Source organism: Schistocerca piceifrons, chromosome 9 (genome assembly GCF_021461385.2).
Source record: "Schistocerca piceifrons isolate TAMUIC-IGC-003096 chromosome 9, iqSchPice1.1, whole genome shotgun sequence".
In the NCBI taxonomy this organism is placed as follows: domain Eukaryota; kingdom Metazoa; phylum Arthropoda; class Insecta; order Orthoptera; family Acrididae; genus Schistocerca; species Schistocerca piceifrons.
Window position 1 is genome coordinate 156,397,571 of NC_060146.1, and position 72,089 is coordinate 156,469,659.

Consider the following 72,089-nt stretch of genomic DNA (forward strand, 5'->3'; position numbering starts at 1 on the left):
TGAGAAGTAGTAGAAATGAGAACAGCGAGAAACTTAACATCAGGATTGATGGTCACGAAGTCAATGAAGTTAAGGAATTCTGCTACCTAGGCAGTAAAATAACCAATGACGGACGGAGCAAGGAGGACATCAAAAGCAGACTCGCTATGGCAAAAAAGGCATTTCTGGCCAAGAGAAGTCTACTAATATCAAATACCGGCCTTACTTTGAGGAAGAAATTTCTGAGGATGTACGTCTGGAGTACAGCATCGTATGGTAGTGAAACATGGACTGTGAGAAAACCGGAACAGAGGAGAATCGAAGCATTCGAGATGTGGTGCTATAGACGAATGTTGAAAATTAGGTGGATGATAAGGTAAGGAATGAGGAGGTTCTACGCAGAATCGGAGAGGAAAGGAATATGTGGAAAATACTGATAAGGAGAAGGGACAGGATGATAAGACATCTCCTAAGACATGAGGGAATGACTTCCGTGGTACTAGAGGGAGCTGTAGAGTGCAAAAACTGTAGAGGAAGACAGAGATTGGAATACGTCAAGCAAATAATTGAGGACGTAGGTTGCAAGTGCTACTCTGAGACGAAGAGGTTAGCACAGGAAAGGAATTCGTGGCGGGCCGCATCAAACCAGTCAGTAGACTGATGACCAAAAAAAAAAAAAAAAATGTGTACTAGAGCATGCTTCGCAGATACAGTATCTGTAAGAACGGTGTGGTCAACACATCGAGTCGCTATTGTAATGCATCAGTATTGTTGTGTAGTACAGAATGCTGATTTCTTTTATATTCTGGAATAATCTAAACAAATGTGCTTCAGTGTTAAATGAATATTTCATTACGTTTCCTTTCGAATTGTTGCCTAATAATTGCACTGCGTCTCGCCTATTTCCTCAAGCAAAAGTGGATGAGTTAACCATCTGAACAAAACCGTCGTGGAACGTTTCCGGACATTGGTCGCTTTTCAAAATGTAATGCAGCCACTCCGCTCTAAATATCCTAGAAGTTTGATAACGGGAACTTCTGAACACCCTTTATGTTACATTAGGACTGAGGAAGACAGAGATCTGAGACCATATGCTTTAGCAATAATTAGATATTCTCTCGTGATTTTCTTTATTTCAGTTAATATTCTTATACAGTGCGATTACAAGAATTGTGATAAAATATAAACAGAATGAGCAAATGCTTTTGAAATGAACTAAACAGTGAGGTGGCGCCAGAACAGAACTACGTCCCAGGCAAAACCGACTCCTCACTGAAATTTGGTTGCGGTGATGGTGGCGATCCAGTCGAGAACGGAGGTGACCCTGACGAAGCCAGCAGGCACCCCTGTTACGCACCCGTCGGTCGGAAGGAAGCCGGCCACTCCGATCTGCTTGAAACCTCCTTCAGTCTCCAGAACCAGGGGAGTACCGAGGTCCGACTGAAACGTAGACAGTTACTTCCTTGGAAACATCTACTACACTTCTGCTGCAAATACACTACTGGCCATTAAAACTGCTACACCAAGAAGAAATGCAGATGATAAACGGGTATTCATTGAACAAATATATTATACTAGAACTGATATGTGATTACATTTTCACGCAATTTGGGTGCATAGATCATGAGAAATCAGTACCAAGAACAACCATCTCTGGCCGTAATAACGGCCTTGATAAGCCTGGGCATTGAGTCAAACAGAGCTTGGATGACGTGTACAGGTACAGCTGCCCATGCAGCTTCAACACGATACCACAGTTCATCAAGAGTAGTTACTGTCGTATTGTGACGAACCAGTTGCTCAGCCACCATTGACCAGACGTTTTCAATTGGTGTGAGATCTGGAGAATGTGCTGACCAGGGCAGCAGTCGACATTTTCTGTATCCAGAAAGGCCCGTACAGGACTGCAACATGCGGTCGTGCATTATCCTGCTGAAATGTAGGATTTCATAGGGATCGAATGAAGGGTAGAGCCACGGGTCATAAGACATCTTAAATGTACCGTCCACTGTTTAGAGTGCCGTCGATGCAAACAAGAGGTGACCGAGACTTGTAACCAATGGCACCCCATACCATCACGCCGGGTGATACGCCAGTATGGCGATGACGAATACACGCTTCCAATGTGCGTTCACCACGATGTCGCCAAACACAGATGTGACCATCATGAGGCTGTAAACAGAAATGACTTTTTGCCATTCGTGCACCCAGGTTCGTCTTTGAGTATACCATCGCAGACGCTCCTGTCTGTGATGCAGCGTAATGGGTAACCGCAGCCATGGTCTCTGAGCTGATAGTCCATGCTGCTGCAAACGTCGTCGAACTCTTCGTGCAGATGGTGGTTGTCTTGCAAACGTCCCCATCTGTTGACTCAGGATTCGAGACGTGGCTGCACGATCCTTTAAGCCATGCGGATAAGATGCCTGTCATCTCGACTGCTAGTGATACGAGGCCGTTGGGATCCAGCACGGCGTTCCGTATTACCCTCCTGAACCCACCGATTCCATATTCTGCCAAAGTGCGCGTCATTTATGTTGGCGGCCGAGTTTAGGTTCGTTCTGCGCATCTGACGTCACAAAACACAGTCAGCCAATGAACAGAGAACGACGTTGCCACATCTCGACTGCAGTGCAGAGCATGGACGAGTGTCTTCAGTTTTAGAAACGTTCAGTCATAAATAAAGTAATAGAACAAAAGCAATGTCTTGATAGCAGACATTCTTTTATAGAAAGTTTGGAAAATCATTCTTTATACCAATTGCTTCATATTCTATTAATTAATTAAACCAAACAAGCAATAGGACTCCTAATTCAGGCGATAGCAAGGAAAGGTGTTTGTATCACTCTCACGAACCGCTTTTTCGCAATAAAGAACAGCGGTAATTGTTTATTTCCTATTGTACTTCGACGAAGCGTGAGTAATTCATAGTCATGCCAACAGTGTTTGTCAGTATTTTGCGTTATGTGTTATACTCCTCATTGCGTTATATAGTCACACGAGGTGCGTTAGCGTAATGTTTACGGTGTTGGGCTGCTATGCGAAAGGTTATGAGTTCAAACCTTGTACAGTGCTTGATATTTTTCATTATTTAAAAAGAATATCGAAGTGCCTTACTTCACGAATTATATTCGTTTGAAAGCAATTTTTTGAAATTTCTAGTGCTTTGACAAACTGCCTATTGGCTTCTGTCTCGGGTTCTTCGGCCGACGTTCATCTAATGATTTTTCTGACGTTTCGCCAGCACGAGTGGCTGGCATTGTCAGAGCTTCACCCTCCATTGCCGTTGGTGAACTGGAGGCGAGCTCGCGGCCGCAGACTATATGTACCTGGCGCGCCAACGTCCGAGGGCTTCTCCGCGGTCATTTCCGGTGCGGTTCTCCTCTTGCTACCTGCGACGGTCGTTCGCTGCAGTACGAGAAGCCAGGATCCGTTTACCTTAAGGCTTTCCTCTTTCTTGTTGAAACTGGTTCGCGTGTTTTTTGATTTCTACAGCTTCTCTGAACAAGCGCGAGTGATAGTGCTTCTCTACAGACAGAACTTCCGTGTCGGCGAATTTTATTACGTGGTCGGTCTCATTCAGTGCGTGCTCTGCCACGGCCGATTTCTCCACCTGCCCCAACCTGCAATGTCGCTTATGCTCTTTGATCCTGGTGTTAATGGATCGTCCAGTCATTCCGACATGTGCAAGGTATACGGTATATTCCCGACATTGCAAGTGTATGAATTACCCAAGATCCATCAGAACAACGTTCCACTGAGACCGATCGTTAGCGCTCCTGGATCACCAACGTATAAACTGGCGAAACACTTGGCCTCTCTGCTCCAGCCACACGTGGGAAAGACCGACACATACATTAAGGACAGGACATTTCATTGAGAAGCTGAAGAAACTGAGCGCCAAACGACATCCTGGTCAGTTTTGATGTTGTTTCGTTATTTACGAAAGTGCCACTCAGCGACGCTCTGGAGCACATCGGTTCCATGTTCCCGCAAGACATCAAAAAGCTCTTCCATGCATGTCTCACCACGAGCTATTTCACGTGGAATGGCGATTTCTACGAACAGCTGGAAGGCGTCGCCATGGGTAGTCCTCTCAGTCCAGTGGTGGCCAACTTCTTCATGGAACAATTCCAAGCACACGCACTGGACTCGGCGACTTGCAAACCTAAGGTGTAGTACAGGTACGTCGATGATACTTTCGTGGTGTGGAGCCATGGTGAAGAACAGCTCGGTGAATTCCTGAGACACTTGAACAGCCTCCATGCCAACATAACATTTACCATGGAAGTAGAAAAGGACAAGAAAATGCCATTTCTAGATGTGCTGGTCACAAGGGACGGCGAAAACCTGGGACACAGCGTGTATCGAAAACCGACACACACGGACCGATACCTGCACAAACTGTCAAACCACCACACGAGCCAGAAAAGAGGCGTGATTAGTACGCTCGTAACGAGAGCAGGACGAACATGTGAGCCTCAACACCTCAAACGAGAAATGCAACACCTGGAAACTGTTCTGAGGAGCAATGGGTACTCCACACATTACATTAGAAGTGTAACAGAGCCAAACACTCGGCGAAGTAAGGAACCAGAAAAAGAAATGTCGGGTACGGCCTTTCTGCCATACATTCCCAGAGTGACGGACAGAATCGGCCGTATATTGCGCAAACACGGCGTAAAGACGATTTTCAAACCGACAAGGAAGATCAAATAGTGTCTTAGATCGGCGAAGGAGAAAAGAGACCCACTTGCAATGTCAGGAATATACCGTATACCTTGCACATGCGGAAAAGTTTATGTCGGAATGACTGGACGATCCATTAACACCAGGATCAAAGAGCATAAGCGACATTGCAGGTTGGGGCAGGTCGAGAAATCGGCCGTGACAGAGCGCGCACTGAATGGGACCGACCACGTAAAAAATTTCGCCGACACGGAAGTTCTGGTTGTAGAGAAGCACTATCACGCGCGCTTGTTCTGAGAAGCTGTAGAAATACAAAAACACGCGAACAGTTTCAATAAGAAAGAGGAAAGCCGTAAGGTCAACGGATCCTGGCTTCCCGTACTGCAGCGAACGACCGTCGCAGGTAGCAAGAGGAGAACCGCACCGAAAATGACCGCGGAGAAGCCCTCGGACGTTGGCGCGCCAGGTACATATAGTCTGCGGCCGCGAGCTCGCCTTCAGTTCACCACCGGCAATGGAGGGTGAAGCTTTGACAATGCCAGCCACTCGTGCTGGCGAAACGTCAGAAAAATCATTAGATGAACGTCGGCCGAAGAACCCGAGACAGAAGCCTATGGGCAGTTTGTCAACAAGTGGTCACGAAAGCCTTAACAGTTTTGTTCTAGTGCTTTGTCTGTTCATTAACCCTTTCGCTGCTGCAGACACGTGCTCGCTGCATTCCGCGCTGTGCGCGATTTTGTCACTGCACTGCTCGCCTGTGCAGACACATCGTGTTCCCACTGCTTTGACACACTTATCATTCGATTTCAAAAAACTATTTGGCCCAAAAATTTGATTTTTACACGTCTTCTTGACTGATACCTTCCCCCCATAAATGACTTAATTTTGTTTCGATGTTCAACGCAGTTATTATGCAGCATTAAATATAGTAAACCATTGCACGAAATTTTGAAGAGTTTGCAGAGGTAAAAGTCCATAGCGTATACTTTCCGTATGGTCGATTTTAGTTGCCACAATGTTGAGAATGAAATGTGGACAAGATACCTAAATTTCATATAAAATTTACTGTATAACAAAATCTCATTTAATTTAAGTACGACATCGGTGTCGTATGTAATATTGAGAAATATTCCGTCTTTCGCGACTGTAATAAAAGTATTATTTACACCGGACGCGTTTGGCTTTATTTTAAAGCACTTCAATCAAGGAAAGGTATGGCACATACACAATGGTACTCATGTTCTCTTTCTTGTTTTTGTTCCACAGTCGCAGTTTTACTAATGGTACTGAAATATATTCCTCTTCTGCAACTGTAATAAGGGACTTATTTAGACCAGACGCATTTCTCTCTTTTGAAGCATCTTCAGTGGACAGTATTTTGTCTCCTCCATTGCCAAGTCACCTTTCGTAGTTTTGTGGTGCAGTAACACAATATTCAACGTTTGTATTGGCAGATCAGTGTTTTAGCAAATAAATGATGTTTGTGTGTGCCACACACAAAAATTATATTTGACATAGCTCAGAGCACTTCACTGATAGACGGTATATTCAAGTCCTAATGTTTTTGTAAGTCCACAGTTTTGTTTAATGTATTTTGTGTACTTCCTTTTGATTGATTGAAGTGCTTTAAAATAAAGCCAAACGTGCTCAGTGTAAATAAAACTTTTGTTACAGTCGCGAAAGACGGAATATTTCTCAATATTACATACGACACCTATGTGGTACTTAAATGAGATATTGTTATACAGTAAGTTTTATATGAAATTTAGGTATCCTGTCTACATTTCATTCTCAACATTGTGGCAACTAAAATCGACCATACGGAAAGTATACGCTATGGACTTTTACCTCTGCAAACTCTTCAAAATTTCGTGCAATGGTTTACTATATTTAATGCTGCATAATAATTGCGTTGAACATCGAAACAAAATTAAGTCATTTATGGTGGGGAAGGTATCAGTCAAGAAGACGTGTAAAAATCAAATTTTTGGGCCAAATAGTTTTTGTGAAATCGAATGGTAAGTGTGTCAAAGCAGTGGGAACACGATGTGTCTGCACAGGCGAGCAGTGCAGTAACAAAATCGCGCACAGCGCGGAATGCAGGGAGCACGTGTTTGTAACAGCGAAAGGGTTAATGAGGCCGTGGTGGCTTTACTTAATGAATTGCGCGCTCCCCCCTAAAAGTAAGCTTGCGAACTATGCTATACTATGGCGCTGCTTCTATTGGCGCGTGCGTCGTGTGCAACTGGCAACGCAGCAATCTCCCGCGTCTGGGCGGGCATGCGCGAGCCGCCAAGATAAAAGAATTGAACTGTAACAGTCATTGGATCTCGACCAACGCGAGCAGCAATGTCGCGATACGATAAACCGCAATCGCGATAGGCTACAATCCAACCTTTATCAAAGTCGGAAACGTGATGCTACGCATTTCTCCTCCTTACACGAGGCATCACAACAACGCTTCACCAGGCAACGCCGGTCAACTGCTGTTTGTGTACGAGAAATCGGTTGGAAACTTTCCTCATGTCAGCACGTTGTAGGTGTCGCCACCGGCTCCAACCTCGTGTGAATGCTCTGAAAAGCTAATCATTTGCATATCACATCATCTTCTTCCTGTCGGTTAAATTTCGCATCTGTAGCACGTCGTCTTCGTGGTGTAGCAGTTTTAATGGCCAGTAGTGTATTAAAAAATCTTACGAACGATACTATGCTCCGAGCTATGTAAACGACACCCCATCAGCATTGGAGCACTCTTCAAGAACTTTGTGTTTACCAATGACGCAAGTACGCTGATGAAAGGCACAAACACGCCGATACCAAAGACAGCCAGGGGAGTAATGTACACTGAAGAGCCAAAGAAACTGATATAGACATGCATATTCAAATACAGAGGCATATAAACTGGCAGAATACTACGCTGCAGGCGACAGCGCCCGTATAAGACAACAAGTGATTCGCGCAGTTTCAAATTGGTTACTGCTGCTACAATGGCAGGTTATCAAAATTTAACTGCGTTTGAAGTGCTGTTATATTCGGCGCACGGGCGATGCGACACAGCATTCCCGAGGTAGCGATGAAGTGGGGAATTTCCCCTTACGACCATTCCACGAGTGTACCTCGAATATAAGGAAAATAGTAAAACATAACATCTCTGACATCGCTGCATCCACGAAAGCATCCTGCAAGAACTGGATCAACGACGATTGAAGTGAATCGCTCAGTGTGACAGAAGTGCAGCCCTTCCGCAAATTGTTGCAGATTTCAATGCTGGGCCTTTGATGACTGCACTACACAAAGCTCTTTACTTACGATACCTGCGGTTTCATAATACGGATTTTCTTAGGAAGGAAAAGTTGTCAGTCAGGTAGCAGTTGTAAGCCTGCTAAACTGATGAGCCAAAGAAACTGGTGCACCAGCCTAATAGCGCGTAGGGTCCTGCGAGCACGAATATGTGCCACAACATGATGTGGCATGGGCTCGACTAATGTCTGAAGTACTGCTGGAGGGAACTGACACCATGAATCCTGCAGGGCTGTCCATAAATCCGTAAGAGGAGAAGGGGGTGTAGGTCTCTTCTGAACAGCACATTGCAAGGCATCCCAGATATGCTCAATGATGTTCATGTCTGAGGAGTTTGGTGGCCAGCGGAAATGTTCCAACTGTTTCTGGAGCCACTCTGTAGCAATTCTGGACGTGTGGTGTGTCTCATTGTCCTGCTGGAATTTCAGAAGTCCGTCGGAATGCACAATGGACATGAATAGATGCAAGTGATCGGACAGGATGCTTACATACGTGTCACCTGTCAGACTCGTACCTAGGCGTATCAGGGGTCCCATATCACTCCAACTGCACACGCCACACACCACTCCATAGCCTCCACCAGCTTGAACAGTCCCCTGGTGACATGCACGGTCCATGGAGTCTAGACGTGGTCTTCATACCAGTATCCATCCGCTCGGTACTATTTGGAACGAGACTCGTCCGACCATCCAACATGTCTCCAGTCATCAACAGTCCAATGTCGGTGTTGACAGGCTCAGGCTAGGCATAAAGCTTTGTAGCAGCAGTAACCCACCTAAGAACTGCGTCAGACACTTCTTGTCTTATACAGGCGTTGCCGACCGGAGCGCCGTATTCTGCATGTTTACATGTCTCTGTATTTGAATACGCATGCGTATACTAGTTTCCTTGTGCGCTTCATTGTAGTTTCGCAACTGTTAGCTCTAAATAATTCCGTCGCAGCCTAAATTGCTTGCCAGTGTGGTTATCAACGGAACTACCAATCTCCCTACAGAAGAAATCCAGTTCACCTCCCTCCAGCTTATGGATCACTGACCTCTGCTGACGGTAAATTATTAATGAAAAAAAGGAATAACTCGGGAGATTAAACGTCACTCATAGCTATATTACACATGTCGACAGGCTATCAATGCATGCAAGGAGACTGCGTGACTTAGCTACAAATATCGAAGAAACAAATTGCTACATTAATTTATAATAGGTATAGATTGTAACAAGAATTTACGTTTTCCCAACTAATAAAGAATTTCGAAAGTCACACAGCAGTTCGTTTTCTAGAAGTAAGTGGTTGTGTGATGAAAAACACTCTATACTCACCCAGCATACGCCAGTGTACGTGTTCCCAGCGCACATAATATTGTCAGTAATGGCACCTGCTTCGTAGAACTCCGAGCATACTGAGTTGGGAACAACCGTCACCTGACTCCATAGAAGAACCTCTGTATCTCCCGCTGTAACCAAAAGAATTAAATCACGTTAATTTCGTGGCTCTTTACTAATGTGAACTTTTAGTTACAGTACTCTTCAGTAGTAATACAAAATAAATACGTAACATCAGTTCTAAGTATTCGCAATATAAGGATCCTTGAGTAATGAAGTACTTAGTGAACTTCATTTGTAGAAATTTTTCAGTACGACTGAGACTGAATCAGTTTCCATGTCACTAATAAAGCATTTGTTTGTCTATATAATTATATACTGGCTATTGCCAAATGAATGAACATTGCATATACCTACTTCTACATGGATACTCTGCAAATCACATTTAAGTGCCTGGCAGAGGGTTCATCGAACCACCTTCACAATTCTCCTTTATTCCAATCTCGCAAAGCGCACGGAGAGAGTGAACGCCTATATATTTCCGTACGAGCTCTAATTTTCCTTATTTTATCTTGGTGATCGTTCCCCCCCTCCCCCCCCCCCACCCCCCACGTATGTCGGTGTCAACAAAATATTTTCGCATTCGGAGAAGAAAGTTGTTCTTTGGAATTTCGTGAGAAGATTCCGTGGCAACGAAAAACGCCTTTCTTTTAATGATGTCCAGCCCAAATCCTGTATCATTTCTGTGACACTCTCTCCCATATTTCGCGATAATAATACTTTTTCAATGTACTCCGTCAGTCCTATCTGGAGGATCCCACACCGCGCAGCAGTATTTTGAAAAAGGACGTACAAGCGTAGTGTAGGCAGTCTCCCTAGTAGGCCTGTTACATTTTCTAAGTGTCCTGCCATTAAAACGCAGTCTTTGGCTAGCCTTCCCCACAACATCTTCTATATGTTCCTTCCAATTTAAGTTGTTCGTAATTGTAATACATAGGTATTTAGTTGAATTTACACCTTTTAGATTTGACTGTTTAATCGTGTAACAGAAGTTTAACGAGTTCCTTTTAGCACTCTTGTGGATGACCTCACACTTTTCGTTATTTAGGGTCAACTGCCACTTTTCGCACCATTCAGATATCTTTTCTAAATCTTTTTGCAACGTCATCTGCAAACAACCGAAGACGGCTGCTCAGATTGTCTCCCAAATCGCATAGAAATATATAAGCGTAAAATATAGTGATAGAATGATTTCTTTCCGTGATTAACAATGATATAAACTGCGAAAATTACTTTAACTTTTTGTTAAGAAGTTAAGCAGTATTTATGAGAAAGGGATCATGTATATCCACATCTCGTTCATAATTTTAGTTTTCCCTGTGTTACTGCTAGACAATGTTTCTGTCAGGTGCATTTGTAGTCTGTCAAATGGTTCAAATGGCTCTGAGCACTATGGGACTTAACATCTATGGTCATCAGTCCCCTAGAACTTACAACTACTTAAACCTAACTAACCTAAGGACATCACACAACACCCAGCCATCACGAGGCAGAGAAAATCCCTGACCCCGCCGGGAATCGAACCCGGGAACCCGGGCGTGGGAAGCCAGAACGCTACCGCACGACCACGAGATGCGGGCTGTAGTCTGTCATATGACAATATTTGGAGAGGGATTTTGTGCTGGACTTCTTCTTTCTGTTCTGTTACGGGAACCAGGAACCTCAGCCCTCCTCAGCAAGTCCCTGTCGATTCACCTGCATTAGACGAGAATATGGCGACTGGACCTCAAGTTAAAAGAATTTCCGTTCCTTTCTTTCTATGGGATCTGGGGAAAATTCGTTTTACTTTCTTTATGTCTGGCTTGCGGGAACATAACTCAAGGGCAGAAACCAGCCGTCCTGCCCTTTTAAAAGCTCGTTGTTTGACTGGCTCCATAGAAATCCAAACAAACCTTTCTAGCGCCTTCTGTGACACTTCATTGTTTGGAGAGAGCCTATGAGCAAAGGCTACCTCCAATTTTTCGGCAGCCCTGTTTGACTCAGTGGCCCACGCTTTTTAACAGACTCTAGGGATTGGTCAGTTAAGGACCTGACAAGGCAACCTACTCTCAGGGGAGTTGATGAAAATTTTTCTCAGAGACGGACATGGGCAGCTAACTAATACATACGTTTCTTGTGAAACGTGGTGTTACCTATTACATCGGTTCGATATTATATATGTTAGGTCACGTACAAAGTTACTGGAGTTAGTAGCTTCAGGTGTAGGGAATGATTCACGCTACTCATTCAATTTGCATACAAAGATTAATTTCTCCCAAGTGGATGATGATGATGATGATTATTAGTGTTTTAGGGCGCACAACAACGAGGTTATCATCGCCCGCTGTGCTCCCAAGTGGAACTTACAGTCATAAGTTCGGGTTGTTGCGCGTCCTTGTATTAAGGCTCATGATTGCTGCGACACTGATGGACAGTTTTGTAGAAGTTCTTTCTTGTAAAACACAGATGCAGGTATTTGACTGTGGTACCCATTCAGTTTGTTTTAAAATCAATGCTGGTCAAGTTCTGTACCTTTCCCTCAAACAGTTTCGAGACATATCCCAGAAACTATGGTAAATAATGAACAATGAATGCAAATAAATAGTTTGCCGCTGCAGGGTCGTGCCAGAGACCTTAGCCTTACGTTTCAAGGTATTGCTGTTGGCAACACTTACTTTTGTTATGTTTTGTAGGTATGCTTCTTGTTTCCAGATGGAAATACCATGCATCTGGTATAGCCTACATTGGATTCAGTTCTTGGTGTTTAGATATATTATATTTGCTTAAGGCACAGACAGCTAGAGAAGAAAGAGGCAGGCCAAAGGAACGTTCAAAATACGACAGTTCACAAATAGCAATATGTTTTGTTGTACGGAAGACACTCCCTCCACCTGTGCTTCCTTGGCGCAGAGCGTATTATACAGCACAGCTATGGACTTACAATTTTTGTGGACACGATTTAGCCCCTGGAGGTGCAACAAAGTACATTTGGTACAAGGGTCAAACTGCTCGTGGACGCCAAGAAATTGCTTCATTTCTTCTGCAGGATATTTGGGGAGGAAAGGTCAATATTTTACACAGTGATAGTATAAGTAATTCTGAACAAAATAATGTTATATGAACATAGGTCTGTAAATGCTTCGTTAGGGAGGTACAGGTATTGAAAGGAACTTTAATTCTGCATAATAAATGAGCACAACTTAAACGTATACGCAGTACAAAGAAGAGCGGCGCGTTTCGTCACTGGGTTATTTGGTAACCGTGATAGCGTTACGGAGATGTTTAATAAACTCAAGTGGCAGACTCTGCAAGAGAGGCGCTCTGCATCGCGGTGTAGCTTGCTCGCCAGGTTTCGAGAGGGTGCGTTTCTGGATGAGGTATCGAATATATTGCTTCCCCCTACTTATACTTCCCGAGGAGATCACGAATGTAAAATTAGAGAGATTAGAGCGCGCACGGAGGCTTTCAGACAGTCGTTCTTCCCGCGAACCATACGCGACTGGAACAGGAAAGGGAGGTAATGACAGTGGCACGTAAAGTGCCCTCCGCCACACACCGTTGGGTGGCTTGCGGAGTGTCGATGTAGATGTAGATGTAGACCGCAACGTGATTCTCTTGAAAACAATCTTACAGAGAAGTACAGTTATGTTACACATTCTTACATAATGTGTATTTACGTTGCATTTAGTACATAATGCATTACAACATGCATGTTACATGTATTCAGTTGAAAAGATGTACCATGTCTTTCACAAACGTCTTTAACACTTACCGTTCAAAAATGGTTCAAATGACTCTGAGCACTATGGGACTTGGCATCTGAGGTCATCAGTCCCCTAGAACTTAGAACTACTTAAACTTAACTAAGGCAAGGACATCACACACATCCATGCCCGAGGCAGGATTCGAACCTGCGACTGTAGCGGTCGCGCGGTTCCAAACTGAAATGCCTAGAACCGCTTGGCCACAGCGGCCGGCACTTATGGTATAGATGTTGTACAGTTCACAGAACAAGTTCGAATATCCCACCATGAACGTCAATGCACTTTTGCGCCTTAGCTATAACATGTTGTGTTTCTTGTTGAACTGCCTGGGATTGACTCCTGATCAATTCAGCAGCGTCCATGAGGCGACGAAGCAGTTAATCTCGTGCTTTTACCTTCACTTTGTGCACCTCTGATTTCATCCCATCACATAACCAGAAATCTAAAAGTGTAAGATCAGGTGATCTTGGAGGCTAGTTGACAGCACCGCCAAGGCCAAACCAGCGATTAGGGTAGTTGCGGTTAAGATGGCCCCTCACACCTAAGGTAATATGTGGAGGGGTACCGTCATGTTGAAAGTACATTCCAGTTCGCTTGGCTAAAGCAATGTCTTCAGATAGTTCCACAAATAAATTTTCCGAAAGTCGCTGATTGATAATAAATGGACGTATCAAAAGGTTACCGATCATGCAGCACCAAACATTTATGGCAAAACGAACTTGGAAATTGCTATCCACCGAAGCATGTGTATTTTCTCGTGGCCATTTATTCCATGTCGTGGAAACTGGGCTTCGTCAGTGAATAGTATGTATGGAAACAAATGACTATTCTCAATTACCCAGTGACAGAATTGAAGTCGTTGGGCATTGTCACCAACGTGGAGGTTTTGGACACGCTGTATGTGAAATGGATACAGGTTTTCCACATGTAATGTTTCCCATACATGTGTCTGTTGGATATTCATACACAGGGACATTCTTCGTATGCTCGTACCGGGACTTCGCTCAACACTTGCGATAATTTCTTCCTGTTTCTGAAAAGTTTTGTTGACGTGTACGCTCGGAAGAAAAATGTCTACTTGGAAGAGGGCTTGTTGCACGGAAAGTGATAAACACTTCGGTAAACACCCTGCGATCAGGTAATCGTCGAGTCGGAAAGCGCCTGTGGTATTCTTCTCTTGCAGCGGTAGCACTACCGTCGCAGAAGACATAAACATACACTGTATCTGCGTATTCCTCATTACTGTAGACGTGTGGCATTGTTAGCAGCGCTTGTACGAACACAGTTAACACCATAGACTACACAACTAATCGATCAGTCGCCGGTACCTTACACAATGCGGCTTACACGGCACAAATGCGCAAACAACTGGTGATTGTACTACGTACGACACATGACCATAATACGTGGAAGGTTGCATAGCGTAAACATGGCACGCACCCGTGCATTGTTTGCAAGAAAATCACGTTACAGTCTATTTGTATTGCGTATACGTTCGCGTTGTGCACATCATAGCAAAATTAAAGTTCCTTTCAATACCCAAAGCATTTGCAGAATTATGTTCATATAACATTTTTTGTTCAGAATTACTAGTACTATCACTGTTTAAAATATTGACCTTTCCTCCCAAACAGCCTGTATAAGTAGATTGCCCACTTCAGTTAAACACATATCAGCTGTTAGTGACAACGTTATGGATCAAAATAAAAGTAAATACATTGTACAGTTCTCGCAGTGTGTCACCCAGAATACACACACTGAAACTGTAGATCACAAATTCGTGATTTCTGATCTTTCCTATACGGAATGCGACCAAGATTTTGGAACTATCGAGGAGGGTGCCAGGGAAAGTCCTTGGAGTTTTGTACCTCATCAGTGGACATTACTTATTTCCAAGGCCTGCAGGAAATGTAAGGTAATCCCGATTACTGACAATGATTTCATCACACTAATCGGATTCAATGATTATCTCAAGGATTCAGTGAAAGGCTTGAGAAAAATGGAGTGGCTGCATTTTCAAACGAACTCGCCCTTCATCTTCTTCTATAGGGAATCCCTCAATTAAGAGCTGAAAGATTTTCAAAATTTTAATAACCAGAAACAACAACTCTGCGGCAGAAATATCAGTGTCTTCCCCGCTTTACAAATAAATAATGAAAAAGATAAGTAAAAATATCTCAGGTACAGAGATCTACTGACTCTCCTTCCCTTTGTGCCACCAGTACATCATCAGTTTTGGCAGAAACTTCCACACCACGAAGCTGCGAGAACACTGAAGCCAGTTAATCAAAATCGTGAATAAGTTTACTGTTATTCAGAAAATGAACATAACAGGATGTTGGGAACAGGCTCTGAGCAGAGTCACAGTCATGTTCAACTCAAGTAATAAGTTACTGCCTGCCATTAATGTGTTCCTATGAATTCCACTGCGCCTCATGATTTTTAATTAGTAATAAAATGTTAGTAACTGACAAAATTCAGCATTGATTGTTCTGGATAAGATAGGCAATAAAGCTTCAAAATTATTATTTTTTTCTCTCAGTTGTTCATGGTATTTTTTGTAGTGTCTCTACTCTGAATATAATTTACTCAAAACTATCTTTTTGTTACTTATACTGCTTGGCTTGTAAGAACCTAAATTAAAATGTTCCCCTGTATGGGAATATACATTGTGTATGTACGAGTGCAGGCTGTAGCCACATGGTTGACGCCATATGGAAGTTTGGGTGTGGCTATGGGGCACGCTTCGATAGCCTAATAGTAAGGCGTCTGCTCGCGATAAGAGGGAATTCCGGACTCGACTCCCAGGCCAGCACAAATTTTCACTGTCATCATTCCATTATACAGCTGCTATTTGACCATATTCGCAATTCCGATTATTTTTCGTGTATTTCATAACGGCTGTAGTCGTAGGAAGTTCAATATCCTATCAGTTTCACCAGCCTGTCGTTTTAGTTTCATTAACCTCTCACATCTAGTGTGTGGTGAATTCCAACACTTTTACTGCAGTATGCACCAGAGTGATCGTCTAGTGTAACCATTACAAACTCTTTTCATACGCTGATACAGGCTACAGAATGCAAGTAAAATCGCTGTATTTTTTATTAATAGTGAATTAATTAATACATTCGTGTTAAATGGTCAACTATTTCAGGCAGACATGACAAGAAAAGTCTTAAAGAAAGAAATTAACCAATATCATCAAAAGTAATGTGACTAACAGTAAATTGTCTTTAAAGTTTTATATTCCATACTTAAATATCATCAGCACTTTAATTATTATACTGTCAGGCATGACAAAGGACTTGGAATCGGAATGGATAATGACTTGAATAAATATAATAACGTCTAATCGAATTAAATCTAACTATTCTGAGGATTATCTGCAGTGTAGCGTTTCTGAAAACCAATTATTTGTTATCATTGAATATAAATTTACGATATAGGAGATATATTCTGAAGATATTAGTCAAGACGGCTGCCGTCTGCAGAAGTGAAACGTGGCCGGAAAACAGTTCAGATCAGAAGAGAATACAAGCTCTTGAATTGTCGAGGTACAGAAGAATGGTGAGGATTAGATGGCCCGATCGGCAACTAATGAACATGTACTGAATCTAGTTGCCCAGAAAAGCCCATTGTGACACAGCCTGACTAAAAGAAGGGATTAGTTTATAGAAAACATACTGAGGCATTTAGGAATTGTGATTTTGGTAATGTAAGGAAGTGTAGGGCGGGACGAGTGGAAAAATTTGTAGAGAGAGAACACAGCTTGACTGCGGTAAGCAGGTTCAACTGGATGTGGGTCGCAGTAGTTACACAGAGACGGACACGCTCAACTTACTTCCGACAGCTGTGGTGGCAGACCAGCCTACGGACTGGAGACAACCAAATGATTCCTGCTTTCAACCTTGCAAAGTCAGCTAAGTCACATTTGTTTAAGTAGTGTTACCAAGCTAACAAAACTGTCACTGTTTAAAGACTCTTCCCTATTAACTAGTGTGGAATCTGTTTTCCAGCCAAAAATGAAGTTGTTAAGAGTGGCTTTTCAACGCTAACTGATTGTTGTAGACACTGCTAAGGTGAAATACACGCGGTTCGGATGAAGATGGAAGTTAACGCCAAGTTGTCGAAGAAACGAGACGTGTACCTGCAGATGTTTGTTTTTCTATATTTTCAACTCGATAATATGTCAGGCACTTTGGGTTGTGATGCAAGGGTGATGCTTTTCCTGCAAAACATATGAGTGTGAAGGCGACAGTATTTCTTTATACAGTAGTTACATCTAATAACCAAGTAATTCCACAAAAAGTGAACTTCAGAGCATTCAGCTCTGGCTAACGCTGCTTATCTAAACGTGAATGATTTCATTAACGTTCAGATGTTCATTCTGAACTTGTGGCATCTGACAGCCATTCATAAAAATGAGTCCCAAACGTCCAACAGTGTCATACCTATCAGGGTGTGCACATACACAACGAAAATATTGCTCTACCAAGGAACACAAAAGCTTCCAATGTATAGAAAATACAAGTACTCCAGAAAATTAAATTTTTTCTAACGTGTAAACACGTTCCAAGGGATAACAAAATCATGTACCCAGAAACAAACTACTGAAACTTAAAAGCGCTGCAGTGGAGAAGTATTTCTCAGTACCCTACTTATCGGTCTGTCTGGTGCATTATAACTCTACCGCACACCAACAATCAGTCCACGAAATCATATTAAGAAGAAGTATTATTACAAGCCAATTACAAGTAAAATACATTTTGATGTTAAAGCTATTAGAAGCTAACACAAATTTCAATTTTCAAGGTAAGAAAAATTGTTAAGACATAAATGAACTCAGTTAATTTGCCAGTATCACGTGTTCCATGGTAGAGCACCTTCTGTTTCAAGGTACATGATGCATGTCCGACGAAGAATAGCTTAACCAAACATAGGTTACGTAAGTAGTTTTAAAAATGCATAGAATTTAACTTGTAGTAAGATTGTGTAACAAGAATTAATAATATTCTCCAAATAGATTTAATATAATCATGAAACATCATTTACAAGTGTATAACTCTACATATTTACAAATCCACCAAAACCACAAAGACTAAAGAAAATGGTGGAAATTGCTTTAGTGCTCATTCCTGCGCATGTTATTCTAATACGAGTCACTAGTCTGAAGTACATACCAAAAACCATGATACGTTCCTAGATACAGTGTCCTCTATGTGCAACACTTTCCTTTACTGCAATTAGCTAGCCGGCCGTTGTAGCCGAGCGGTTCTAGGCGTTTCAGTCTAGAACCGCGCTACCGCTACGGTCTCATGTTCGAATCCTGCCTCGGGCATGGATGTGTGTGATGTCCTTAGGTTAGTTAGGTTTAACTAGTTCTAAGTTCTAGGGGACTGGTGACCTCAGATGTGAAGTCCCATAGTGCTTAGAGCCATTTGAACAATTTTTTTTTGCATTTAGTTACGTGTCTGAAAGTGAACTAAGGATGTCCACTTACCTTCAGTGGTACCCCAGCCTGCGATCACACCAGTTTCTCCCTCGTAAGTGTTATCGACCTCGAGAGAAGAAGGCAAAGTCACGAGCTGGATGTAGCCTTGAGGACAAAAAGTAACATATCACGTTTACAATATGTTGTATCTGTATTCTGTAAATGTGGAATGCTGTATCTAACTAAGGACATGAGATGAAATACTTCAACTCCACAATCTGCACGTTAGTTTCCCAATACGTCATAACAGCAATACCGTAAGATGGTAATGTAGGTGGTCAAAATAACATTGGCAGACATTCACAACAGTCGCCAACGAAACCATACTTAGTAAGAAGCATTGTTATTAAGTGATGAACCTTGGAATACACTACAGCCACCTATGTACCGCTTCCTGTTAGGTCATATTTTGAACTGGTATGTATAGTGGTTAGCTACTTCTTTCCCTCTTCCCTAACATTCTATTCTTGACCGTCTTAGTAATATAGTAAGCAGAATGAGTGCGAATAAAAGTCAGCACAGGAAAAAAGATTCTAAAGATTTTTTTTTTCTAATATAAACGTCATGACTGACATGCGCACTGTGAATTCTGAGACAAGTAAGAGTATGGTTGTCTGTAAAACAACAAAATGGCTATTGAAAGGAAATTTAAGAGCGGGATCTGTAGAAATGGACACTTGGGAGCTAGTTAAGAATATTGCCTGAAAAGGGGGACCTTATAGCTTAAGCTAAGGAGTTATTTGGCCGGAAACCAGAGATTCATTCATATTAATTATGCACATAAAATGTGCAACTAGTTTCAGTTATTTAATTGCTGAACGAATATTCTAGCCCAATAGCTTAGTGTACAATATATGTGTCACTCCATCAAAATCTTGTTTAACCTCAGAGCTACACCATCAGCACGGTGTTAAGCACAATGAAACTTCAAGTTCCATTAACAGATTTATTGTTCTGTGAGCGAATATGTTAAATAAATGTTTGGTTCAACAGCCACACTTATAAGTACATGTGCACTGGTAGCAATGTACGAACTAAGTACTAGTGTGGCCGTAATACTATTGACAGGCAACGCCATAAGTGACGGAGTTGACTCAGAACAGTATGTGATTCTGGGAGGCAGGCTACTGGAGAATGTTGCCAGTTGGTTTGGACGGTATATCTCTTGTCAAATATGGTATACTCACTGGTAGATTAGCGGAAAATCTCAACCAACCATCAGAAGTCATGATGAAATGGTTATTGTGAATTCTGCAACTTCAGTGGGACTTTTTCATAAAACTCTTGCTCGAAACAGTATCTTCAGATCTGAGAATACTGCAATACAACAGAAAATCTGATTAAAAATAGAGAGAGATTATCTTAACACTTTACTTATACATCTGCATTTAGATAAATCGATTACTGTCCAGGCAGTTCAACATACAGTTGAGTTGAGCAACCGTTAAATGTTGAGCTGACTAAGGGCAAGAACTGTTCTAAGTAGATGGAACTGAGGCAGAACAATACTAAATGGGAACTAGAGTTGAGAAAAGACAAGGTCAACCAATGTCAATTTTTTTCTGTGAGTGTAATGCATATATAGAGACAAGACAGTTAGCCAGTTGTGTGACACTATTTTATTTAGTGGCGCTAATAATGGCAACTTAGCAAACAGAGTTAAAGAAATTCATAGAGGGCAACGTAGATGAGTTGTGTGCAAAAATGAGAGAGTTATTTGCTACCGCAATTGGGTTTATTTCTGAAAAAACACCTTAAAAACATGAAAAATATCTGTAATATTCTTTCAGCACTACGTGCAACCCAAAACATAGAGATATGCAACAATCCTCAGGAGACACTGGTAGATGAAGTAAGAAATCATCTGAATGCAATCAGTCAATAGCGAGTCATTGGAGGCTCCGGCTTCCAAGAGAAAACTCTGAACGTTCTCTGAAATGTTCTCATTGGAATCCGGTTTCACCTTTTTCTCTTTTGTGCTGTTGGTTGTACATATCCAGTATTATGTTCCACAGGATAAGTTGGAAACCTCGCTTTAGTATAATATTGATATACACTGAAGGGCCAAAGAAACTGGTACACCTGCCTACTATCACGTACAGCCTACACGAGCACGCAGGAGTGCCGCAACACAACGTGGCATGGACTTGACTAATGTTTGAAGTAGTGCTGGAGGGAGGTGACACCACGAATTCTGCAGGGCTGTCCACAAATCCGTAAGAGTACGAGGGAGCTGAAATCTCTTCTGAGCAGCACGTAGCAAGCCAGCCCTCAAGAATGTTCGTATCTGGAAAGTTTGGTGGCCAGCGGAAGTGTTTAAACTCAGAAGAGTGTTTCTGGAGCCACTCTGTAGGAATTCTGGTCGTGTGGGGTGTCGCATTGTCCTGCTGGAATTGCCCAAGTCTATTGGATTGCACCTCGGCAGGAATTCTGGTCGTGTGGGGTGTCGCATTGTCCTGCTGGAATTGCCCAAGTCTATTGGATTGCACCTCGGCAGGAATTCTGGTCGTGTGGGGTGTCGCATTGTCCTGCTGGAATTGCCCAAGTCTATTGGATTGCACCTCGGCAGGAATTCTGGTCGTGTAGGGTGTCACACTGTCCTGCTGGAATTGCCCAAGTCTATTGGAATGCACAATGGAGATGAATAGTTGCAGGGGATCAGATACGATGCTTACGTACGTGTCATCTTTCAGGCTCGTACCTAGACACATCAGGTGTCCCATATCACTCGAACTGCACGCGCCCATTTCATTACAGAGCCTCCACCAACTTGAACGGTCCCCTGCTGACATGCAGGTTGTCTCCATATCCGTACATGTGCATGCGTTCGATACAGTATTAAACAAGGCTCTTCCGTCAAGGCAACATGTTTCCAGTCGTCAACAGTCCAATGTCGACGTTGATGGGTCCAGGCGAGGCATAAAGCTTTGTGTCGTGCAGTTATCAAGGGTGAACAAGAGGGGCCTCGGCTCCAAAAGCCCATATCGATGATGTTTCGTTGATTGGTTCGCACGCTGACACTTGCTGATGGCCCAGCATTGAAATCTGCAGCAATTTGCAGAAGCGTTGCTCTTCTGTCATGTTGAACGATTCTCTCAGTCGTCGTTGGTCCCATTCTTGCAGGATCTTTTTCTGGCCGCCGCGATGTCGAAGACTTGATGTTTTACCGGATTCCTGATATTCACGGTACACTCGTGAAGTGATCGTACGGGAAAATCCCCACTTCACCGCTATCTCGGAGATGCTGTGTCCCATCGCTTGTGCGCTGACTATAAGAGCACGTTCAAACTCACTTACATCTTCATAGCCTGCCATTTTAGCATCAGTAAACGATCTAGCAACTGCGCCAGGCACTTGTTGTCTTACATGGGCGTTGCCGACCGCAGCGTCGTATTCTGCCTGTTTACATAGCTCTGTATTGGAATACGCATGCCTAAACCAGTTTCTTTGGTGCCTTAGTATAAACAAATAACCTGGCATCATCGAATAATCGGATATATATATATATATATATATAAAGACAGCGTAAAATTGTGTTGAGTAAACCACAAACTGAAAGAAAATCAGTGATTAGTGTATCAAAAATTAATTATGAGTCTCAGATGACAAACACCGTTATCCCAGACTGCCGTCAGTGACATTTTTCGTTCTAACACTATCTTCTCTCTCTCTCCCTCCCTCTCCCTCTCTCTCTCTCTCTCTCTCTCTCTCTCTCTCTCTCTCTCTAAAACTCTCTCTTTACACACTCTCTCTCTCTCGCAAACTCTCTTTCAGACACTCTCTATCACTGTGAAGAAAGAACGCTTCGTTATCTTTGCGCCACTCACGGTTCAAAGGAGCGTCGCTGGGCAGGAATACAACACCCACGTCATAACTGGCATAGGCAGCTACCAACTCGGTGGACTGTGGGCGCGCCTGGGCCCAACTGGATTGCACGATCCAGGCGGTGGATTCGTCCTGACTTCTGTGGATGCCTCCCAGGCGGACGGTCCACGTCTGGTACCTGAGAAAGTAAAGTTCCTGTATCCAGTTGCGAAACATGCTAAGACCTTTTTAATTTTTTTCCGTGGAGCTGGCGAAAATCACGTCTAAACATACTCGAAAGCTGTTGAAAAGTCACGTGATGACTGGGTGTTGTGTGATGTCCTTAGGTTAGTTAGGTTTAAGTAGTTCTAGATTCTAGGGGACTGATGACTATAGATGTTAAGTCCCATAGTGCTCAAAGCCATTTGAACCATTTTTTTGTTGAAAAGTCAACCACTCCCTGTCAATGTGTATTAGCAGCTATTTTATGTATCTACAGATACGCCCAAATAGAATAAAAGTACCAAGGAAGCTCCTTAAATAGTGTCCTTCTGAGTTTCGCATCATATAAGTTATTTTTTTAGTCAGTCATTTGTAAGTGGAGTATTTCACGAATATTGTCTATATGTTGAAGTAAAGCCTCCACTTAAGAACGGAAATCCAAAAATGTAATCAAATTTCCGTCCAGTTTGTCTTCTGCCAGTATTCTCTAAATTCTTAGGGAAGGTAATATACAATCGGCTTTTGAACAACCTGACTACAAATAATATATTGTCTTGTCAGAGTTCGGATTTATAAAGGGTTCAGGAACTGAGGAGTCTTTTAACATATATTATGAGAATGTACTTTCGTTTGTCTCAGTGGCCTGGTGCACGTCTTTCAATTGGACACCGCTGTGACGAATTGTGTGTTCCTAACCAATCCCAGTAATCCTACTACGGGAAGCGAAGCTGCAAATTGAAGAGGAATGTGAACCATGTGTGGTTCTTAGCTAATCTTCACTTCACTGAGATGTGAATATTAGGTTGAGGGCAGATGGAAAAATTTCAGTGCTGCAACCATTATTCGAACCTGCAATCTCTGTTTCAGTCCACTTGCGTTATCACTAGCTTGACCTTAAAAAGTAAAACGAAAATTTACAGTGATTAAAGACGAATAACATGAAAATGTCTCTTGAGGAGAGTTATGATTGTCCATAAAGTTCCTAACCAGAATTTAATAAAAGTTTATGCTTCTTGTAAAATTAGTTATATTTTCTCATTGTGTCGGTATTAGATATGCCTTTAAGTGATTTTTCAAATATACGTTTTTTATTACTGTTCCATCTAGTTTAATTTATCTGTAAAAAAGAACAGAGCAATTAAGAGGTCAAGTTTTGATAGAAGTACTTGTAATATGAAAGGCATAATGAATGTATAAACTTTTCTTATGTTCTGAAAATTACTGTGTATACCTTCATTTAGTAGATCATTTCATTTTCATACTATAGCCAGAAGTTTGGTGTATATTTACTATAATGCATTTATTTTGTATTGGGAGTCCCTAAGGATTAATTCTGTCATTACTGTTGAAGTTATGATTAAAATGGAAACGTGCAAGGATGAAAACGGAGGGTATTTGAAAAATAGTCAGATATTAAACTGTGAAAGCAGTGCACAGTAGTATATTGGATACAGCGGAAATACAATCAGCTATGATGAGTCTTATGTATAGGAAAACCACCCTCTCTAACTATTATTTCAGTCAGAGTTTGGAGGAATTAGTGTGTATCTAGTATGGAGTAAGATATGCATAGAGAGAGAACAGACAATCTTTAGGTACAAAACTTCGTTATTTAAATTGGTAATGAAGCAGAAAAAAGTATGCTATCTTTTGTGAAGGCATGATGTAGTAAAAGGTATAGTACATGAATGAGAATTAATTATGATGAAACACAGTGAATTGCTAGGATGTAGTGAGAATTATTGTGGAATGAATTAATGACGACTCAGGGACATGAAAGTGGTGAATAATGATTATAATCACACTGACAATGAAGTTGATGATGTTAATGATAATGGCTATGATGATGATTTATTAGCTATTATATACGAAAAGAAATGAGGTATATATTAACCGAATAATTTGTTTCAGTTCTGTGAGGATGAGAGTAGTGCTAGATCCCACAAGAATATATTTCTCTTACAAATATTTACAGATAATTTTGCCATTTTAGTATTCATATGAGCAATTTAGTCTCACATTAGCTCTCATTTGCGTCTTCCTGGCATCCATGTATCTAATTTATTACTTACTCCTGTACAAATCTCATATATACTGAGTAATTAAGAATTTAAAATAATTAGCATATATTGTTTCAAAACTCGTAAGTATTGATAAGTAAAAATGTTGAGTATAAAGTTTATTTCATTTTTCACTAGACACTTTCTGTGCAATTAATTTTACTTGAGACGATCTAGGTTTTGTGTTCGTTGCCAGTTCTATATTGTTAGTGTTACAAAGATATTACGCACAATTTCTTCTGCACTAATCAAAGTGTGAACAACCAGCACAGAAATTAAGTGTAATTCGAAGTGTCAGTATATTACAACGAAATTTGGTTATGGTGTGGGCCTATCTGATAGATCACTTCATCGATGTCTCGTTATTTCGCGATTGCACGTTCTTTGTTTCACAGAACACCACAAGACAGTACTGATGTCTTTGAAATCGCAACACTAGAAAAGCCACTAGAAAAGACTCCTTGAACTCGAAATCCACATTCTCACATGGCACTATTTCTTTAAAGGCGCATCTGTACCAGTATCGTAGTGTTTGTAAGATGTTACATGAAGACAATGCAAAATGTGCATCTTTCTGCGAATTTGATGTGTAACGATAGACGAAGAAGAACTCAATACTTGGTTTTGGTCTTTTATCTTTCCAACTTGCACTGAATGCAAGCATTTGAGGAACGGAACATCCATACCAGCTGTGAAATTCCACTGTGTAGCAACATTAAGTATGAGATTCGCATGCAATGTCAGATAGGAGAATATTTCTCAGATGCGTCCAAGGCTCATTTTTATGAACACCATTCTTGAACAAATAAGTTTTAGAAAGAAAGCATATGTCGTATTTACAATTCGTCACCAAATGGTACATCTTTTAAGAAATGTAAGTGCAAGTTCAGTACCATGAATTGCATAATGGGAATTTCTTCCATGAGGTTGAGTGACGGAACACCTTGAAATTGATTGGATGTGAGCTTTCTGACTTTATTTACTTGAATTTGCTGATATATTGTTATATGCTTCTAATCAGTTCGTACAGACATTTCAAATATCTGTAATCGTTTAATAACACCTGATATAAGAGTCAAGTACTGAAATATAATAAGGAATAGGCTAAGGCTCTGAAATTATTCTGTGATCACTATCAACCCTTAACTCACGAGATGTGGTCTCTCAGACCGCGCGAGAATTGTCAAACTCTCTCTCGAAGGTACGTTCTGGGATTCACTTTCCTTCCCTAAATCGCCAACTTTAACGTTTTATTGCTGGTTGCATTATCGCCTTCTCTGTTTGTTGTTGACACATGCTGGGGTCACTTATAGCGCCCATTGTGAACTACGTACCTGTTTTCTTAGTAATGCACAAAATTTGTCAGTTTTGACGATTCTCTATTATTCCAACCTCATATAGTCTGCAGAAAGAACAACACCTGATTTTATCATGGTGATTGTTTCTCCCTATGTAGGTCGGTGTCAAAAAAATATTTTCGCATTTGGGGAAGAAAGTTGGTGATTGGAATTTCGCAGGAAGATATCCCTGCAACGAAGAGCTCCTCTATTTTAATGATATCCACCCCAAATTCTGATTCATTTCGGTGACACTCACTGCCCTATTTCTCGATAATACAAAACATACTGCCTTTCTTTGAACTTTTTCGATGTACTCCATAAATTGTATCTGGTAAGGATCCCACACTGTGCAGCAGTATTCTAAAAGAGGACAGACAACTGTAGTGTCGGCGGTCTCCTTAGTAGAAGAAAAGTTTACTTTAGATGATATTAAAAATGTTGAAGAATTGCTGGCTAGCCAAATAAATGCTTATATGTCGAGAATTTCAGTTCAGTTCTGTAGTGGTCCGAAAGAAATAAAGATATATCTGTATAAAGATCACAACAATTTTGTTGTAATTAACAACATGAAGGCTTTTTTGGATTTTGCATATTTTTTGTAATAAATGTAATAAGCCATAGAACAACAAGTACAAACAAAATTTCAAAACAGAGAGAAAAATCTGTGTACTATGCAATGGTCCAGAACACGAAACTGTTTAAAACAAGATATGCTGTAAAAACTCCAATAGATACTGTTCTAATGAAGAATGCTTAGAAAATCACCAAGAAGTTTATGAAACAGCTTATAAAAGTGTAAGATGTAAAAAGACTTGTTTGAGATCTAAAGAAGATAAATGTGGCTTTGAACTTCACAGAAACTGCAATCAAGCAGTAAAAATTGAAAATCATAAATGTTAAATGTAATAAAGATTGCAAAAAGTTAGTATCTGTGAAAGAAAATTTGGTGAGGACTTTATAGTCCAAGGCTGCCCAAATTGTAGTAAAGGTGGTTGCTATACTAATGGTGAATTCCATGAGTTTTATGTTTGTCAATGTTGGGAATGTAAAAGAAATAGTTGCTGGTAAACAGTTTGAGTACTGTGAAGATGGATTCTCTAGGAAAGTGAATTGTACCTATACAGAAACATACATGTTGTTTGATTATGAAGCTCAACAAGAAGCTGGTATACATTTTCTGAATCTCATAATATTTCACAATTTTAAAGCTGGTGATGTTAATAAATGTAAGACAAATGAAGAATTCTGTAGTTAGATGATATTTGAAAAAAACTAGTATTATACATTCATAACTCATTGTACTAAGGGATTCGATTCACAGTTCAGTTTGAAGTACTGTGTTGAAAATACAATAAAACCATACACAGTCTATACAGGAACTAACTAATGTTATTGGAGCTCAAACAATTACGTTTAAAAATTATATATATCAGTAATTTTGTACTAGGACCTCTAAATAGTTTGCAAAAACATTTTATTCGAAAGAATTGGAGAAGGGACATTTTCCACATTTATACAATACATAGGAAAATGGAAATTGCATAGGACCAATTCCAGATATTCGATATTATTGTGTTGACACTATGAAACCATAAGATAGTGAAAAATTTCTCAAATGACATAGCTCCAGAGTTAAGGAAAATTGTGTGTTCAATATGAAGAAGGAAATTGATGAGTACCATAATTCTCATATAGATAAGATAAGAAGGAATTGTTAGGAATTAAGAAAACAGTTTCTAGAGAGAGCTAATATTGATCTAATCTGTTATTTAACATTTGCAGGTGTTTGTATGGCTATTTAGAGATCTAAATATTTGCCTAAAATACAATCACAGTATTGGATAAGGAACAAAAGAAAATTACAGTAAATAACGAATAGGTTAGTTGAATAGTTTGAACAATCATACTGTCTTTCAAGTTCTTAATGGTGGAGAAGTAAAAATAGCCAGTAGAAGGATTTGATAAAGATATTAATACTGTTCACCAATATCATAGTTTTTTACATGGTTTTCAAAAATGTTGTAAAAGTCAGATGATTAACAATAAAAATGAAGAAACAATGGATGACCTCTTCTAAAAGACTTTAACAAGAAGTGCAGAAATAAGAAATGTGGGATATAATTTAGTGGAGATGTGGGAATGTGATTGGCTCAACTCAGCAGATTATAAAAAGCTTAAGATATTAAAACAGATATCTGAAATTGTAGGCTCATTGAATTCAAGAAATTCTTTTTATGGTGGTTGAAAAAATGCAATAAACTTAAGAGTTAAAGCAGATGGTGTTAGTACAAAAATAAGATTTCATGATGTGTGCTGTCTTTATCAAACTGTAAAACATTATAGTTACTATCCCAAACGATATGAAACAAAAATATATAGGCCAAGATATTATTTTAAAAATTTGTATGGATTTATGAAATGTAAACTATTGGTAGCTAGAGGCTTGTATCATCCTGTTTTACCAGTACAAATAAATGAAAAACTGTTGTTTCCTTTGTGTGTCAGATGTGCACAGGAAAAATTAAGTAAATACAATCACAACAATGAAGAAAGAAGTTTTATTGGAAATTGAGTAACTGACGAAGAATAGTTGGCTGCATTAATTGGATATAAAATTTTAGATGTCCTTTAAGCATGGAATTTTAGATATAAAAGCAATATGTTGTTTAAAACGTGTGTGAAACATTTTATGAAAACTAAATTAAAAGCAAGTCAACATGATTTTGAAAGTGATAAAGAGTATATCAAAACAACTAAAGAGAAATTGGGTATTGATTTACAACCTGACAGAATAATGGAAAATCACAGTGAAAGAGCTGTTGCTAAGATGTGTCTTAAGTCATTATAGGGGAATTTTGGGCAAAGGCAAAATATGTGTCAAATAGAATATGTAACAAATTTACAATGATTTTATGAGATACTATTGGATGGTTGATTGGATAATATAGATACCAATTTCATTCATGATAATATATTCAGATGAAATATAATTTCAAGAACTATTATGTGGAAAATAACACAGCTACAGATATTTTTATAGCTGCATTTACTACATCAAATGCAAGGCTTAGATTGCATGATAGGCTAGATAAACTAGGAAAAATGTTATACATTTTAATACCGATTCTGAAGTCTATATTGATGATGGTAAAGTCAATTTAGAGATAGGCTGCAGGCTCGGAGAATGGACTGATCAGTTAGGAGATAATAAATGGTAGCAAATTGGGCTTCAACTGCCCAAATCTCTAATTATTGAGTGAAATACTATTAAAAATTATGAATAGGTTTTAATATAATTTTGTATTCTTTTTGGTAAATTATAAATCGCTACTTTTTTACAGCTATTAAAAAGAGAGAATTTGAGTTTTCAATATCCTCCCACATTTCTATATCAGTATCATCATAACTATTAAATCTTGTTTTGTATTCCTATTTATAAATTTGCTTTAATACATCAGTACTGTCGGTGTGCTCCTGACTTCAACAGTATACTATAATCAAGGATGGTCTAAAATATTCTTTGCAAACTTGTTTCTCTCTTAGCTTATTATTTATATAAACAAAAACGACAAATTTAAATTTATCCCACACATTAGTCATATATATATACAGATTAAAAATTTAATTGTCTTTTCAAAATAGCGATTTAAAATCGCTATCTTCAAATATACATACATTTTTATATTTACTTTTATTGATGTAGTTTTTATATTTTATTTTTGTGGATGGGGAAATTTCATCATTAAATGAGCATTTTAGATGAAAATTATAGTAATAATCCAGACCTTCCGAGTGGAAGGTCTGAAATAAATAATCAAATAATTTGTTTCTGATGGGGACAGGGTTTGATTATTAAATAACCCCTTAGTGCCCCAAATTTACCCACTTACTACTCATTAATGATTTGATCTGTAGCAAATGGCACTTTACATGCATGATAACTGAATTCACTAAAGTCTGGAAGCATAAAAATTTACGACCAACAAGTGGTTTCAATGCTTGTGTGGTGCAGTCCTTCATCATTAAACACTGGCTGTGAGTTTTACTGTTTTGTACAAGTCTAGCTACATGAGTAGCCAACAGTTTTTATGTGCATGTAACTGGTTTCTCCAATAGGTAGTTATCAATTTTAAGTCTTGTTGATTTGTATTTTCAAAAAGTTCCCTTGGGTTTTAATTCCAGGTCGCCCTTCATGTGCACCTCACCCTGTCCTTGGTGAGCCAGAACTATTGCATCAACTGAGGACCGTTTTAAGAAGACTAAACACGTGCTATTTTTATTCAAAAAGTGTTTTTTTACATAGAACCTGATACTTAAATAAGAGCCTCAATCAAAGACTAAAATGAAATACGCTGAAACTGAAGATTTGTTGTTGTTAAATCTGTTTTTAGCAAAACTCGACATCTCCATTTTTACAGATTCCACAAAACTCAAGTAATCCTCTTTTTATACCAGATAGTTGAAACCTGAAACATGAAATTTAAAACCAATATTAAACCAACTGTTTACCAATCGTTTTTTGGACAATGTTTCTTTCATGTTCAGCCACTGCTTTACTACAAGATAAGCTGTTGTAGTAAGCTCTTGTGGACATCTTTATTAAGATGTTAGCAGATTCAGAATTCTCTGAAACTGTTCAGGAGTTGAAAAGACCAATATAAAGGAAGAGTCATCAACGTCAAAAGAGTGAGAACGGCGCGATTGGCCCACAAATGAAGATCTGAATGTAGATTACAATCATACTGAAACAACAGAGGAAACAACAGTGGAAGGCAGGGTGTTTGTATTTCGATGATCTTAACCATTTTAGAACTATCCTCTGGATGAATAAAACAAAAGTTGAACTGGATTATTGCTTAATACAATTAGTGTACACATATTAGACTCTTGTGAGCCAATAAATAACCAGAAGTTGTAAATGATATTAATCAACATTATTCAAACGATACATCCTGCAAAAAATTTCCAAAATAGCAGAATAAAATAGAATACAATTTCGCATAGAATGATCCTCTTAAGAAATAAAATCAGTTAAGCCATTCAGCCACAGTCGATAGCCAAAAATTGACAGTTTTCACGATACTTGAACACCTGTAGCTGCAAAACGGTTACTGCAAACTGAAGGGCTGAAAGCTGTAGATCACCAGTTTTGTGCGGAAAAAGAGCTCCTAGATTTTGAAATTCACTCATTCATTTGTAAAGATATTAATAAAAGTTTGAAAGTATCTATAGCGATAAAGAAGGAAAATGCATGGAAATGTACATTGTTCAGTTTTGTAAAAATTCGAAATTTCAGACTTTTTCCTCAACAAAGGAGGTTAATGAGGAACTTCAATTATTCCTTCATCAATCCCTACCTACGTGGATGACCAGCATTTACTTTTAAATTTTTTGAATCAACAGTATTCAGTATAGCTAAAAATTACCTCTTCCCCCTAACATTCTGTTATTGGTGCTTGTTGAGTGTTGTTACAATGACCCTCAATTTACTCTTTATTTTGCACTTCCTTTTCTCAAGATGAACATTGGAAATATTGAAATACCAAGTTCATTAAAATCACATCTTTAAATACTAGGAACAACAATCTGATAAAGTGTATCATATGACAAAATACACCCAAATGGCAGTATCCAAATTGAGTTTCATCCCATAAGGCTACATTACGTTCTAAGCAGCTTGTACAGGTGGCCTGTTGGCAGCTGGTTCAACTCACTGGGTTGTGCAATAGGAGGCGGTGAGGACTGCCCTTGTGGTGATCAACGACCCGCCCCATATATCTCCCCCGTCAGCAATGATGAGGGCCTGGTACGGGAACTGGCCCACTCCTGCAGGGTGGCCATCAGTGATGCGAACATTTCCCTCTTTAGGTGCGGTCCTCTTTTCTGAAACAAGAGGTACAGTTGTGACACAGCTCTATTGATTTCTCTGCTCTTTTCATCAGCATGTGATCGACTGCAAACAGTAGATCTACAACTAATCAACAGGTTCACATAGAAGGCTCTTTATACACCATAACCAAAACTTTCAGGTTTTTGAATTACATTAGTTCCACTTTTCGGTCCAATTGATCCATAGTGACGCCAACAGGACATGACAGAAAAGCAAGAGTACACAAGAAATGTTTTAAATGGAAAACAAATATGATAATATATATTATATATGAATAGAAATACGATCATGTAATTTCCACAGTTACCAAGTGAAATGACCATCATGAATGGGGAAAGAGTCAAAAAATTTTGTACATATTTTCATTCAAAAGACAACAGATACCAATAGAAAAACATTTTACAACACTTATTTACAGTTATCTCATTAATGCACTGAATGTGTTCAGGAGTCAGATTGTACTAATACTGTTTTGGCTGAAAAACTCATCAGTGGAGTAGGAGGAGTTCGCCACCAATAAATCCCTTAGGCTACTGTCAACTGTAAAGTGTCTTCCTGGCTAATGGGCACACATTTGGAACAAAATAGGTGACTTTAAATCTTTGTGAAGATTATTCTTATTGCTAGTATTGATCCCATGAACCGATATGTTGGTTTGAAAAACTATTAAATTTTCAATGACGAATTTTATCAAGGTATAAATATATTGGGGAGCAGTGGTCAATATCCCTAGTAGTCCAATTAGGCCACTGTAGGATGTTCTTGAGTTAAGAGCACGAAATATACTGCTGGGAAAGCGTATGCAAGTTTTGCACTGCATGTAGTTTTTTCAAAGTTCAGTGACAAAGAACTGGCTAGGAACCGTTTATTAATGTCCACGAAATTTTCATTAATAATTCTGAGTATTCAAATAAGGTAAGTAATTTATTATCAATAAAAGTGTTGTATTTATCATTTGTCCCATGAGCTCTAAACATTACTGCAGTTCCTGTCTTTCCTGTGTGTCCTAAAGTAATCAATTTTTGACATATTGGCTACCCTCTTGAATTCAGATGTAGCAGATTTTGTATCCTGTTCGTATTAACATTTAAGAGAGGATATGCATGTTATGGTTTGAGAGCCCATTGACTATTAGCTTAGAAATATAATTTTGCTGATTAGATCTATCTATACAGGTGTTATCCTTGGGTATTTGTGAGTAATTATCTTGTCTAGTTAGGAAGTTTACCATAGGAGTTAAGTTTTATGTTATTGTTACTGACTCTGATAAATTCTTGCCAGCAGAGCTTTTAAGAAAATCTGTATTAAAGTCCCCAGAAAACACTATTTCTCAGTTTTTTGACCAGTAGAACTTCATGGTAATTCGTGGACAGATTAAAGTTCACTACAGGTGCTCAGTATACGTTTACTATTATGCAGGACTTATTAAGAAATTCTACTTTTGTTGTACAAGCATCCAGCTGCTGCTCTAGGCAAAGTTTATGAATGTCTGTGTTCTTCAATTACGATAATTTCTGAAGATTATGGCAACTGCTCCTTTCTCCATTTCTTATCTAAAAAACTGAGATGCGAGCCTAAATCCTGTAACACCTAACACATCTGTACCAGTGGTCACATGACGTGCAGACAGACTCATTATGTCAACTTGGTTTGATGATTCTAATTTATCGACACAGGTAGGCAGTTCATTAAATTTACTTCTTAACCCTTGAATATTTTCATGCAATAAAATGGGTGACATTTCACATTGGCTGAGTTAAAACTAGGTGGAAATAAAATTCCTGCTGATTGCTGTAAATTTTTAATTAATATATGTTTGTGCTCAAGTAATAATCTAGAATTTATTCTTTGCTTTCTTTCTCAAAGTGAAGGTTTTTTTCAATCCTAGCCTCTCTTAACATGGTTTCCTTACCCTAAAAAGATTCAGTTCTGAACTCTGTAATCATGGTATTTTATTACTTACGACAGTATCATCCTCCCCCCCAACTAAATTTTCTGCTACTAGCCCAGCCAATTTGCCTTTCCCTTTCCTGATGACCTGAAGGCCATTCCTAGTATAACCCCATCTAATGAGAAGATCTACAAGAACCACAGCAACAACTGCCCCTTGTCTGACACATCTAGCCATTTCAACTACAAATTAACTCTGCAGGTATAAGAGTTCAAATGAGAACGCTCATGGCAGTGAGAGCAGATACAGACTCATTATTCGTATGTCTCTATGACGATGCAATCTTTGCAATGTCACTCTGCATACTGCACCAAAGATTACTGCCAATTGTTGTACTTGGCCCACCCACTATAATCCTGGTGTCAACCTTGTCATAGTCCTTACAAAGCGATCCTAAATCCTCTGTCACATGCTCCAGACCAGCATGAGGTTTAAAACAAGTAGTGGCCTAGTATTCTGTGCCTTGTTTATCCCGAAAAAGTACCAACTTGCTCAACTTGTGAAGCTCTTTCTCGTGAATAAATCATCAAATTTTTCTGAAATTGTAATCTTTTTGTCTGTACATGTGGATCACACTAACCGATTTCCGTCCAATTCGGATAATTGTTTCTTGGTGCGGCCTTTTTTTGTCTTAGATTGTATAAAAAGAGAAAAGGGAAAGTCTAACACTACAAGAATAAGATAAATAAAAATGTTAATAAAAAGGAAGCCTTAGATGACTTCAGATTAAATTCACATAAGTAATGTCATGATGTACTTTGGGATTAATCAAATATTAATTTATACTCAAAGAAGTGCGCGGTTCATGCTAGCTGGCGAGAATTCTGTATACTGGTCGGTACTGAAGCTAGCTGTGCTTCAGCAAAAACACAAGCTGAACACGTAGCAGCTCTAGCACAGGCGAACGTCACGTCAGTGTGAGAAGCGTGCAACACATTAGTGACTATAAAGTACTGTGATACTGTTGAGGACAGTGAATATGTTCCTAAGGCACCATATATAAGTTACTACAGCAGAGCCATAACAGTCTCTTTTGTTTTGTGCTCAAGTAAATGAATAAATGTCCAGGAAATGTGTTAGCAAAATATAAAGATAGTGGAGCTAAGTAGATATGTAATGATTAGCAGTGTCTCTGTGAGTGCATCCATTAAGAGACCTCACGAATGTTATCAGAAAGTCGATGTATCCAACCCACCTAAAAGGAACCCATGAAATTTGTTTTGAACCCAATTGTACAACAGCCACAAAATGGACTCTTCAACGATTTCTCCGAGGTTCAGCCACAAAAGTTTAAGTTTGTTTCAAAATGTGGACGATCTGGTAAACATTAGTTAAATAGTTAAGCTAATTTCTTAATGAAGACATGTCATACTTTTGCTTTTAATTACTATATATCTTCCAGTATGTTTCACAATTATTTACAGTGTTTTAGACTTCATTTGTAAGATTCTAATGCGTGAAAATTTTGCAGATGATACCTTCTGTCCTAAATATGCACTCCTACTGAGCACTGAATGACCTTCTCGAAAAGTGAGCTAAATTCTCTATCATATAGAAAAGTATTTGTCAGAAAAAGGACTTTCAAATAAATGGCTTAATGATGCCATATTTGTTGAATTTATTCGTTAAATAAAATTATATCCGAATTTTATCGTTTTTAAAGTGAAATCAATATCTGAAGACTTTGAGGCCATGTTAATCTATTGTTGAAATATCTATTTATTGTTTTTTAATGAATTGTTCTATCTAGTTCCATAAATGTTTCACATATTTCAGTAAAACATAATGCAAAAATTTAAGTCTTACAGGGGGCCACCAGACCTGTTCATCACAGAATCCGAAAATATTGAATATTACATTCATTGGGGAAAGTGACATCTGCCAGTATCAAGGGGACCATCAGACCCGTTAACCACAGATTTTCATTAATCTTAGGTACGTTGTAGAAGATGTTGCCGTGAATACACGTCTAGCGACTTTTCATGCGATGGCGCCTAGTTTCAGAGAAAATCGATGTCGATATTTTACGCGTACCTCCTATACCTGTATGTCATTCATGTTACGACCACACGGAAGAATGGCAGTGGGTAATGTTCCTGATTATCACGCTAACGTTTTGATTCAAACCATACCTGTCTAACTTCTTCTTTTTTTTCAGTTTCATTGTACAGAATACCATCAAACAGTATATTCCATGCAAAATAGTCATTTTCGGTGCAGTAATTCACCTGCTGTTCTAGAGCGGAAATCCTGATGGGTGTTGTCGTAGAAGCAACCGGAACAAAAGTTCGTAGAACACAATTCTCAGTGAATGAAAGCAACTACCTTGCAGGTACTCCGATTTCTCAGAGCTGAGATCGTATTCGTTTAAATTCAAAAAGGTTGTTACTTCTTGAATCAACTTCAATGCAAACCACGCATATTTGAATATTCCTTGGAATACAGGTGCACTAAATTGAGACAGAATTAAGGACTTTATTTGTTATTATCTCTCCTCGAAGTGACTTCTCTATTACTCTTTATCAAAGAGGGAGAACGTTGAAATTTTTACGTGAAAATATAAATCAAAGTCTTAACAAAGTGGAATTACTTAGATGAGATAGTGTCTACAGTGTAGATGGATGACTTTCTTTCCTCTACAAAGATTCGATTGCATACCGTCTGATAACTCTGCCCTCCCCACGAATCGAGAGACCACTGTTCAAATACTTGGAATTCTAGTTGAGAACCACCAACGGAATCCACATTTTAACAAAGTTTGCTGTAATGATTGATTTGTTAATGAAATTACTAAAGCAAAAATGACTGTTTTTGAATAATTTTGCATAACATATACTATTTAATGATACTCTGTACGATGAAATAAAAAAAAGAAACAGATGAATACTTGGGGAGGATTTGGATCTGTAGCGCCAGCGTGATGGTCGTAAGCCTTAACCGCTGCAGTATTACCGCGTGGCCGAAAAGGTACTAACGTTGCGGTTATAAAAGGTACGCCTAAAACTTTAGAACCAATTTTCTCGGAAACTAGGAGTCATCGCATTAAAAGCTGCTAGTCAGGTACTCAGGATAACTTTTTCTACGACATACCTCAGATTTATCAAAATCCGTGGTTCATAGGTCTGATGATTCCCTTGTTAGTAGTGCACATCAGTTTCTGCAGTGAACATCACATTCAATATTTTCAGGTTCCAGGAACTTTCTTTCAAATCAGTTCTCTTTAAAAAGTATGTTGTGTGCGAAAGTTAACAACAGTTAACGGAATCTGCGTTTTTTATATCTCTGTAGCGTGGGCATAAAGTAGCTCCTCCCCCTTTGGTATTACATCTTACCGAAAGTGTGTTGATGTTGCCAAGAATGTGGTGCAACATATTTTCATGTTCTGTACCCTGCTAAAACATCGGCACCTCTTTAAAATCTATGTTGTTGGTATAAGTCCACAACGACTGACGCATTATTTTTATTTTTTAGGCCCTGTCCTTACTAATACGCATTATGGAAACTGACTTGATATTGCTAGCGTTAACATCCTTTTTTTGATTGCATGCCACTTTGAGGCTACTATCTCCTGTGGCACTAAGTTGAACATCTTGCGTTGTGTAAAGCTGACTAATAAGCGTAAAACTGGGTCTTTTTTTGACACAAACACCTTGAGTGCGAGTGCTAAAAGGCACTGTAGTAGGAGTGAAACATTGTATGTTTTGAAAATTAGCCTAAATCTTCAACTGCCTTCAGATTTAACTCAGAATTTTATCTCTTTTAATTTACTGAAAAAAAACGAGAATGAGGTTAGCTGTAATATCGCAAAGCAAATGAACTTTGCATGAATTCAGCTGCGTTTTGATTTCTCTTGATCTTCAATTTAATTTTACGCGGCGATGGGTATGCTGCACTGTGGAGGATGCTCTGTGCCAAAGTTATTTGGGAGGAGGGGGGCTTCGTACCAGTTTCGTGTATTGGAGGCTGCTTCGTAACAGTGTAAGGTGGTCGAGGGTGCTTCTTATCAGTGTGACATTGTGGTGGCCTCTTTGTACCATTGTGACTTGGTAGAGGGTGAATCGTATCAGTGTGAAGTAGTGGGCGTTGCTTTGTAACAATGTTATGTGGCTAGAGCTTTTTGTAGCAATCTGACATTGTGGGGAGCGCTTTGTATCAATGTTATATGGCAGAGGGTGCTTCGTCCCAGTCTTGCTTGGCGGATGGTACTTTTTAGCAACGGTAAACGGCAAAGATTGCTTTGTCACAAAGTGAAATGTGGAGGGTGCTTCGTACCAGTTTATGTGGTAGAGTGTTATTCCTACTACTGTTACGTGACCGAAGTTTTGTTCCAATGTGACATGGTAGAGTGTGCTTCACACCAACATGATGTGGAAGAGGGTGCTTCGGTCCAATGTTATGTGCCTAAGTTTGCTTTATACCTATGTTATGAGGTGGAGGACGATTCATGCTAATGTTGTGTGGTAGAGTGTACTTCAAACCAACATTACACAGCTGAGTATGTTTCATACCAGTGTTGCATCATGGAGATGGCTTTGTGCCCATGTAATCTAGGGTACTTCCTAAAAATGTGAGGAGGTGGAGAACTCTTTGTAGCACTGTTATGTGGCGTAGGTTCATCACTACCAATGTTGCGTGGCAAGTGGTGCTACTTACGAATGTTGCGTTTTGGAGGGTGCTTCATCCCATTTTTATATGCCAGTGGATGCTTTGTACTAATGTTATACGGCGACCTGCTTTCCACCGTTTGGATATAGTGGTGAATGCTACATACCAATATGACAGAGGGTGCTTCTTAATATTGTCCTGCTTCATGCCAGTGTTTTGTGGTAGAGGTTGTATCATACGAATATGTTGTCGTGAGGGTTCTTTGCCTCAAAGTTGCATTTCAGGTGGCACTTTGTACCAGCGCTACACAGCAGAGAGTGCGTCATACCAATGCTGCTTGACAAATGTGACAAGGTGGGTATGGATTTTACCTATGTGATTTAGTTACGGTCTCTTTGTACGATTATTATATGATGGAATGTATCTAGTAACAATGTTGTATGGTGGAGGTTGCTTTGTATCAGTGTGACATGATGGAGGGTGTTTCTTAGGAATTTTTGGATTCAGAGGGTGTTTTACACCAAATTTTTGTGATGGAAGGTGCCCTGTACCAAGGCGAAATGGTAAAGAGTGTTTCGTACCAACTTTACAGGTTCAAAGACGATTTGTACCTACGTAACGTGACAGAGGGTGCTTTGTGCCAATGTTGCATACCAGAGAGTGTTGCTGTATACATGTGTACAGTCAACGTTCTGGAAAGTTTGCACTAACGACATTTTGGGTTGCATACAGGTGTCTGGCTTTGTGCGGATTCCTGTGAGGCAGGCTCGCATTACTACACATACTGTACCCCAATTATCGAAATCACGCAGGTTGTGCTTTGGTTTCAGCCAAACTTAGACGAGTTTATTGGTAAATAATGCAGGCAATTTCTACAGGGAAATGACGTTGTTCACTTGATTTTAAGATCTGTCTCGCCTTGAAACTGATGGGTAGAAACGTCGTTCAATAGTCAGTGCCAAGTGACCTTAAACTGTAGCTTTGATCAGCGCCAGTTACTAAGTCTCATGCGTTTTGTACCGCAATAGAAGATACATATACGTATTCTGATAAATAATACACAGAATTTATAGTTTCTTTAATGCTCGATTTTACTTTTCATGCAAACATCCAATTTTTATCCAGGATCAGAGATCGAACATTCTTCTGAATAGAATCATGTCCAAAGACGTTACTGCTCCTAGTATGGGTAGTGGTAGGGCAAGTCTGTCAAATCCAGCTTCCACTATGTTAGCCTTAAGCCTTACGAAGGTAGCATGTCACATTTTGGGCTTTTTGTAGCTATGATTACGTGTTACGGAAGTATACAGTTTAACTCATACACTGCATCATAGGTGTCTCCAAAATGCATCAATTCTAGAAAGCTTTATTGTAGTGAAGTGTCGCAAAGTTATAATCTGCTCTTCACTTTTCTCCTTGGACGACAATCTCCGAGATACCATGACGCTCTTTAAATCTTGTTAGTCAGCCGGAAGAAGCGTTAAAATCTCATACAGTCCGCAAGATTTTGAAGAAAACCTGGGCCTATTAGGCGAATATTGGGCCAGATATTTGGGTGATTTCTGCTCTTTTCTGCTGAAACCATTCCGACACGGCTTAGCTGTAGCGGTTGTAAAGATACGTACTGTCAAATTTGTTTGTGCACTGTATTCGAATATTAAATTTAGTAGTTTTTACTAGTTCATCCAAATACTAACAGTGTGTTTAAATTTCGCTGAGTGCAGTTGCAGCTGTAACAGTTCTGACAAAATTGTTTGTGCACTGTTACACAATTATTAAATTTAGTAATCTTCAACGGTGTCTAATGGTGTTTGTGGTGAAATAACGCTTTAATAATCTTTTGGAAACATTTGCTCACGGTGTTTTTTAGGGTTATGCGTGCGTTGAAGTCGTTCAGTAAAATTGGTGTGGTGGTTTTAAGCTGCCGTTTTTTTTTTTTTTGTTTTTTTTTTTTGTTTCTAGTGAAATATTACAGTAAAATTACATTCACTGTTTTAGCTTCATCGTGTGTTCCAGTGGACGCTTGAATTTTTGGTTTTAGCTAAGAATATTGTGTGAAGTTTTGAAGCTATTGGTATTAGTTGTGGTTTAGAGGTATAAATCAAATTTGTTGCTTTCTTAGTAGAGAGAGAATTTCGACACCACTATTGTTAGTTCTTTAAATAGTTCTGCTGATGAAATTAAACTTAGGTAATGTAGACGTTTACTTTTTCCAGTAACTGTAAAACTTTATCATGAATGAGAAGTGTGGGATTTGTCGTAGGTTTGTGAGTAGGGGGTTACAGTGTGGGATTTGTTGAAAGTATTTTCATTGGGGGACTCCAGTGAGGAATTTAGTGGGCATTTTAGCTAGGTCCTCTCCTGGGAGTGTACAATTTTAGGCAGAAATAATTTGGTAGAGGAGCAGAAGAGTAAGATCTGTGCCCTTTAGGTACAGTTACAATACCCAAAGGACGAACTAGATAAGTTGAGGAGGGTGAAGGGTGCTGGGGAATGAGAAATAGCAGTTTGCAAGAACGCAGCTAAGAGGAGGAGGTATTCAGACAGTTGTATTTTACATATATGCAATAGATTTTACACCTGTCAGAGTTGAGTGAAGAGAAGCCTCTTGTAGCTGTAGGTGTAGGAAACACGTAGCAGCGCTCAGCAGTTAGGAAACCTAAGTTAGCTTCAAAGTCTAACAGAAAGAAGAAGGTTCTGTTGTTAGGTAGTTCACAAGGTATAGGTGTAGGCCAGAAGTTGCAGCGTTCAGGAGTGAATATCATGTCACCAGCATTATGAAGCCTAGTGAGGATTGGCTCAGGTGACTGACAGCATAGGGGAGTTGTGCAGGAATTTTACGAAAGAGAATCAGGTAATGAGTGTCGGTGAAGCAGGGAATAGTCGTGATAGGGATGGGGAATATGATGTAGGTGGAGACCTGGTAAAGACAGCTACTCAAATTGGTGGCACTAACATGCATTTCGTGCAACTGTTTCAGCATCAGGATCGGCCTCACGTTAATGCTGCTGTTAGACGTGTTAAAACGGGGCTGGAGAAGTCACTGATGGCACAGGCCATGCCTCACACTGCAGTGGTGCCAGTTGAGTATATCGATACATCGGATTTCACTGGGCATGGCCTGCACCTCAGTAAATATGGCAAGGGGAGGCTGGCAAAACTTGTAGGTATCTCAGATTGGATGGTAGTGGGATCACTCATGGAAAAATTCTTGTAGTAGTTGAACTTTTCTGAACTGAAGTCAGCTGATATACCTGATTAAAGGAAGTCCCTCTAACAAAGGAATCGCCTTCAGAGGAGGTCAGGCATCAAAGTAGAGAAAGAATTAGCATATTTCATCAAAATACAGAAGATATTAGAGATGAAGTTAGTGAACTGCTTGTAGATATTGACTCTGACCTTATTGGTATATCAGAGTACCACTTAAATAATTTGAAAATTCAGAGGCTTCCTTTACCAGAATACAGATTAGCTGGCTGTTTTTCAAGAATTTACTTGTGGACTGGGGAAGTGGCCATGTATGTAAAAAACAGTATTCCATTTGAGTCTGTAGACGTATCATGGCACAGCACTGAACAGATATTTGAATGTTGTGCAGGGACAGTAGAATTTAGAGCGACTTCTGATTGTTGTTGTTTATAGGTCCCCTACCTCTAACTTCAGAGCATTTCTGCTCAAGCTAGTGAGGGCTCTTCGTCACTCTATAGGAAGTACAAACAGTTACTTATATGTGGTGACTTCAATATTAATTTTGTATATGATTGTACATGAAAAGAATGTTGGTTGATGTCCTAAACTCATATGATCTCATGCACACCGTGTTTTTTCAACCAGGGTGCAGGGAACAGTAGCTCAGTTATAGACAATATTTTTATACATTGTTCATTACTGAATGGGCATACTGTTAGTGAAGGGGTGAATGGCCTTACAGACAATGATACACAATTTATAACATTAAGAGGCTTTTGAACTCAAACAAATTTTACATATAATTACAAACTCTGTAGGAAAGCTAATCCAATGTTTTTTAAACCTTGTTAAGCAACAAGAGTGATAGGATGTTTATAGTGCCGATAACATAGATGAAAAATGTAATGCTTCTCTTAACACATTTCTCATGCTCTTTGAGAGTTGCTTTCCATTGGAACATTCTAAACAGGGTTGTTGTTGTTGTTGTTGTTGTGGTCCTCAGTGCAGAGAATGGTTTGTTGCAGCTCTCCATGCTACTCTATCCTGTGCAAGCTTCTTCATCTCCCAGTACCTACTGCAACCTACATCCTTCTGAATCTGTTTACCACGCTGCCCTCCAACACCAAGTTGGCGATCCCTTGATGCCTCAGAATAAGCCCTACCAACCTATACCTTCTTCTAGTCAAGCCATGCCACAAATTTCTCGTCTCTCCGATTCTATTCATTACTTTCTCGTTAGTTATGTGATCTACGCATCTAATCTTCAGCATTCTTCTGTAGCACCATATTTCGAAAGCTTCTATTCACTTCTTGTCCAAACCATTTATCGTCCATGTTTCACTTCCATACATGACTACGCTCCATAAGTATACTTTCAGAAACGACTTCCTGACACTTAAATCTATACTCGATGTTAACAAATTTCCCTTCTTCACAAACGCTTTTCTTGCCATTGCCAGTCTACATTTTATATCCTCTCTACTTCGACCATCATCAGTTATTTTGCTCCCCAAATAGCAAAACTCCTTTACTACTTTAAGTGTCTCATTTCTTAATGTAATTCCCGCAGCATCACCCGATTTAATTGGACTACATTCCATTATCCTCGTTTTTCTTTTGTTGATGTTCATCTTATATCCTCCTTTCAAGACACTGTCCATTCCGTTCAGCTGCTCTTCCAGGTCCTCTGCTGTCTCTGACAGAATTACAATGTCATCGGCGAACCTCAAAGTTTTTATTTCTTCTCATGGATTTCAATACCTACTCCGAATTTTTCTTTTGTTTCCTTCACTGCTTGCTCAATATACAGATTGACTAACATCGGGGAGAGACTACAACCCTGTCTCACTCCCTTCCCAACCACTGCTTCCATTTCATGCCCCTCGACTCTTATAACTGCCATCTGGTTTCTGTACAAATTGTAAATAGCCTTTCGCTCCCTGTATTTTACCCCTGCCACCTTCAGAATTTGAAAGAGAATATTCCAGTCAACATTGTCAAAAGCTTTCTCTACGTCTACAAATGCTAGATACGTAGGTTTGCCTTTCCTTAATCTACTGTCTAAGATAAGTCGTAGGATCAGTACTGCCTCACGTGTTCCAACATTTCTACGGAATCCAAACTGATCATCCCCGAGGTCGGCTTCTGCCAGTTTTTTCATTCGTCTATAAAGAATTCGTGTTAGTATTTTGCACTCGTTTCTTATTAAACTGACAGTTCGGTAATTTTCTCATCTGTCAACACCTTCTTTCTTAGGGATTAGGATTACTATATTCTTCTTGAAGTCTGAGGGTATTTCGCCTGTCTCATACCACCAGATAGTAGAGTTCCTCAACAGATGGTAGAGTTGTTAGGCCTGGCTCTGCCAAGGCTGTCCTAATGGAATGTAGTCTACTCCCAGGGCCTTGTTCCGACTTAGGTCTTTCAGTGCACTGTCAAACTCTTCACGCAGTACCCGACTCCTATTTCATCTTCGTCTACATTTTCTTCCATTTCTATAATATTGTCCTCAAGAACATCACCCTTGTATAAGCCCTATATATATATATACTCCCATCTTTCTACTTTCCCTTCTTTGCTTAGAACTGGGCTTCCATCTGAGCTCTTGATATTTATGCAAGTGGTTCTCTTTTCTCCAAAGGTCTCTTTAATTTTCCTGTAGGCAGTATCTATCTTACCCCTAGTGAGATAAGCCTCTACATCCTTACATTTGTCCTCTAGCCATCCCTGCTTAGCCATTTTGTACTTCCTGTCGATCTCATTTTTGAGACGTTTGTATTCCTTTTTGCCTGCTTCATTTACTGCATTTTTATATTTTCTCCTTTCATCAATTAAATTCAATATCTCTTCTGTTACCCAAGTATTTCTGTTATCCGTCGTCTTTTTACCTACTTGATCCTCTGCCACCTTCACTATTTCGTCTCTCAAAGCTACCCATTCTTCTTCTACTGTATTTCTTTCACCCATTCTTGTCAATCGTCCCCTAATGCTCTCCCTGAAGCTCTCTACGACCTCTGATTCTTTCAGTTTATCCAGGTCACATCTACTCAGATTTTCTCCTTTTTGCAGTTTCTTCATTTTTTATCTACAGTTCATAACCAATAGATTGCGCTCATAGTCCACATTTGCCCCTAGAAATGTCTTACAATTGAAAACCTGGTTCCTGAGTCTCTGTCTTACCATTATGTAATCTGAAACCTTCCAGTATCTCCAGGCTTCTTCCATGTATAAAACCTTCTTTTATGATTCTTGAACCAAGTGTTAGCTATGATTAAGTTATGGCAAATGGTTCAAATGGCTCTGAGCACTATGGGACTTAACTACTGAGGTCATCAGTGCACTAGAACTTAGAACTACTTAAACTTAACTAACCTAAGGCCATCACACACATCAATGCCCGAGGCAGGATTCGAACCTGCGACCGTAGCGGTCGCGCGGTTCCAGACTGTAGCGCCTAGAACCGCGTGGCCACTCCGCCCGGCGATTAAATTATGCTCTGTATAAAATTCTTCCAGGCAGCTTCCTCTTTCGTTCCTTAGCCCCATTCCATATTCACCTACTACGTTTCCTTTTCTTCCTTTTCTTACTATCGAGTTCCACTCACCCGTGACTATTAAATTTTCGTCTCCCTTCACTATCTGAACAATTTCTTTTATCTCATCATACATTTCATCAATCTCTTCGTCATCTGCGGAGCTAGTTGGCATATAAACTTGTACTACTGTGGTAGGCGTGGACTTTGTATCTGTCTTGGCCACATGAACAGGCTACTAGCAGTAAAATGCAGCCCGGAAGGCTGACTAGTGGGATAGGGTTATCATGTAGAACAAAGTGGGAATTATGTCAAAATGTTATAAGAAGCCACCATCAAACTACAGTACCCCTTACAGACAGTAGTGTAAGGTGCTTAAAAATATTATTAGGAAGGTAAAGAGTATGTGGTACGCAAACAGAATATCTAATACACAGGATAAAATTAAGACCAGATGTTCAGTTGTAAAGGAAGTGTCTGGCCAGCAGCACAAGGTCGACGATATAAACCCAGTTCATAGTAAAAAAAAATCTGTTGCTGGTAAGTCAGATATATGTACAGTATTTGACAATCATTTTCTGAGCATTGCTAGTGAACTAAATAACAGCTTATTTTTTTCCAGGCAATCATATAACTCACTTGGAAAATGTCTTTCTGCGATTGATGTCTGAAATACCTCTTTGTGATATTGACAAGGAGGAGATTGAGTCAATGATTAAATCACTGGACTCTGGTGGATATGATGGAGTACCTAGCAGAAAATTACTGTGCGGCTCATGTTAGCCATAAGCCATATTTATAATTTTTTCTATAGAATGGTCAGTTTCCTGAACGATTAAAGTAATCAGTAGTAAAGCCACTTTCTAACAAGGGAGAAAGGAATAATGTAGACAATTTTAGACCTATCTCTATGCGATCAGTGTTTGCTAAAGTTGTTAAAAAGACTGTGCATTTTCTATCACATAATTTGCTATCAAATGTACAGTTCGGCTTTAGAAGCCGTTTACCAACTGAAAATGCTTTATTCTCTTTTCTCTGTGAGGTACTGGATAGATTAAACAAAAGGTTTAGAACACTAGGTGAATTTTTTGATTTAACCAATGCTTTTGTGTTGATCACAAAATATTGCTCCAAAAGATGGACCATTATGGAATACGGCGAGTAGCTTACCATTGGTCCACCTCTTACTCTGACAACAGACAGCAGAAGGTCATTATTCACTGTGTTGAGAATGGCAGTGATGTGGGGTCTGAGTGGGGTGCGGGCAAATGGGGGTGCCCTAGGGATCAGTATCTGGCATACTCCTGTTCCTTATTTATATAAATGATATGCTTTCTAGTATTACGGGTAACTCTAAAGTATTCCTGTTTGCTGATGACACTGTCGTGGTAGTAAAGAATGTTGTGTGCAACGTTGGGACTGTTTCAAATAGTGCAGTTCAAGACAAAAGTTCATGGCTTGTAGAAAGTAAACTAAAGTTAAATCACAGTAAGACTCAGTTTTTACAGTTTCTAACACGCAATTGAACAAAATCTGACGTTTTAATTTCACAGAATCGGCAGTTCATATTTCTAGGTGTTGAGATAGACAGTTAACTGTCTTGTTCAAAGACTTAATGCTACTATTTTTACTATTCGAATGGTATCTGAAGCAAGTGATCGTTCGATACGAATATTAGTCTACTTTGCTTATTTTCATTCGCTTTTGTCGCATAGTATTACATTTTGCGGTAACTCTTCCCATTCTCAAAGGATTTATTTGGCTCAGAAACGCTCAGTTCGGGAAATAAGTGGCGTAAGTTCACGAGCCTCTTGTCGAGCCCTGGTCACTAGTCTGGGAATCCTGACATTGACCTCTCAATATATATATTCTTTGCTGTCGTTTCTTGTCAACAATATCAGCTTATTCCCTAGAGTTAGCAGTTTTCACTCAGTTATTACTAGGCAGAAATACAGTCTGCATTTGGGTCGCACTTCATTAACTCTTGTGCAGAAAGGTATGTAGTATACTGCTGCATCCATTTTCAGTAAGTTACCACAAGAATTCAAAAATCTTAGCAGTATTCCAAGCACTTTCAAGTCGAACCTGAAGAGTTTCCTCGTAGGTCACTTCTTCCATTCTGTTGCGGATTTCCTTGAAAAATTAAGCAGATTCCTATGTTATATTGCTGATTGCGTTTACTTAACCTTACGGCTTGACTTTTTTTTGGTGTTGATAAACATTTTATTTTATCTGTTGTTACTTTTATGTTGTGATTTCATGTTACTGACAAGTTCCGTGACCTTGGAAATTTGTTCCTCAATTTGGTCCTATGGAACTAGACACGTAAATAAATAAATAAAATAAATTTATCCAGTTCTGCGTATGTAGACATTTTCATAATCTTTCGCACTGAAAAAGCTTTAGGTCAGTCAGAACTGCTAGCAAATTGAATTATTTTGTCGCTTTTACGAATATCACGGATCGTAATTCACCCAAATTGCATATCAGTGCCACATTCCGCGTATCGATACTGCCTTCTTCGAGTTTGTGTGCTACTTCAAGTTTAACACGTTTTCGCTTTTCAGAAGTTGTTTGCCACTAGCAGAAACCACATGACTACAGTATTCACCACAACAATGTAGTCCAGCGCTTGAGGTGTTCGAACGGCACATTGTTTACTACACCCCTGTTGTAGCCTGACATTATTTCTCACCTGCGGCCCACTACTCGATAAAAGAAAAACTTTCAGCAGCTCAACAAACAAGAAAAGGGAGAAATAGGGCGCGGCAAATCCACAACGCGGATAATCGCTCACGGGTAATGGAGCGTTTGCTGTTTTCCCATTTGAACAGTAAAATAACTGATGGCGGACGAGAGAAGGTTTGAAATGTGATTTTAAGACCAAGAAAATCGGCTTAATAAAGGGAAATTTGTTAGTATGTAATATAAATTTAAATATTCGTAAGTCTTTTTCTGAATGTACCTATTTGGAGTGTACAGAAACGAAACGTGGACGATAAACTTTTAAGAAGAGGTCTAAAGGTTAGATGGAAAGAATGAGTATCTAGTGAGGATGTAATAAACCGATTTGAGGAAAAAAGAAATTTACTTAAGAGCTTATCTAAAAATGGAATCATTTGAAATAGCATGTCTTGGACCGAAATCATTTTTGGTAACGGAGGGAAATGTTTGGAGTAAAAACGTAGAGGGAGACCAAGGCATACAGGAATACAGTGAAAAGGTTCAAAAGGATCCAGGTTGCGATAGTTATTCGTAAATGAGGAGTCTTGTCAACGATAGACCAGTGAGAAGAGTTGCATCAAAACAGTCTATGGATTGAAAACCTAACAATAACAAGAAGGTATGGATGCTGTATGCCTCGCTTACACATTTAACCTGTGTGATGAAAAAGCCAAAAATTAAAGGGAAGAATCGTTTGTAAGTTGGACTAAAATTTAAGATGAAAAATCATAGCCTTCTTAAGATACCATTAAGAGTTCACTATTTTCTTTAAAAGTGAAGAAGAAATACATCACATGTTGAATGGAATTAACAGTTTTATAAGCATAAAATATGGATTCAGGGTAAACCAAATGAAGAGGAAGGTGTTCGTGGTACAGCAAAAAACCTGAAATGAGAAGTCGGGACCACCCAGTTGATGAAGCAAAAGGTTTTCACTACCTTGGAAGAAAACTAAAGGATGACCGATGAAATAAGGAGCACGTAAAGCACAGCATTCTATTTGTTAATATGTACAGGGCTATTACAAATGATTGAAGTGATTTCATAAATTCACTGTAGCTCCATTCATTGACATATGGTCACGGCACACTACAGATACGTAGAAAAACTCATAAAGTTTTGTTCGGCTGAAGCCGCACTTCGGGTTTCTGCCGCCAGAGTGCTCGAGAGCGCAGTGAGACAAAATGGCGACAGGAGCCGAGAAAGTGTATGTCGTGCTTGAAATGCACTCACATCAGTCAGTCATAACAGTGCAACAACACTTCTCGACGAAGTTCAACGAAGATCCAACAACTGCTAACTCCACTCGGCGATGGTATGCGCAGTTTAAAGCTTCTGGATGCTTCTGTAAGGGGAAATCAACGGGTCGGCCTGCAGTGAGCGAAGAAACTATTGAACGCGTGCGGGCAAGTTTCACGCGTAGCCCGCGGAAGTCGACGAATAAAGCAAGCAGGGAGCTAAACGTACCACAGCCGACGGTTTGGAAAATCTTACGGAAAAGGCTAAAGCAGAAGCCTTACCGTTTACAATTGCTACAAGCCCTGACACCCAATGACAAAGTCAAACGCTTTGAATTTTCGGCGCGGTTGCAACAGCTCATGGAAGAGGATGCGTTCAGTGTTTTCATTGATGAAGCAACATTTTTTCTTAATGATGAAGTGAACAGACACAATGTGCGAATCTGGGCGGCAGAGAATCCTCACGCATTTGTGCAGCAAATTCGGAATTCACCAAAAGTTAACATGTTTTGTGCAATCTCACGGTTTAAAGTTTACGGGCCCTTTTTCTTTTGCGAAAAAAACGTTACAGGACACGTGTATCTGGACATGCTGGAAAATTGGCTCATGCCACAACTGGAGACCGACAGCGCCGACTTCATCTTTCAACAGGATGGTGCTCCACCGCACTACCATCATGATGTTGGCATTTCTTAAACAGGAGATTGCAAAACCGATGGATCGGTCGTGGTGGAGATCATGATCAGCAATTCATGTCATGGCCTCCACGCTCTCCCGACTTAACCCCATGCGATTTCTTTCTGTAGGGTTGTGTGAAAGATTCAGTGTTTAAACCTCCTCTACCAAGAAACGTGCCAGAACTGTGAGCTCACATCAACTATGCTCTCGAACTCATTTATGGGGACATGCTGCGCCGAGTGTGGGAGGAACTTGATTATCAGCTTTATGTCTGCCGAATCACTAAAGGGGCACATATCGAACATTTGTGAATGCCTAAAAACACTTTTTGAGTTTTTGTATGTGTGTGCAAAGCATTCTGAAAATATCTCAAATAATAAAGTTATTGTAGAGCTGTGAAATCACTTCAATCATTTGTAATAACCCTGTACACCTGGAGAACAGGAATTATGTGGGTCATGAACTGTGGGTAAAATGGAAAACAAGAGAATTGAGATGTGGTGTTACAAAAAGGGAATGAATGTTGGGGAGGAGAGGCAGGAGGTCTGCATATCCATTCTAGGCGAGGTCGTAGCGGAGATGGTTTGCGTTGCCTTCCTCAGAGCCGGTATGGTATGAAGTGTCGAATGTGTATCTCTAACGTGTGGATGAGCGTGACTGATGCTTGTACAGTGTGGTGTTGGATTAATATTGCTACGGATGAAGGGAAGAGAAAGGGCGAGACATAGTGCCATCACACCGAGTACTGCTTTGGAATAGTATGAAGGGGACCACAGAGCTAAGCGTTGCCATCCGATGGATGGGTCACCGTGGCACGCCTCACGTCATGAATTGCATTGCATTGCGGTTTGCGATGTGATCCAGAATATTCACGCAGACTGGTGCTCTGAGTCTTCGTCCTACCACCTGTCTGCCGCCTGCAGAACAAATATTGTCACTGAAAATTTTCCACTACGAGTATTCGTACCAGCACACCCCCAAGTAGAAAGCGGCATCACAAGCGCACGACCGTGACATCGGCTAAGGAGATGAGTGTTGATACAGAAATATGTGGAAAATAAAGTGAATTGATCAGATAAGAATTGTGAAAATTCTCTGCAGATTCGTCATGTAGACGGATATGTAGAAAACCCTGACTAAGGGACGCGTTGACAAGGAAAATGCTAGGATATTAGGAAATAGCTTCAGTATTCGTATGGAAAACAACTCCATTCAAAAATATTAAAGGAAAACAGATTGCAAGACAGTCTTTTATATAGAAACGCCATACATATGAAGGGCTTATTTCAATAGTTGTACAAGTACATTACCTCCACTTTTCTGCCGATAATGCTTCTGAAGTTAATGATCAAAACAAACAGAAAGAAAGGTTCATCTCTAGCAAGAAGCCATATGCTTGAATATTCTGGTATCTCAACTACAGATTTTTCAGCGCTCATTTAACTTTAGGACTCTGTATCTCAAAATGAACAAAAATGGACTTGGACCACTATTGAAATAATCCTTTCATATAACCCTTGAACTATAAATTAGTCTTCGTTCTGCAACAAAAAGTTTCATTGCAAACAGCTATATGAAATAACAACATTGTTAATGTTTTCTTAAAGAAATCTCATAATCTCCATTAACTATATTCAGCAAATAATGGAGGATGTTGTGACTATGTAGACTTTCCCTGCGTGTTACTATATCAAATTCTTGTCGGGTTTCCAGGCGGATCAGACTCTCATCTGGGCACAATATTTCAGCAGTCCACCTATCCGCCATCATCAGGTGAGAAAAGCTATGCTGCTCTCCCCGGTAACTGATTCCACTCGCAAATGACTGCACCTTTAAATACATCGGAAGTACAATAGCGCATGGACTAGATACAGTGCGCACGCGCTCTATCATTCCTGCTGCCCCCTGGCGGAAAGAGAGTTGCAACGTCTCCCGTGGTGAATACTGTTTTATCAGACATGAAGAAACAACGGCATCTGAATTGGCCGGCTATGAATAATCATTTGTAACGCTATATCGTTTTCAACAGTACTCACCACCGGAGGCGTTGCAACTCTCTTTCCGCCAGGGGGCAGCAGGAATGACTGAGCGCGAGCGCCATGTATCTAGCGCATGCGTTGTTGTACTCCGATGTATATAAAGGCGCAGTCATTTGCGAGTGGTATCAGTTATAGGCGAGAGCAGCGTAGCTTTTCTCACCTGATGACGGCGGCCAGGTGGACCGCTGAAATATTGTGACCATATGACAGTCTGATCCGCCGGGAAACCAGACAAGAATTTGATAATGGAGGATGTTGTGCGTGAACGGTAATCTACGATGAAGACATTGACAGAGGAGAGGAAATCGTATCAGTATGTTATAAACTAGACAGAAACAATAAGAAAAATTAAATGCTGCATAAATTCTTTCCAATATCAGCAGAAGCTACAAAAATTTATAGTAAAATTTATGGCCCTTTTACGCTTTTCATTGTGAAATTTAATCTTTACTAGAAGAACACTCACCCCATTTGCTGGTACTCGGCTTCGCCGTAACTACCAGCAGAACAGATAGCAACAGGAATAGGACGCGTGCAGCCATTGCTCCTGATGCAGTTCCCGCTGCTAATTGTAGTCTCTCGGCATAGGGCCGAGCCTTATATAGCGTCTTATCAGATCACCAGATCTTGACGTGTCTGTCGTATCTTTGTGACGAAATCGGTGTCACTATCGTACAGTTCAAGTGAGATGTCCATAAAGTCCAGCTGTCATTTCAAAACATCTTGACTTGGAAATTATTAGAGATAAAGAACCATTGTTTGTTCTGAAACGTTTATCAGCTGTTAGAGTTGTTTTTATTTTTCCTTTGTTGCAGATTTGACTTGGGTTCCATCAAAATTGCGGTAGATCTTGAGAAGGTGCGGCTTGTCGCCTGGTATAGAGAATTCAAATTCTTGATAACGGTAGTGCAATATCACAGCCACTGTAAGGGAGAGCACCACCGGCAAAAAAAAAAGAAGCATAATGATATGGTTGAAAAACCTTAAAATTTTACGCAGTGTCAAAGACCTTCAAAAAAATGGACGCTTCTCCCCTTCCCTGCATCTCTAATACGTTTTGATAGAGTGCATGATGCCAACGTAATGGTGTCCAGAAATGATTGTCCCTGGGGAGCGAAGGTAAACTGACAGTCTGGGAGTTAGGTCAAAAATAATAAATGAATATGGAATGTTAGCGGTTATCATTTGTGTGGCTGGTGAGTGACAAGTAGGGCCAGGCGAAAGGCGGGAACTGTCTGGGTGAGAGAAGCAGCTGTCGTCTGAGCTCCAGCAAAATCCAGCGACCACAAACTTGACTCTGCGTGTCTGAACGGTGATGTGGGATTCCAGATTCTTCAGCAAAGACATCAGAAATCATGCTGCCTTCAGCAGCATTTACTGGAATGAACTGCTTCTGGCCTGTAAGGTAGGCAGACTTAGCACATAGGGACTGGTGAAGTTATACTGGGAGAGCACTTAGATCCAATAGGAAACGAAGTCAAATAAAGTTTTGGAGATAAATCCTATATACTTCTAGACTGGTTGGCCACCACGTACATTGTTCCCCCTTCCACATGAAGTGACAGCTCACAGTGTTTCTAAAATGTTTGGCATTCACTTCCTCCAAAAATAGGCTACCAAGATCAGACACCGATAGGCTATGGAAGGGCTCTGTTACAATTGATTTTCTGTAAGTTGTAAAAAGAGACATATAAGACATAGAATTCAGCCAGTGGCAGAGTCGGTGATTGGGCAGTACCAGGGAGGTTTCCAGCACGGGCGGTCAACAGCAGATCACATCTTCACTCCGGCAGCTCATCGAGAAACAACCGAGTTAGAAAACTGCTACGGAAGCAAAGGGAACTTCACAGCAAACACAAACATAGCCAAAGCCTTGCAGACAAACAAAAATTACAGGAAGCGAAATGTAGTGTGAGGAGGGCTATGCGAGAGGCGTTCAATGAATTAGAAAGTAAAGTTCTATGTACTGACTTGGTAGAAAATCCTAAGAAATTTTGATCTTATGTCAAAGCGGTAGGTGGATCAAAACAAAATGTCAAGACACTGTGTGACCAAGATGGTGCTGAAACAGAGGATGACAGACTAAAGGCCGAAATACTAAATGTCTTTTTCCAAAGCTGTTTCACAGTGGAAGTTCCTTCTCCAGATTGTCGCACAGATGACTAAATGGCAGATATCGAAATAGATGACAGAGGGATAGAAAAACAATTAAAATCGCTCAAAACAGGAAAGGCCGCTGGACATGATGGGATACTAGTTCGATTTTACACAGAGTACGCGAAGGAACTTGTCCCCTTTCTTGCAGCGGTGTACCGTAGGTCTCTAGAAGAGCGTAGCGTTCCAAAAGACTGGAAAAGGGTACAGGTCATCCCCGTTTTCAAGAAGGGACGTCGAACAGATGAGCAGAACTATAGACCTATACCTCTAACGTCGATCAGTTGTAGAATTTTGGAACACGTATTATTATGTTCCAGTATAATGACTTTTCTGAAGACTAGAAATCTACTCTGTAGGAATCAGCATGGATTTCGAAAAAGACGATGGTGTGAAACCCAGCTCGCGTTATTCGACCACTAGACTCAGAGGACCATAGAAAAGGGGATCGGAGATAGATGCTGTGTTTCTTGACTTCCGCAAGGCGTTTTATATAGTTCGCCACAGTCGTTTAATGAAGAAAGTAAGAGCATACGGACTGTCAGACCAATTGTGTGATTGAATTGAAGAGTTCCTAGATAACAGAACGCAGCATGTCATTCTCAATGGAGAGAAGTCTTCCAAAGTAAGAGTAATTTCAGGTGTGCCGCAGGGGAGTGTCGTAGGACCGTTGCTATTCATAATATGTATAAATGACCTTACGGATATACATCGGAAGTTCACTGAGGTTTTTTGCGGATTATGCTGTAGTATATTGAGAGGTTGTAACAATGGAAAATTGTACTGAAATGCAGGAGTATCTGCAACGTATTGACGCATGGTCCAGGAATAGCAATGGAACCTCAATGTAGACAAGTGAAGTGTGCTGCGAATACATAGAAAGAAAGATTCTTTATCATTTAGCTACAATATAGCAGGTCAGCAACTGGAAGCAGTTATTTCCATAAATTATCTGGGACTAGGCATTAGGAGTGATTTAAAATGGAATGACCATATAAAATTAATCGTCAGGAAAGCAGATGCCAGACTGAGATTCATAGGAAGAATCCCAAGGAAATGCAATCCAAAAACAAAGGAAGGAGGTAACAGTACACTTGTTCGTCCACTGCTTGAATTCTGCTCACTGGTGTGGTATCCGTACCAGATAGAGTTAATAGAAGAGATAGAGAATATCCAACGGAGAGCAGCGCGTTTCGTTACAGGATCATTTAGTAAGCGCGAAAGCGTTACGCAGATAATAGATAAACTCCAGTGGAAGACTCTGTAAGAGAGACGCTCAGTAGCTCGGTACGGGCTTTTGTTGATGTTTCGAGGAGTCAAGCAGTATATTGCTTGAATATGGGTGAATATGGTAAAGATCTGCATATTTTATTCGTTGATTCTAAGAAGGCCTATGACTGTATACATCACAAGAGCCTACTCAGCTGTTTAAGGAAGTTTGGCATGGCAGAGAAACTCATCAGTCTGATAAAGAACTGTCTGAGCGAAACACGCGCAAATGTGAAGATAGGAAATCGCGCAACTGAGGAATTTGAAATTGTGACAGGACCCAGGCAAGGAGATGGGTGTCCCCTATCCTGTTCAACTTTGCCCTCGAGAAGATCGTACGCAAGACCTTTCAAGAGGACGAAGGGACAGAAATCAAAAGAAAGAGACTGGCATACTTAGTCTACGCAGACGACATCTGTTTACTCTCTAGATCTGAAGAGGAGTTGGAGCAAATGACCAGAGCACTAAATAAGGCTGCTAGCAAATTTGGGCTAAACATAAACGAAGCCAAGACAAAGTACCTCGTTATGACGCGTGGTCATTGTCAGACTGCTGATCATCTACAATCACTGCAGGTGGGAGACAAGTCTTACAAGAGAGTGCATGAATTCAAATACCTAGGGGCACTTTTCACTGGTCATATGAAGCAGAGATCAATGCCAGAATACAAGCAGGAAACCGATCTTACCATGGCCTAGCACAACTGCTTCGGTCCAGATATCTCTCCAGACAGTTCAAGATCCGACTATACAAAACACTGATCCAGCCTGTTGTCCTATATGGCTGTGAAACAGGACTTCCATAAGCTCCTCGTTTTTGAGAGAAAAGGGCTTCGGAAGATCTTCGGTCTGGTTCTGGATGCAGGCAGAGCAATTGAGGATGGGACACGACCAAGAGCTTGAGGAACCGTACCAGCAGCCGAACATAGCAGCAACTGTCAAAGCCAAACAAAAGCCATGTGGCCCAGATGGAAGATCACAGAATTCCTCGAAAGCTCCTGGATTTCACACCTACAGGAAAGAGAACTCCAGGGAGACCCAAGAAGCGTTGGAGGGATGGCCCCCATGAAGATTTAAACAAGCATCAATAGATGTGGACGGATGGCGGATAGCAGCAATAGACAGAATACAGTGGAGGAAACTTGTAACAGCTTGCGGTCCACTGGGCCTGATCACGTAGAAGAAGAACAAGAAGAAGATTTGTAAAAAGAGGCTTATTGCTAAGGGTCCCAAGAATTTAGTTGATCTCCACTGTCGATATGTCATACTGTGGTTCCAAAATGCTGTCATCTTCCAGTATATGTTTATAGCGGTAACGACCTTGCCGCAGTGGCTACACCGGTTCCCGTGAGATCACCGAAGTTAAGCGCTGTCGGGCGTGGTCGGCACTTGGATGGGTGACCATTCAGGCCGCCATGCGCTGTTGTCATTTTTAGGGGTGCACTCAGCCTCGTGATGCCAATTGAGGAGCTACTCGACCGAACAGTAGTGGCGTTGGTCAAGAATACCATCATATCGACCGGGAGAGCGGTGTGCTGACCCCACGCCCCTCCTATCCGCATCCTCCACCGAGGATGACACGGCGGTCGGATGGTCGCGGTAGGCCAGTCGTGGCCTGAAGGCGGAGTGCTATATATGTTAATAGTAACAATGTAGCGGTTACACAGCGGGTGTTTACACCAGAAATAGATAGGGCCTACTGCTCACAAATAGCTTTAGAATTATTGGCAGGCAGGAATCCTAAATTCACTGATGCTTATTTAATCATAACCAAAATTTACACACTATCCCCATTACCAACAATTCATTATAACAGTTACTGTCTGCTAAATATTGTGATATCCAAGAAGATAAAATAATCAGCTGACTCTAAAAGAACTCAATAATTCACAGAACACTAATCATTCCATGAAGTAAGACACTTCAGTGTTTGTTTGAATTCACATTCGCTGCTTAGTCCGAAACCTATACCCTAGATTTACGTCATCAAAGTTTTAATATCAACATTCCTGGTAAATACCCAAACATAGAAGTACAAGTGGTATGAAAATTATATCTGTCATTGCTTTCCTAATACAACGATGAAGCAGGAACCTTATGTGGTGTCCCAGCCAGACACCACGCTTGCTAGGTGGTAGCCTTTAAATCGGCCGCGGTCCGTTAGTATACGTCGGACCCGCGTGTCGCCACTATCAGTGATTGCAGACCGAGCGCCGCCACACGGCAGGTCTAGAGAGACTTCCTAGCACTCGCCCCAGTTGTACAGCCGACTTTGCTAGCGATGGTTCACTGACAAATTGCGCTCTCATTTGCCGAGACGATAGTTGGCATAGCCTTCAGCTACGTCATTTGCTACGACCTAGCAAGGCGCCATTACCAGTTACTATCGATGCTGTAAAACATGTACCGTCAAGAGCGATGTTCACCATTTATGGATTAATGTTAAGTATTCCACAGCTACGTCCTTTTTTGTTAGTCTCATTTCCTTGACCTGTTCCAGACCTCACGCCAGCCTGCGTGAGGTAAAACGCGTGCCTTTCGGCTTCCTCTCATAGTGGATTGGCTGTCTTGCCAATCCACAACACCTTACAAATCAAAATACTACATTACTGGGTAAGTGGAAGGAATGAATTCCTAATGGCACAGCCGCAGGTCAGGAACTATACTCTGTTCATCATAAGAATAAAGCTGATGTAAACGTTAGCCATGTATTCTTCCGTGTTTGCTTGAATCTCATTGGATTTCGTTTCACGTGGAGCAGAAGCAAGTTGTGACCAGTGCAGTGAAGTAGGACCATAAGGATACGTTTTTTGCTGTTTTACTCTCACATAGACCGAGCGTTAATGTGCGAGACAACAGCTTTACTCGCCCATTAAACTTGGAAAGCACTGGCCAACCAGCGGTCCAACTAGCCTGTAATGATGTGAGCAGTTGCAGTTCAGACGTAAAAAGAGACGAGCAAAGAAACAATATTAATTTTTGGAGAGAATGAAATAATATTCGGCAAACCTCCAACACTACCACGCGCTTGTTAGGTGACCAGACGGAAAGCATAAAATTCTCTCGTTCTCACTTGACGCAGTATTATAATCACAAACAAAAGTGATGAAAATTCCTAACTTAAACACAGCGTAATATTTCTGATCGGGTTATGTGTGATACAAAGGTGTACTGCAGGGATTTCTCCATACTGTTGAATACCGAAGCCACTGAAGGTATTAATTACAGTCAGTCGTCTGCTAATCTCTTAGCTCCTTCCTTATCCAAATCCGAGAAATACGTCTCAGTATTGGAACTGTCATCTGCTACGTTGATAACGAGTTGGTCAACAACAGAATGCACGAAGCCACCCAGGCGCCCAATCTTTTCCTCTTCTTTTATGATGTGTCATTCTATATCCCGTCAACGTTCAGAAGTGACATGAAAAAGCTGCGTGCATTATACCCAGCACGTCTGGCAGCTTAACAGTCTTGTAATTTCTCGTGTCAAATCCCTTAACTCCGCTCCACATCAGTTCTGTTGGGTTCATATTGTAATGGTACAGTGGCAAATGTAAAAATGCAGCATTTGTATGGTGTGCTCGATGCTGTGAAAATGATTTTTTTTTCACGTTTCTACGACACATCTGTGTTATAAAACAATGGACGTAGTCCAAATAAAGAGCATTTAGTTTCTCATTTTTGCCTTAAAAATTAAATTGTTATGTTTTCATAATTTAAGGAACCTTTGTTAACAGGCTTTCACAAAATATCGATAAATGAGAATTTATAGCCGGCCGATGTGGCCGAGCCGTTCTAGGCGCTTCAGTCTGGAACCGCGCGACCGCTACGGTCGCGGGTTCGAATCCTGCCTCGGGCATGGATGTGTGTGATGTCCTTAGGTTAGTTAGGATTAAGTAGTTCTAACTTCTAGGGGACTGATGACCGCAGATGTTAAGGCCCATAATGCTCAGAGCTATTTGATCCATTTTTTGAGAATTTATATTTGAAATGAAAAAAGGAATGTTCCGGGCAATATGTAACTAAAAACAAGAAGACATGCATTATTCATAGAAAACGATGATGAATTTTACAATTACGAGATGTAGGTAATTCAAATTGAACGAGGAAAAAAATTAACTGAAGCGAGACTTGACCCAGCGAACCATGCGCTGCAGTACGCCACCAAGCTATTACGCAACTGATTCTGCTGTACACTAACTTGCATTTCTGTCCCAACAGTATCTAATACAGTCACTCGGAAAACTTCGAAGCCGATTATTTCTCTAAATTTTTGACAAACATTAAGAACAACCTATTTCTCAGGACTTTTTAAGCATGCGCCACGCGCTTGTTTCACTACGGAACAGGATTCAGCCATTTTCATATAGCGTATTAAAGGCGCGACAATTAGAGAACAACATTACAGAGGCTGTAACTGTACACAATTTTTGAAATAAAAACTACGTAACCAAAGCGTAATTAGAAAAACGGTCATGGGTGTTAATACGTAACTTAGTAATAATATATCTAATGCATAACTAAGACCTACTTCCAAGAGCGTAGCAACACCAGGGTTCGAGTGCTACTGCTTCTAACCATTCATCGTGTTTGTGTTTGTTTACACCAGGTTTATTCTTATGATCAACGGAGTATAGTCGAATGCAGCAAGAAGGGAAGCGTGAGGGCTCAGTAATTGGCTGGCTCTGAGCACTATGCGACTTAACTTCTGAGGTCATCAGTCGCCTAGAACTTAGAACTACTTAAACCTAACTAACCTAAGGACAACACACACATCCATGCCCGAGGCAGGATTCGAACCTGCAACCGTAGCGCTCGCTCGGTTCCAGACTGTAGCGCCTAGAACCGCACGGCCACTCCGGCCGGCGGCTCAGTAATTCATCACTGGAAAAGACGGGATAGTGAACCGAAACTCCCAGAAGGATTTAACATGAGCTACCCTTCCTTGGCAGAAGCAGAAACACAGAATAGCCTTAATGGCTCAGTAAGAGGGTGAGAAATGAACTGTGAAGGGCGAAAACTGTCTGGGCTACGGGTAAACAACTTAAGGGGGTTGAGGGGGGGGGGGGGCAGTATCACTTGTAGTAAAGTACCAACGGTTACGAGTGACAGAACAGCACCTTTTTTTAGGGTAGGGAGTGCAGAAGCAAAAAATGTTCAGACACAAGTTGAAAATGACGTTCACACTGATAAAACAGACAGCCAGAAAGCAAATTTCAATCTACACAACTCATGCAAACACCACTGATTGAAACTATAGATAGGCCCTATTCAAAAATTGACAAACAAATTATGTTCATCCAGTTGTAATTCAGCCAGTGCACAAAATCGCCCGAAGAGTGAGGGGTAGACTTAATGAGGTGCTTTTTCGTGTTGAAGAACTGAAGTTGAGAAAACCACTTGATATAATCTGCCTCTCTGAACTTTATGTGAGCAATGGTATAGATACGTTAAATGTTGCAGGATTCATGTTAGCTTTTAACTTCTATAGAGATGGAAAGGAGGAATTGCCTCATTTGTCAGAAAGTGTTTTAATTTGAAGAGTATTGATGTTAATGAATCTTGCTCAGAGCAGCACTTAGATGCTCGTGCAACAGATGTAGTTTTTCATAATGAGTTCTTTATTCGGCGATTATGTAAAGGCTGTAGATAAAGTAAATAGACAGCTACTGTGGGAAATTTTAATAATAAGAGGTATACCAATACATTGTACAGGTAGTTCAAAAGATATATCCTAATACAAGAATCCAAATAACTGGCGATGAATGAAGAAACAACAAAGGTTATTAATTTAGGAGTTCAACAAGGTTGCAGCCTTTCTCCACTGCTTTTTAAAATATACATTGACGACAGTATACGGCAATGGAGATTGAAACTGAAGAACTATACATACAACTTCAACCAAAATGATTGCGTTACGACTCTGTTATTTGCAGATGACCAAGTGTACAATGAAGATGGACTGCAGAGAGCTGTCTACGAACTGTACCAAACATGCCAGGCACATAACACGTCAATATCAATACAAAAAACAAAAGCTGTGGCTTTCAGTGGAAAAAATCCAGTAAGAACGAAAAATAATTACAGACATCACGACTATAGAGCAAGTAGATAGATTCAAACTTCTAGCAACGATGATTTCGTACAGGGAAGACTTAGATCAAACAGACAAAACTGAGAAATTTAACTACTTAAACGGCTCTATCAGAAGAGCCCTTCAACGGAAAATAAGAACACAAACATATCTAAAATTTTACAATGTTTTGTCACTATCAACATTACTATATGGAAGTGAATCTTGGGTAATGAAAAAGAAAGATAAAATAAGATTACAAGGAAATGAAATGAAATTTCTCAGGTACACAGCAGGATGCGCCAAGCTAGACTACAAAAGAAATACAGACATCAGGGAGAAATTAAATATTTTCGATATAAACAGTAATGCTGACGAATACCGACAAAAATGGATATCCCATCTATTACGAATGGACAAATCAAGAGTGCCACTACATCTTTGGCCCACGACTCTTCACACAACGTGCGATCCCAAGGCACGTGTGCTCTGTAGATTAGGACAGATGCCACTGCCCAGCGCTATCAGCACAGCAGGCGGTGGTGATCTCGCCACCTCAGCAGCACAGAAAACTGCGCCACTGAAAGTTTGTCTGAACAAGCCCCGGGATGCTGTTGGAAAGGACGAGGCAGCTGCACAGAGTAAAATAAAATACATAAACAATAAAAGTAATCATTGCAAAATTTTGTCTCTAAGCTGATCCCACTCCCTCGGACCACCAGCACATACGCACACGTAGAGATGGATGTGAAGATCAGTGCTTTCCATAATAACACAAATGGTAGAAAGGTTGGGTAGTGACAGAAATTGCTCGTACAATTCAAGATTAAAATTTATGGGGACATATGACTAGAGAAAACGCATAGATACCCAGATGCATGTAATAGCTTGCAATAGCTGTTGGTACTTGTTACAATCAAGAGTTCAAATCATCTTTTTAGTTCATGAAGAATTACATGTCATTTATTTTCACAAAATTCCATCATCATAAAAAATGAAATATCAAGAAAAAGTAGCCCATTACAAAGAGTACTCTAAGGTGTTTTAAAATGTTACTAGGATGGCAAAGAGTATGTAGTACGCAATGAAGTAGCTAAGTCATAGGACAGAATTAAAACCACGAAGAAAGTGGCTGGTCAGCAGCACAAAGTCGAGGATATAAAGTCAGTATGTAGTAAAAGTGTTTCTGTTACTGATGACTCAAATATATGTACAGCATTTAACGGTCACATACTGAACAGCGCTGGCGAATTAAATGAAAGCTTAGTGCCTACCGGGAATTATATAACTCTCTTGGAAAACGCCTTTTCGAGAATCACTGAAGACTAAGGACTCTCATGGATATGTTGGAGTATCTAGTACAACATGTGCCGCACATGTTAGTCCTGTTCCTAGTCATATTTGTAATTTTTCCTTTAGGAATCGATAGTTTCCTGAACGATTAAAGTATTCAGTAGTGTAACCACTTCATAAAATTGGAGGGAGGGATAATGTAGACAGTCTTATACTTATTTCTGTGCCATCAGTGTTTGCTAAAGTTATTGGAAAGGCTGTGCATTTGAGGAGAATTGGTCATTTTATTTCCCATAATTTGTTTTAAAATGTACAGTTTGGTTTTTGAAGTAATTTAACAAATGAAAGTGTCATATTCCCTTTTCTCTATGGGGTACTGGATGGATTAAAGAAAAGGTGTCAAGCGCTAGGCATCTTTTCTTTTATTTAACGGCCGGCCGAAGTGGCCGTGCGGTTAAAGGCGCTGCAGTCTGGAACCGCAAGACCGCTACGGTCGCAGGTTCGAATCCTGCCTCGGGCATGGATGTTTGTGATGTCCATAGGTTAGTTAGGTTTAACTAGTTCTAAGTTCTAGGGGACTAATGACCTCAGCAGTTGAGTCCCATAGTGCTCAGAGCCATTTGAACCATTTTATTTAACGAAGGCCTTTGATTGTGTTGATCACAAAATTTTGCTCCAGAAGTTGCTCCATATGGAATATGGGGAGTAGCTCACAACTGGTTCACCTCTTTCTCTGAGAACAAACAGTAAATGTTCATTCTCCACAGTACTTAGAATGTATATGACGTGGGGTCCGTGTGGGACACAGTTCAATTGGGGTGGGCGGGGGAGACCCACCAGTTCCTTATTTATATAAATTATATGCCTCCTAGCGTTACAGGTAATTCTAAAATATATAGAATGTTGAGTGCAGCGTTGGCACCGCTTCAAATAGTGCAGTTCAGGACATGCGTTCATGGCTTGTAGAAATTAAACTAACGTTAAATCACAGTGAGATTAAGATTTTACGGTCTGTAACAGAAAATTTAATAGAACCGGTCGTTTTTAATTTCCCAGAATGTGCATGTAATTAGTGAAACTGAAGAGTTCACATTTATGGGTGTTCATATAGATACTAAAGTGTCGTGGAAATCCCATGTTCAGGATCTTGTTCAAAGACCTAATGCTGCCATTACTACTATTAGAACGGTATCTGAACTAGGCGATAGTTCGACACGAAAAGTAGTATAGTATGATTATGTTAATTCGCTAAAAAAATGTCGTGTGACTAGGGCCTCCGGTCGGGTAGACCGTTCGCCGGTTGCAAGTCTCTCGATTTGAAGCTACTTCGGCGACTTTCGCGTCGATGGGGATGAAATAATGCTGATAACACAACACCCATTCCCTGAGCGGAGAAACTCCCCGACCCAGCCGGGAATCAAAAGGTTCAAATGGCTCTGAGCACTATAGGACTTAACATCTATGGTCATCAGTCCCATAGAACTTAGAAATACTTAAACCTAACTAACCTAAGGACAGCACACAACACCCAGTCATCACGAGGCGGAGAAAATCCCCAATCCCGGCGGGAATCGAACCCGGGAACCCGGGCGTGAGCCGGGAATCGAACCGGGGTCCTTATGATTGACATTCTGTCGGGCTGACCACTCAGCTACTGGGGGCGGACATATGATATTACATTTTGGGGTAACTCTTACCATTCTCAAAGGATATTTTTGGCTCAGAAACAGGCGGGCCAGACAGTGAGTGCTGTAAGTTCACGAACCTCTTGTCGACCCCCATTCACTAGCCTGAGTATTATGACGTTGGCCTTCTTGTTAACAATATCAGTTTATTCCCCAGAATTAGCAGCTCCCACTCAGTTAACACTAGGCATAAATCCAATCAGCATTTGGAGCGCACTTCCTTGACTCTTGTGAAAAAAAGGCGTGCAGTATTCTAAGCATGCGTTTTCAATAAGTTACCACAATAATTCAAAAATCTTATCAGTGATTCACGCGCTTTCAAATCTAAACTGTAGAGTATCCTCATGGATCAGTGCCCCTACTCCGTCGAGGAGTTCCTGTGTTGTATTGCTGATCGCATTTACGTAAACTTGTAGTTTGAACCCTTTTTAGGATCCATAAACTCTTTATTTTATCTGTTATTACTTTTCTATTGTAATTTCATGTACTGACACATTCCATGAACATGGAGATTTGCTCCTCTCTTTGGTCCTACGGAACTAGGCGCGTAGAATAAAAAATAAAAATAAAAGTACATGCCCTTCACACTAGACATGATACCCAGAAAACCCACACAAAACACGTAGAAAAATTACCTCAAAAAGCAATGCAACTGAAGTATAAGAAACATTCATTAAAAAAAACAATTGTGAATAGCTCGTTCATGACGATTTCTAAATATCTATAACATGAAAACCATTACACTAACTTTCTATCAACTATTTGACGGCACTACCTCTTATTGATTTTTTTTGTATTTCCCAGTTTTTATGTTATAACTTGTAATAGGGCATTTCAAAGAAATGGCATACTGAAGATCTATCACAACAATATGACCATCAGTTCGATTTCTTATAATGAAACAACAATCGGCGGGAAAAGCCTCAAGAGAAGGTAAACACTACCTGAGATCCAAGTTTCAAGTAGTCCGCGTAGCGTACCGGCAGCGTTCACAGTCGTGGATTATGGGGAGTAGGAATGTTGGTTCGCTTCCTGCCATATGCAGATATCTTTTCTCATCTTAGGGTTTGTAACACATTCTGGGACTCTCATAGTCATGTAACAGTAATATGTTCTTCAGTTTTCAATGTTAGTTACGTATAAAAGCGAGTTGTAGGACACTGGCTTTTCTGACAAGGAAGGCTCATTCACCAGCTGTCAACACCTTTATTAAAAAAAAAAAAAGTTCAAACTTATGGGACTTAACTGCTAAGGTCATCAGTCCCTAAGCGTACATACTACTTAACTGGCAGAAGTAAAGCTGTGAGGACCGACCGTGAGTCGTACTTCGTTAGCTCAGATGGTAGAGCACTTGCTCGCGAAAGGCAAAGGTCCCGAGTTCGAGTCTCGGTTGGGCACACAGTTTTAATCTGCCAGGAAGTTCCATATTAGCGCACACTCCGCTGCAGAGTGAAAATCTCACTCTGGACTACTTAACCTAAATTATCCTAAGGACAAACACGCACACCTATGCCCGAGGGAGGACTCGAACCTCCGCCAGGACCAGCCGCACAGTCTATGACTGCAGCGCCGTAGACGGCTCGGCAGCACTTTTATTGCCTGCAGTGTCATATTACCGCTGAAACAGTTGGGCATTTCATATTTCGCTGGCGTCAGCATCAGCACTTCCCCATCTCCAGGAACCACATGCCAAAGCCAAGTAGTGGAGAAGAGGGCCCCAGCGCACCCTACCCCCGAGCACCCTGCCATTTGCATGAAGCACCCCTTCCCCCCCTCCCCCCCCCCACCTGCTCTGCAGCCAATGGGGCACGAAGTACAGTGCTGCTTTCGCACTTTCATGGGAGTGACAGTTGCCTAGTAGTTGAAATGCATGTCACATTTCGCTGACATCAGCATCAACTGATGAACATCCTCCTCGCCCCCTCCCCCTATTCCATGCCTCACAGTCCAGCAATCTGCATGAAGTACCCCTCCCTCCACGACATCAGAATACTATAACGATGCATATGTTGTAATTATTTAAAATAGCTACCCATACAAGCAGTATAAGCAATTACAGCAAGTATTCGTCTACCTATAATTGATTTAACGTTTTGTACACTACTGGCCATTAAAATTGCTACGCCACGAAGATGACGTGCAACAGACACGAAATTTAACGGTCAGGAAGAAGATACTGTGATACGCAAATGATTAGCTTTTCAGAGCATTCACACAAGGTTGGCGGCGGTGGCGACAACTACAACGTGCTCACATGAGGAAAGTTTCCAACCGATTTCTCATACACAAACAGCACTAGACTGGCGTTGCCTGGTGAAACGTGTTTGTGATGCCTCGTGTAAGGAGGAGAAATGCGTACCATCACGTTTCCGACTTTGATAAAGGTCGGATTGTAGCCTATCGCAATTGCAGTTTATCGTATCGCACCATTGCTCCTCGTGTTGGTCGAGATCCAATGACTGCTAGCAGAATATGGAATCGGTGGGATCTGGAGGGTAATACGGAACGCCGTGCTAGATCCCAACGGCTTCGTATCACTAGCAGTCGAGATGACAGGCATCTTATCCGCATGGCTGTAATGGATCGTGCAGCCACGTCTCGATCCCTGAGTCAACAGATGGGGACGTTTGCAAGACAACAACCATCTGAACGAACAGTTCGACGAGGTTTGCAGCAGCATGGACTATCAGCTCGGAGACCGTGGCTGCGGTTACCCTTGACGCTGCATCACAGACAGGAGCGCCTGCGATGGTGTACTCAACGACGGATCTGGGTGCACGAATGGCAAAACGACATTTTTTCGGACGAATCCAGGTTCTGTTTACAGCATCATGATCGTCGCATCCGTGTTGTTGACATCGCGGTGAACGCTCATTGGAAGCGTGTATTCGTCATCGCCATACTGACGTATCACCCGGCGTGATGGTATGGGGTGCCATTGGTTACACCTCTCGGTCTCCTCTTGTTCGCATTGACAGCGCTTTGAACAGTGGACGTTACATTTCAGATGTGTTACGACCCGTGACTCTACCCTCCATTCGATCCCTGCGAGACCCTACACTTCAGCATGATAATGCACGACCGCATGTTGCAGTCTCTGTACGGGCCTTTCTGGATACAGAAAATGTTCGACTGCTGCCCTGGCCAGCACATTCTCCAGATCTCTCACCAACTGAAAACGTCAGGTCAACGGTGGCCGAGCAACTGGCTCGTCACAATACGCCAGTCACTACTCTTGATGAACTGTGGTATCGTGTCGAAGCTGCATGGGCAGCTGTAACTGTACACGCCATCCAAGCTCTGTTTGACTCAATGCCCAGGCGTATCAAGGCCGGTATTATAGCCAGATGTTGTTGTCCTGGGTACTGATCTCTCAGGATCTATGCACCCAAATTGCGTGAAAATGTAATCACATGTCAGTTCTAGTATAATACATTGGTCCAATGAGTACCCGTTTATCATCTGCATTTCTTCTTGGTGTAGCAATTTGAATGGCCAGTAGTGTATAAAGTTTTCTCAGTTTTTTTCTTTTGTTTTGTATTACAGCAGCAGCAGATTGCAGAATTTCTAAAAGTATCCATGTACAGTACTGCCTCCCTGCACTTGTGGCTTGACATCTATTGATGCTGATGACAATTATGCAATAATAAATAATTGTAGCATAAATAAGTGTGTAGCGGCAGCCGCCGAGCCGAGAGGACGCGCAGCAGCAGCGCTTGTATGATAAACTGTAAATTAATTTCGGCTTTGTTTTTTGTTCACGTGCTTTTGCAAAGAAGCGAACCGTACGTGTTTATTTTACTGTGTAGGTCAGTAGTTAGAAGAAAAAATCGAAGTTTTTGTTTTTGCGTATGTCTTGTGAATATCCTCGTGTAGGGCGCCTACGTAGTTTTCCTTGTAGAGCAATTTATTTTTGTTTAGTAGCTTGCGGTCTCAGAATACAATGAGAAATCTGCACACCAACTCTTACTGTTACTTTATTCTCCTTTGGTATATTTTCAAACTCAGTAGCGCCGTTTGAGTTCTTATATCTATTTTACCATTTGAGACCTTGTATGTCTTTTATACACAGTACGATATGGTTAGAGACTGCGCTTGTTGTGAGCGGACACAAGGAGAGTTGGCTGCTGTTCCTAAACTGCTGCGTTGGCTACCGTCGACAAGCTACTAGCTAATGGTCGAAGCTTGCGGTGACGTCGAGGCGCCAGTAACGAGACCTGCGACACCTTTGGTACCACTGGAATCCCCTGGTGGCCCGGGCTTCCGATACGCGATATCGACCGATTCGTCCTCCCTCCAAAGTGTATGGCAGACAATGGTGGGTTCGTGTGTCACTGGACGGAAGGCGAAAGAGGGCGCAGGCCGTACGGCTGGCTCCCTACGTCTTAGCAACAGGCACGAGCTGCTTCCCATTGTTGATGATAACTCTGAGCCAGCACGGGATGCCTCTCCTGTTGGGCCAGCGGTCGATTTTAGTGCCCAGTTCGGACCAATACAGAGGGTGGGTATGCTAGTCATTGGGAGCTCCAACGTTAGGCGGGCGATGGAGCCCCTCGGGGAGATAGCAGACAAAGCGGGAAAGAATTCTTGCGTGCGTTCGATACGTTTGCTGGGGGTCTCATCCGTGATGTGGAGGAGGCCCTGCCGGCGTCAATCGAGCGCAATGGGTGCAGGTAGTGTCACATGCGGGCACGAATGACGCATGCCGCTTGGGTTCTGAAGCCACTCACGGCTCCTTTCGGCGGCTGGCTGATTTGGTGAAGGTAGCTAGCAACGCACGCGGGGTGCAGGCTAAGCTGCCGTACCCGGGGTTGTTCGCGGTCAGACGGTTCTGCGACGGTATCGGATGCGAATTTCTCGACCTCCGCTATCGGGTGCAGAACTGTAGGGTTTCCCTTAATCGGTCAGGCGTGCACTACACGCAGGAAGCGGCTACTAGTGTAGCGGAGTACGTTTGGCGTACACAGGGGGCTATTTTAGATTACAGGACCCCTACCTGGGAGCAAAGATGTTTTGCCTGTTAAATCGGCCACAGCGACCTCAGAGAATCTTGGTCCTCGCAGATCAGAGATAGAAAAGATTAATATACTTGAAAAAAGAGACAGCATTGGTCGTATATTTTTTACTATTGCAAAATCGATTTTCTGTCACTGAGTGACCATCTTCAGTGCTATATTGTATAACTTAAATTGGGATGCACTGTTGTCACTAAGCTTACGGCAATCACATAGGGGAAGCAGAAAGGTTTGAAGGAGTATATAGAGGGTCTGTACAAGGGCGATGTATTTGAGGACAATATTATGGAAATGGAAGAGGATGTAGATGAAGATGAAATGGGAGATATGATACTGCGTGAAGAGTTTGACAGAGCACTGAAAGACCTGAGTCGAAACAAGGCCCCCGGAGTAGACAACATTCCATTAGAACTACTGACAGCCTTGAGAGAGCCAGTCCTGATAAAACTCTACCATCTGGTGAGCAAGATGTATGAGACAGGCGAAATACCCTCAGCCTTCAAGAAGAATATAATAATTCCAATCACAAAGAAAGCAGGTGTTGACAGATGTGAAAATTACCGAACTATCAGTTTAATAAGTCACGGCTGCAAAATACTAACGCGAATTCTTTACACACGAATGGAAAAACTAGTAGAAGCCGACCTCGGGGAAGATCAGTTTGGATTTCGTAGAAATATTGGAACACGTGAGGCAATACTGACCCAGCAACTTATCTTGGAAGCTAGACTAAGGAAAGGCAAACCTACGTTTCTAGCATTTGTAGACTTAGAGAAACCATTTGACAATGTTGACTGGAATACTCTCTTTCAGATTCTGAAGGTGGCAGGGGTAAAATACAGGGAACGAAAGGCTATTTACAATTTGTACAGAAACCAAATGGCAGTTACAAGATTTGAGGGGCATGAAAGGGAAGCAGTGGTTGGGAAGGGAGTGAGACAGGGTTGTAGCCTCTCCCCAATGTTATTCAATCTGTATATTGAGCAAGCAGTGAAGGAAACAAAAGAAAAGTTAGGAGTAGGTATTAAAATCCATGGAGAAGAAATAAAATGAGTTTCGCCGATGACATTGTAATTCTGTCAGAGACAGCAAAGGACTTGGAAGAGCAGTTGAACGGAATGGATAGCGTCTTGAACGGAGGATATAAGATGAACATCAACAAAAGCAAAACGAGGATAAGGGAATGTAGTCGAATTAAGTTCAAATGGTTCAAATGGCTCTGAGCACTATGCGACTTAACGTCTGAGTTCATCAGTCGCCTAGAACTTAGAACTAATTAAACCTAACTAACCTAAGGACATCACACACATCCATGCCCGAGGCAGGATTCGAACCTGCGACCGTAGCGGTCGCTCGGTTCCAGACTGTAGTGCCCAGAACCGCACGGCCACTCCGGCCGGCTCAAATTAAGTAGGGAGATGCTGAGGGTATTAGATTAGGAAATGAGACACTTAAAGTAGTAAAGGAGTTTTGCTATTTGGGTAGCAAAATAACTGATGATGGTCGAAGTAGAGAGGATATAAAATGTAGACTGGCAATGGCAAGGAAAGCGTTTCTGAAGAAGAGAAATTTGTTAACATCGAGTATAGATTTAAGTGTCAGGAATTCATTTCTGAAAGTATTTGTATGGAGTGTAGCCATGTATGGAAGTGAAACATGGACGATAAATAGTTTGGACAAGAAGAGAATAGAAGCTTTCGAAATGTGGTGCTACAGAAGAATGCTGAAGATTAGATGGGTAGATCACTAACTAATGAGGTGGTATTGAATAGGATTGGGGAGAAGAGAAGTTTGTGGCACAACTTGACTAGAAGAAGGGATCGATTGGTAGGACATGTTCTGAGGCATCAAGGGATCACCAATTTAGCATTGGAGGGCAGCATGGAGGGTAAAAATCGTAGAGGGAGACCAAGAGATGATTACACCAAGCAGATTCAGAAGGATGTAGGTTGCAGTAGGTACTGGGAGATGAAGAAGCTAGCACAGGATAGAGTAGCATGGAGAGCTGCATCAAACCAGTCTCAGGACTGAGGACCACAACAACAACAACAACAACAGGAGATAAACAAGAAGAAACCCACAGCGATACTACCGGACAGACCACAAACAATGATACATTTACTTAAACTCGTCAGAAAAAATCCTTCAATTTCGCGGAGCGGGGATACATTGCGTACTCTGCCGTCAGGAGCCACACTGCACCGGATGTAGAACGCGAGAACACGCGAGAATGAGGTTCTTAAATCCACTGGACTGAAATCTCGCAATTACGAAACTCGTAACAACTCCTGCTCAGTATCACCAGCGTATCATTATCCAGAAATATTTTACCCACAAAGCGTTTGCCTCAGGAATGTTTAATAATAATGACGAGGTACGAATTATTATTCAGTATCACAATGGACTGAATGTCCAAGCAAGAGCCTCCTATATTTGGAGGGGGAATTTACACCTAAGAAAGCCGCGGAAACATCAGCAAGATCACGCCAAGTAACTCGCCTTCCTGTTTCAAGAAATAAGATACGATATTAACGAGGCGGAAACCGATACCTCCACAAACCTTGGGATCACATCGACACTCAAGACATACGTCTCCTCATCGTCATCCACCATGTGACTACTGCAACTTCTCACCCTCAATCTAACGGCGGCACTGAACAGTTCGCCGAAACCTTTAAAAGTCACGTGGAGAAATTCTGTTCCTCTACACACACTAGGGCAAGCCCTAAAAATGTATCTGTCTTCCAACTG

The 72,089-nt window shown here is 40.8% G+C and overlaps 1 protein-coding gene across 1 annotated transcript; it reads right to left on the reverse strand.

The window, feature by feature from the left end:
- Window positions 1-1,248: 1,248 nt before the first annotated feature.
- Window positions 1,249-52,406, reverse strand: LOC124716790 (collagenase-like). The gene is made up of 6 exons (XM_047243339.1): window positions 52,318-52,406; window positions 31,720-31,888; window positions 22,407-22,582; window positions 18,589-18,684; window positions 9,283-9,416; window positions 1,249-1,419 (listed from the first exon to the last, which is right to left on the reverse strand). Exons 1-6 carry the CDS (start codon window positions 52,391-52,393, stop codon window positions 1,249-1,251), a joined length of 822 nt encoding a protein of 273 aa, XP_047099295.1. The 5' UTR covers window positions 52,394-52,406.
- Window positions 52,407-72,089: the final 19,683 nt, after the last annotated feature.

What these genes read in the sequence shown, in the direction of transcription:
- LOC124716790 (XM_047243339.1), bottom strand. Translation starts at nt 52,393, where the DNA reads ATGGCTGCACGCGTCCTATTCCTGTTGCTATCTGTTCTGCTGGTAGTT. An exon ending in CAGCGACGCTCCTTTGAACC is followed by an intron (nt 18,685 to 22,406) that starts GTGAGTGGCGCA and finishes TTTGTCCTCAAG; the next exon opens with GCTACATCCAGCTCGTGACT. An exon ending in CGTACACTGGCGTATGCTGG is followed by an intron (nt 1,420 to 9,282) that starts GTGAGTATAGAG and finishes TCTACGTTTCAG; the next exon opens with TCGGACCTCGGTACTCCCCT.